This window comes from Ptychodera flava, chromosome 18 (assembly GCF_041260155.1).
Source record: "Ptychodera flava strain L36383 chromosome 18, AS_Pfla_20210202, whole genome shotgun sequence".
In the NCBI taxonomy this organism is placed as follows: domain Eukaryota; kingdom Metazoa; phylum Hemichordata; class Enteropneusta; family Ptychoderidae; genus Ptychodera; species Ptychodera flava.
Genome location: NC_091945.1, coordinates 29,084,100 through 29,156,188, shown reverse-complemented (window position 1 = coordinate 29,156,188; position 72,089 = coordinate 29,084,100). Strand labels below are relative to the sequence as shown.

The window sequence follows — 72,089 nt, the reverse complement described above, 5'->3', positions numbered from 1 at the left end:
ATTTGGAGGTAAAAAACGATTGAAATGACAAATACTTGCCCAAAAGATATAGAAAACAAATTTTTCAACCTCCTTTGCCTGAGTGGGGCGTAGAATTAAACCAAAAAGTCCCATAAAACGAAGTAGATGCAAATAGGGGTAAAAGGTCATTAGTTTGTTTGTCGGGAGCAACAAACGTTCTCATTGGTGGCTGCGATGACATTTCAATCGCGTGATCCAATCAAACAATGCGTTATATAGACGTACAAGATGGCCGCCCTTGCCAATATGCAGTGTGTATGCCACGTCGCGAAGACGAAAAGAAATGAGCCTGTTTATTCCTTCACGGATAAATCATGGGCTAAATTACTTCAATGTACTGAAGTATGGAAGGATTCTGATGGTTTGGAGCAGGAAATAGCACTGCAGGTAAGCGCTGAATGCCGAGATCGGGCGGGCTTCCATCGTGTATGCTATCAGCGTTTTACAGATAAACACCGGCTTACTCAGGCACAGAAACGCAAAGAGAAAGGTACTGTGCGGAAAACGCTGTTAACAAGCAAATCAAATGAGCCGACGGAAGTTGATAATGACGGTCAATACCAAGTTTCTCCTAAAAAGCGACACCTGCGGTCCAATCCTACTTCCACCGCCATTTCGGCAGCAAAACGCCGAAGTATACACGTATTACCACCGATATGCATCTTGTGCAGACGTCGGAAACAAAGACGGGACCCGATAACAAAAAAGAGGTCAAATGAATGACTTACTTCCTGTGAAACCGATGGACGTACATTGATTAAAGCTGCGGAACATAGGAAAGACGAGAAACTGTTGATTCAACTGCGAGGTCAAGACTTAGTCAGTATAGAAGTTAAGTATCACCAATCATCACCAAACTTGATCTTCATGATGCTCTGATATACCAACTAGGCCCAGTTCCAGCAATGTTGGCCAACTTCGATGAGACAATGACGAAGACAAATAAAGCTGTTCTTGCTCATCATCTGGAGGCAACATTTCCAGAAGCTATTGTTGACCTCAGTTTCAAAGGCAAGACTGCCATTATTGTTGATGCTATGGCGATGATTCAAATACAAAGTAAAATACCAGCTACATTTGGAGAATTTGCATCCAGCATATTTTACCAGTTGAGAGCAATCGCCGCTAAGTATGGTGCCACAAGAATTGACTTTGTCATCGATCAGTACAGAGAACAGTCCATAAAAGATGCAGAGAGAAAACGTAGAGCAAACACAGGTACCCTTACTGAGATCAAGATCACAAGACCAACTCTAAATATGCCAAGGCAGTTCAGAAAGTATCTTGCCTCTGGTAAGAATAAGGAATCTCTCCTACTCTTTCTGTTTGAATCATGGAAAGAATATGAATCAGAATGCCTGCAGGGTATCACCATGTATGTTACCAATGGCGAGTTATGCTACAGGTTGCAATCTGCAGACGGTGTTATGGACGTAACCGAGGTACCTGAATTACAGTGTGACCATGAAGAGGCTGACACAAGACTACTACTTCATGCTCAACATGCATCATACATCGGGGAAGCAGACAACATTGTCATTCGCAGTCCTGATACAGATGTCTTGATGTTAGTTGTGAGTTGTGCTCATCAATTACAGGGCCAGCTGTTCCTACATCAAACCAGCAAAAATGGTAAAATCCTCTATGTAAATAAGATATCAGAGTCTTTGGGAGACAAGACTGCCCTGGCTCTCCTTGGCCTTCATGTATTCTCTGGCTGTGATAGCGTGAGTTCTTTCAAAGGCAAAGGCAAGAAGAAGATGATAAAAATGCTGCTTGGAAGTGATACCTACACTGGTACATTCCATGACCTGGGAATGTCATGGACATTGTCTGATACCCTGATGACACAAATAGAGTCCTTTGTCTGTAATTTGTATGGACAAAGGCGATGCAGTAATGTGAATGAAGCAAGATACAACTGCTTTCGTCTTGGCCTACAAAGTGATGGTGCCCTCCCTCCAAACAAAGACAGCCTGAAATTGCATACACAGCGTGCAAACTACCAAACAGCAATCTACAGGCGATGTTGCAAGCCAAAATGGATGCACCAAGCCAACATGGACATGGATGGATACTGCAAGACTCAGAGCTATCAATCCAGTGGATGACACTTCCCCCTGCACCAGATTCTATCATCAATTTTGTAAGCTGTAAATGCAAGAAGTCTGGATGCTCATCAAGATGTTCATGTAGAGAAGTGGAATTGCATTGCACAGAGCTGTGTCAGTGTGTTTCCTGTACAAACACAACAAACATTGATGAAAGTGAACTAGCAGATGAAGAGAATGATAGCTCCTCAGACATAGAAAGTGACATTGAATAAACTAATTAACTGTAAGGAAGACATCGACAAAATCAAACATTCAATCATAGTGATCGCAATGCAGATAACACTCACTGACTTGTGTCTTTCAAATGAAGGGAGATTTCAAATTGAAATGTATTTCCACTGATTGTTTCATCTGACAAAAAACACAAAGAATAAAAAACCAGAGTGAAGACTAACAATTGTGGTCATTTCTCCCGTATAAATTGAAACTTCCAGGCAATTTTTACCATATACTCTCAAATAGTTGAGTACATCAAGGTTAAGAATACGATAAGTATGGACCCTATTTGGTAAAAATTAATTAAAAGAAGGTCATCAGTCCGGGTCAGCTCCAAAATTGGAGACGCTATACCATAATATTTTCCCCCTCTCATTAGCCAATCAGCGGCCAGCGCGCCATCAGTAAAAATTGTATTTCCTGGCAACCTCTACATGCGTCCTTCGTTACGTACGCCATACTGTGTCGAACTCCCGCGCCGTATTCTGTCATAATGTCGAAGAGTTGTGTGGCCACTCTGTCAAAACACAATTTCAAAATCGCGTACCAGTTTTATTCTGGCTAAGACAACCAAACCCCATACATCGTTGTGATTCCTAGACTCTGGCTTGAAGTCCTGCGAAATATAAATCGTGTACCTACACAGATCGTTCAGAATACCCCATTTGTATCGGAGATGGCAGCGGTACAAATTCTACCGTATGGGGAACAGTTGTGTGGCCACTCTGTCAACACATTTTCAAAATCGCGTACCATTTTTAGTCTGCGTTTGACAACTACAAAACAGGTATCGTTTTAAAGCTCTGACATTGCTCTTCTTTCTTGCAAAATGTTATACGCGTACCTACACAAATAACCTTTATAACAGTATTTCTAATAGAGATGACGAACATCCACAAAATGATTCTCGGTACTTGAGCGAAATCGATAAACTGGGGTAGAAATGAATCGTCAATATTTCGAATATTTGTTCACTAATCGGACTCCTTGTTGGACATGACCTTCTGCAGAACACGTGGATTATGTTGACTGTCGAAATTCGTCGAAATTCACAAGCGGACATTAATAAGCGGCCCAAAACTGCCGATCACACTTGTTGGGTAATTTGTGACCCAGCGTGACCTGTACTTTATAAATGATGTAATCTGGTCGATGATTGGCTGAATGCCGGAATACATTATCATAATGAGTCTCCAATTTTGGAGCTGACCTGGACTGGTAATTAGCCATATGAAAGTAACACCAACCACTGTTTTTTCAAGAAGGAATAACACAACACATCACACCTTATCATGTAGGATCAGCAACCGTTTCAACAAAGTCAAAGGAAATGCCCGGTCGATACATCTTCTTTTTTAGTGTGAAAAGTTAAAAAAATTGCAGTTTTGGTTAAAAAATATATGTTGGACATTTTCAAGAAATGTTTGTGGATCTCGTGTGGGAAAATTGGAGATGAAAAGGGAATAGTTTCATGGTTTTGAACATACAGTAAACCAATAAACACATCATCTCTTTTTTTTTTCACAAAAAACATGAAAATGTGTGTTTTTGGTAAAAAAGTGCTTTTTTCATGTTTTTCGATGAAATAACAGTTGTTTTCAATTTTTCTTATAATTATTTTGGTACACTCAACAATAACTATCATGAACAGAGTAACAACATACTTTTCATCATTTTCACTGAAAATTACAAAAAAACAAGCTTTTTGGTCAAAAATCTAATTAATGTGCAAGATTTTGCAATGGAATATTGTGATTTCCATACAAGCATATTGTAAACTGTCTTTTCACATAATATCAATATCTACAAACGTGTGGGTAAAAAATCAACTTCCAGAGCTTTTTCTAGGGCTCGGCCACAGACTATGAAACACGTACCTTTCAGATACTTATTGAAGTTCCGCAAAGCATGAATACAAAATCCTTGCTAACATTTCTGAGTATATGTTTGCCTTGCGTGGAATCAACCTCATATAGCAAAAATTGAATCATTTGTGAACTCTCGCAATCCACGTGTACTTTGACGTAATTTAATTTTTGGGTTATATTTAAAGAAAGGAAAGGCATGAAATAAAAAAAAATATTTGCATTTCATTTTGAAAAATTAGCAGATCGGTGAACTTGCTCTTGTGAATCTACATTATGTGTGTATGAACTCATGCACTCGCTTGGGAAACTCCTTGACATAAATGTCGCGTGTTGTCGGGTACGGTGTTGCTCAAGGTTTCTGTAATCGGCAGACACGAAAAGGCTGCACGATAGAAAGATGAAACTTCGAGTTAAAAATATAAAAGAACACGATACTAACACCAAGCATGTACAGCCAGAGAGATAAAATTATCGCAACTAAAAGAAGTTTCATCTCGCTCAGGCTAATTTTAGGACTCGGGTACACAATCAGCGTAGCCTACTATGTTCGAAAAGCAGCGTGTCAAATACTTTCATTGTTGTTGAACTGAGCACGTCTCCGTTAACGACTGCGTCCTCGGCCAAATCTGACTCTTCACTACGTTCTTGATCGTTGTTACAGTGCAGTATGAGCCAAAGTCGGACTGTTTTACATTTAAATCGACCTTTGCGCACGTTGCCGTCTTTTTCAGGTTCGCTTTTGTGGCCCTCGCTTGCTTTTTTTGACGGTACTGAGCGCGAGCGCCGGCTTTGGTCTGCTGGACGTGTTTGCCGTACCGATACCTGCAGAGTTCAAAACGTTGAAGAAAGCGCATGCGAAATATACCGCCAAGCCTATACATAATCTTTGCGAGTTTATCAAAGATATCGTGGTCGGTAATCCGCGACCATTATGACAAAAGGGAAATAATGGCACGCGGTGTAGCTGATAGTTTGCCATTTTAGTAATATTTCAGGAATTTCCCGGTACGATGTGACCCAACACTTTTCGCCAAAAGAAAGGCCACGTGTCAGGGGTTCGAAATTTGAAAAAAATTGCTAAAATTGACCTTTGAACCTGAGTTGCATCGTTAATGAACTTCCTAATTAGCGGTATTTGTCTTGAAGGAGTTGACCAACGCTGATGGAAGTTTTATTATGTATCTTAATGATGTCCAGGACTTTAAAGCTCACATAAACAACACTACCACTCTTCATTATCTACGTTACGGTTCTTCCCTACCACCTCCTTTATACCCAATCAAAGAATCTAAAACAGGTGGGAACGTGTCATCTACATTGACTTGTTGCTTCTACTACGAGTTACAATCATACTTTGTACATTGTATAATGTAATTTGTGTTGACGGCATTCAGTGGAAACTGACAACGAGTGAATTAAATATAAAGATAAGATTCACAGTAGCTCTCACTCGGCTTTGAGGTTTCCTAACTCTATGTTTTCACAAGACCTGGAGAGGTGACGAACGTCAAATATGAAGCTGTCATTAGATTAGACATCTTCAAGATTTTGTATGTGGGTCGACAAGAGGAGTAAACGAGCCGATCGTTTGATTGTTCACACGGTAGTATGTTTCGATGAAGCGCTCTGCTAAGCAGAGATAAAAGGCGAAGTGGCCGTGCGTGGGAAGTCTCAGAAGATGTCTAAACAAATGAAGACTTTTGACCAGTTGTATAGCCAGTTTTTCTTATACATTCTATCATTGTAATTCCAATCAAATAGTCTGCAAGTCATCACTGATTGTTGCCTTGCCATAATGTGAAATAGGCCAAGCTTTGTGTGCCAGATGGGTTGATTTGTTTTATTTTGCTAAAATCGGTGTCTTTAATTTTCTTCAATTTCACAATACAGATCAAACACGATTCGTCCTCTGTATAGTTTCTCAAAGAAAACAGTCCATATCTGTTAATTGCCTTCCCTAATCCCCTTCATTAATTGTTCTGCCGATCACCAACGTAGGGCTTGTCGCTGTGACCAAATAACTCATTAGCAGCTCATCCGTCTACTACCTTATGGTAAAAGTATAGTATTTCTTTGTTATTAACATTTGAGTAGACCAAACCCGATCTAAAGATTTAACGCAGCCCTTTACTTAGTGGTTGTCTGACACGGTCTGTTTTGCGCAATAAAAGCCAATCGAAGACCAATGAGGAATCAAATAATGTAAAATGATAAATATATCACATTCACGGTGGAAGTACATCTACTTACTTTAACTAGGGCAACCTCAGGCTATCGAAAATTCAATAGGATTGTGCTCGGTGGCTCCGTAGGGCATATCAATAAATGTTCACAGGTGTTACAAATTGGATATGCATGCCTGCTACTTTTGGCGTCCCATACTTATTGTCTATTTTTAGAGTACTTTTTGAAGGCCGCGATGAATAGGGAAGTTGCAATGTCAAGCTAGCCCTTTAGTCACTGTGACATGAGTAAAAATTTATGGGTGTTGGCGAAACATTCGGCTGCTCTCTTCCATTCAATAAGAGCCCTAGGGACCCTCTCGCTCTTAAGATTATTTACACACTCGATTCTTTCGCTTGATTTGCAGAGGTGACCGACTTCCTTATTGGGGCTACATCAGCTTTGTCTTCTTCATATGTCACCGTTTAAGAGAGATTTATCCATCGTACCTGACTTCTCCGCAATTATCTCATCGTGTGTGTTTTTTTTTTTCTGAGGGAATTACGAGTTCCTCCCTGGAAGCGAAAGAGAAGTCGAAGAGGTTGTCGCGTTTTCATTGGGATTTTGAAATCATTCACGAATCGACAACACAGACCATGCAGTGGCCAATGACAAAACCAAAACCCATCTTCAAATTTCATAATGAAATATTTGGCCCCTACAATGAATAAGTTCGAGTTAACTACCCAAATGACACCAATGTTTGGCTACGTTTTGCTGACAACTATAAATCTTAGCAAATAATATGTCAGAGATGAACTTCCATTATAACGAACAAAATGGACACTTCCAATTCCCTCATTGTTCAACGATTTTCTTTCATGAATATTGCTAAAAATCACAGATTGGCTGTGCAATGTTTTGTTACAGTAATATAGAAGAATCGAATTAAAAGCGAGTTACTGATATTTGAATTTCGAAGTGTACTTTTTGTAAGTGTTGATCGATAGCGAAATATTTAAGTTGAAATTTTGTAAAAAAAATGGTAAGCTAAAATTTCATTTGCTCCACAATCATAAAAATACGTACAATTCGCATCAGTTTACCTTATTCAGAGACTTTAGGGAGAAAAAAGCTCGGCGGAGTTGCAGTAGGAGAACTCTGAAGGATACTGAAAAAAACTAAAACTCTCTCCATATCTTCATTATTTACACATATATTGATAATTCACTCGAACACACGCTATAAATTAATTATACCAAGTATCGCCGTAACCAGTTTGACCAAGACCACGTTTTCCTTCCATACATTAGAGAGTGAAATTTGTGCTATTCAAAAGATTGAGTAGATAGACCATTGCATTGGTTTCCTAGGTATACCCACATATTATCCAGCCACCTCTGTCAGAAGATCTTCCATCTATACTTACATGCACTCATTTCTTTTCGAAATAAATAATTTCTGTAACTTCTCCTCTGATGGCTTTTTAAATTTGCTTTGCTGCTTTATAGGAAAGACTTCGCTAAAATCGCTTCAATTGAAATTATGGTATATACATTGTGTCACTTTTTATGGCCGTGTTTTTTCAATTTAGTTTAAAAACTTGCTATTAACTTATTTCAGATGCCTCAAATTTAGCATAATAAACTCTTTGAGAAGACTAATTTCTAGTCCTCATGATAATTTTTCGGGAAGATGACTAAATGATGATTAAATTCAACTTGTGTTGGCTTCTGTTTATCTTGGGTTTGCATTTTATCACTGAATGCCAAAGCAACTAGATAGCAAGTCACTCGTAGCCGTTGCCTAGTCAACATTGTGACACGGTGTCACTTCTGCTTATAGTGTCACTTCTGGTGTCACTTTGGGTGCTGTGTTTTCTTCGCTAAAGTTCGCTACTTTTGTGCGACTTTCTACACTATATCGTCCTTTGACCTATTGCACTGAAAAATTATCATAACAACACAACTTACACTCAAGTCTTGTGAATTCCCACGAAACACTTGAAATGTCTGTGATTGAGCCTAGTAATGTTAGGAGTATGCCATGACGAGACGAAGCCTGATCGGTTATGTCTCAGACTGTGATCCATAAAACACTGTTAGAAGAGCACAACAATCAAACATGGACCAAAAACCATATAAATCAAGCGACTGTTTCGAACGTTGGAACAGTGGGGTCACCTTGCTTTTGAAAGTTAAGGAAACAAAATTAATCCACTGCCCCGGCCGAAGAAACCAACCAGTCCCATATCGTACTTTAAGCATTTGGTCGTGCCATAATACACTAGTATAACATCACGGGTACCATGTGGCCATCAAACTGCAGACACAATGCAGATCACACGATCGACCACTTCGATTTCATCAGAAATTAGAAACATTTTTTGCGAGCTTTACCACAGAAACTTTACAAAATGAGTTTGGTGACTTTCACGCTTAGGCTATTTTTCCAAGAAACGACAAAAATCGCCCGGAAATACAGAAACAGAATTTGCACACACTAGCCCTACATAGAGAGTCGACGAACGTAACTGACGTTTGACTTGACTGCGGCGGAACTAGGTCCGGTCAAAACCGGTGACTCGCATATAATTACGCATGGGCAAGCAAACTTTCCGAGACATTGAGGAAAGAGTCTATTCTCTCGCTCCCATCCAGGGTTGTTTGTGAATGCAGCCTAAATGTCTAATCAGATTTACGGAGTTTTTGTTAGCTGAATTGCTGACCATGCTCAATAGTTGCGCTGTTTCGCTCCGATGATATCTAACACATTATTATAAAAGATTTGCGTTGGCCCATTCAAAGCCATCTCTTTGATTTATAGCTTAGATTTGGCCAAAACCATTTCATTTACAGGGAGGATGGGGAAAGCAGTGTATTCTAGTAGACGTTCCCACTCACTAATCATTAAATGACCATCTTTTGCAGCGATGAATGTAATTTCAAACAAACGGTTGGGTATTTTTCGGACATTTGTATCATACTCTACACCCGAATCTGTGATTTGGAGAAAGTATTACATCCAAATAATTTCACGCTGAATGATTGCCTCATTAGAGACAGAAGTGTTCGATATGAAAATAGACCTCCTTAGACAAATGAATATTGTCTTTAATATCTATGTAAGATCATAAATGAAAGAGTAAAATGGTTGTGATAAGACGCCCTTTTGCAAAGAGAAACTTTGCAATAGAGATAATTTCAACCTGAATTGAGTATTAGCAAAGAGAGTAAAGAAATACATTCTCGACGTATCGTCGATGGAAAGGATTTGGGCAAAATATTCTTACGGAATGTTATTTACGCCACCATCAGCAGTAGTAAAATTCTTACAACAAAAATTGTCATGAAATAAAAAATTCATCACTTCATGATATCTAGCATCTTTAATATGAAAAAAATAATGATTTTATCACTCCCGTGTGGGTGGTGATAAGCGTTCCTCAATGATATAGTAATATCGCAATTATATTCCCCCTCTGTAAAATGATCGCCCCTTATCTCATTGCAAAGTTAGTAACGCATGAACAACAAGCATTGTGTCTATGTCGTTAGTTCCCGTCTTACAGGGCTATATAAACTCTAAAGCGATGCATTCATTTTCACTCCACCGAGAAACAGTATTACCTGAAGAGAGAGTTGTCCGTACAGATTAGACCATCAATATATCACCCTGCCCCGTTTACTCAGCTGAAAGCGTGGGTAAGTTAAAGTTTACGATTTTAAGCTTGTAGGAGAACATATGCATGATGTGGCATTTTTTAACGTGAAGATGTGTTATATCATGTTATATCTACTGTCTTGTTATATGAAGTTTACAGACATGGTGATCAGACGGTCAAAAATGTCATACAATGCACAACTCAAGGCTCACTTTGTTTGCAGACAGTCATTGCTATCTAGCTACAGGTTGCGGATATGGGTATAAAGTCCTGAGATCATTAGACGAGATCTTTTTTCAGTTGAAAGTCGATGCAAAATTATAGGTCATAGACAACAAGGCGGAAAGGGTAACGGACAATATTTATCGAAAATTTGACTAAGGAACTTTCATTTTTTGGCTTTGCAGTCCTTATTGTAATTGCATAGGCGCCGATACATGTTGAATTCGTAAACAACATGTCGCGGGTCACCACTTTATAGAAGGCGCCGTTGAAGCTCTAATGGTAATTTATCAGTGAATGAATGAATCGATAAAGTAAATTAGAGTCAAAATGCATCTGTTTCTAGCTTAAACTGCAGAACGTGAAATTCGTGAAATTTCCGTACGCGGCACATTTGAATTAGCCGTACCCCTAATAATTACACAATATTTTGTAGCATTACCTAGCCCTTGTATCACCCTAATTGTAACAAACAACCCTATTTGTAACACTAACCCAATTTGTAACAAAGTTAAGCAAATTTGTAATAAAAACTAATTTCAAAAAAAACTTAGCCGTATTTCTTGAAATCTTGATATTGTATGTTTGGGGCAATTTTATTTTTTTCCTTGTCGAAAATCATTTTTTTCCGAAACTGCTTGTTAGATTAAATTTTGTTGTGCAGTTCCTAGAGATAGGAGGCCTACTCGTAAGATATAATCAAGTCGTGCAGATACATGCCAAAAGTTTGTTTCGGAGCAATTTTCACTAATTTTGGTCAAAAATGTTAAAAAATCTTGTTTCTGAAAAAATCATACTAACCCTCTATGGGTTTAAGTTTTGTTACAAAGAGGGTTGATGTTACAAATAAGGGTGACGTGTTTGTAACAATCAATTCTATTTCCACTTTGTAACAAAAGGTAACACAATTTGTAACAAAACCTAATTTTCAAAAAAACTTTGCCGTATTTGCTTAAATTTTCAGGTTTTGTTACAAATTGGGTTACCTTTTGTTACTAATTGGGTTAGTGTTACACATAGGGCTGATTGTTACAAATAGGCGTGATACAGCCTTTGCCCCTGTCCAACTTTCATTCATTGTAAGCTATGCCAGTGCTTAGTGTGAGTGCAGTGATATGTGCAGTAGTAAAAAGCACTTTTTCTGGATATTTATTTTAGTACAAATACTTTCCAATTATATTGTCAGGCAATACATGTTTGTGTCGAACACCTTACATTTACCGTGAACAAGAAAAGGAAGGACAAAAACTGGGGCCTGACCAGGAACGACAGTTTTGATTGGTGAATTATCTTGAATTAATTACCCAAAAATAACACTAACAACTCACACTGTATGTGAAATGTGCGACAACAAATAGAAACATGAAAAGTCATTAATTTTTGACCAATCGACTCAACTTAGATTGCATGTACAACAGTCCGTGAATCCACCATCTGAGAAATTCTTTTTCGTACGTGTCATTCCATGTCAAGAAAAGTTTTTTGCATTATGTTTGTTCTTTTAACGTTTTGATCATTACAGATCACTGTATTTGCGCCATCAGGGGGTATGATATAAACTGCAGATAACTACGTGTGTTAAACAAAGTATGAGGAATCCCCCGACTTCTCGATTTCCTAGCGGCAGAACACATTAACACACTGTAATTGAGGAATAATTCTAAAACAACAAGTCATTAGTGATTAAGCAACATGGCATTCATAAATCATACAAAATAAGGAGCAGCTGATAGTAATTATACAGCTAAAACATTCATGTTGTGAACAAGTTGGTCACGTAATTATTAGCATTATCTTCACATACATAAACTGAATCAGACGCATTAGAACGATTTTGTGCATTAACGTTAAGATCCCAAGGACGAAACTTGTCATCGTCTTTTCATATTTCATTCTACAACTGGTAATATGTACAATCATTGTCGCTTTTTCAAAAGTAATATAGAGTTTAAGATCCCCGGATTACATACTTTTTTTGCAGACTGATCGTTGTCCTAACGACAAATAATCCATTCGAAACTCGTACAGGTGAATCAGATACTTATAGCCGGTATAATATGGCAAAAGATCTCTACGGAGACCATACACCGATGCCATATAGGCGTGTAAGTATTCCGAATTTTCTAAATTTACCAACAGAAGCTGACCTTTTTTTGTTGTAAAACATGCATTGACACATAAGCCCTAACGTGCAAATGTTGTATTGTCGATTCCTAGTCATTCGGTTTAGTATGTCATGATCGTATTATTTAATGTTGCTACTTGTGTTAAATCCCTGCGTGTCTTCAATTCACTTTTGCGAGACGTTCACTCCTTTTCCTTAAAGAATAAACAGCAAAATCAAAAGGCAACTGAAACAGGGAAAAAATCACTATTTTGCAAAATCACTATTTGTTTTCTATAATTTAACTAAAACACTACATAAACATGTTGTCAAATATAATTGTAATGTACAACGTAACGACGTCAGATATATCTTTTGCTTTAGGTTGTACTAACTCATTCCGACAGACCTTTGTCCGAACGAGTTAATGATACTACTGCTGGGCCACAAAGGAAGATGCTACCGATGATACCGCCGAAGATAACGCCTATAGGTGAGACAAATGAATCAAAAGTTTCAAGTTTAAACTATACAAATATACATGTCCGTTTAGGGCGAGAATTAACGAATCACAATAGTTCAAAGGACAATTTCTTGTTGCAATGGACAATTTATTACATGCCTCGAATATCGACCGTCGCGCACTCAATAAGACACATTATAACACACCATGCTCATTCTGTGTCGCTATTGTCCAGAGCAAGTCTCGCGAGGGAAAAGAGATACGTATACTATAACCTGGTCATGATGGCTATAGAGCCCGTTTATTACCTCGAGGGGCCCCGAGTAACCGGAAACACATCGCTATTCCCTTGGCTGTAGGCCAAGGGAAAAACGACGAAACTTATCATGTAACATAGAGGATACTATAATCTTACTTTATTGAAAGTCATTTAGCATTTTCAGATCAAGTTCTTACTAATTTGCATAGTTAATAAATTGTCCTAATTAGGCATGTCTATCTGAATTAAGGGATGGACCATTAGATCTTGGGAGGGGGGATGGTCAAAAACAGAAAAAAAAAAATTTCAGAGCAGAAAGTTAGGAAAAAAAAAATCTTCAAACTAGTTTGCAAAATAAAAAAAAAATAAATAAGAAGACAAAGGCGTAAAAAAAAATCTGCAAAAGTCTTTAAAATTTTGAATTTTTTTAGATTTTACCGACAGAAAGCAACTTTCTGTATTTTTAGTAGATCCTCCCGGCACATTTTTAATTTTAATTTATACATTTAGAGTGACTGTATCCCTTATACTTGAAGTTATGATTATCTTATCTTTTCAGGACTTTTGTATTCTGATCACTTGAAAATTATGAAATTATAGAGCCTGTTTTCTACTTGTTTCCTGCGTACAAACCAAGCAGGTACACAAGGTAAAACATTGAAACTATGGTATGGTTGTCAAGACAGAAAGTTGTATTTGCCTTTTAAGATCAAGGTAAACAGATGCAGGCCACATCAGTTTCATTTTTTTCACAGCATTTTATTGCAATGATGAATGCAAGAATGGGTGAACAAGTAGAAACACGTCAATAATGATAAAACAACATATCAAGTCATTATGTATTATTTTGCTTTTCAAAAAGGCATTTTCAATTCTTTTTTCTCAAAAACAGCCTCAAACAACAACAGCAACACATGTTTTAACATTCAACAATACACTACGTAGAATGCCATCTATCCAACAAATCCCAACACAAAACCACACAAAAGGGTTGAACTTTGAAAGTTTCTCGACAGCAAATACTGAATAATCTGCATGAATAATCGTTTTTGTGTAGCAAATTTCAAAGAAATTGGACAAGCCCTTTCAGAGAATACAGATTTTTTGACCATGAATGGCATAAATTGCCCTAAAAAGACAAATATTGAAATTTCAACACATCTATATATATATACACATCCAATCAATTTGGACATGCTGCTACAGGGAAATAGATGTTTTGATCAAAAAAGGGCAACAATTGCTCTAAAAACACAAATATGCAAATTTAACTATATTATTTAGCTTATTTTAGCTTCTTAGCTTGTCAAAATCAATTGTAAATCATGAGATGCATGATGTTTGGTGGGGTGAATGTAGGCATTTCACCACGCAGTAGAAAGGGAAGCCAGGAAACCAAAATAGTCAATTTTCAAAACTATAGGAAGCTACTGAGGAGCAAGAAGACCATGTTTCAGAGGAAGATGTCTAATCCGAAAAAAATCCTCCTAAAGTGCCACCAAATAACACCATTTTTATCTCTATTTTTCAAAAGCTCCAACAGCAGGAGGGGGGACACCCCCTCCTGACCTCCCCCCGCAAAAATACTCCCCAAGTGCAACCAAATAACACCATTTTAATCTCTATTTTTCAAAAGCTCCAACGGCAGGAGGGGACACCCCCTCCTGACCTCCCCCCGCAAAAATACTCCCCAAGTGCCACCAAATAACACCATTTTAATCTCTATTTTTCAAAAGCTCCAACGGCAGGAGGGACACCCCCTCCTGACCTCCCCCCGCAATAATACTCCCCAAGTGCCACCAAATAACACCATTTTAATCTCTATTTTTCAAAGCTCCAACAGCAGCAAGGGGACACCCTCTCCTGACCTCCCCCCCCCCCCGTGACCGCTTGCGTGGCCGCTTGTGGTGCTTGGCACCACATCTTTGCCCTCTTTATCTTCAGACAGTGACGAACTAAAAAAAAATTATAAATCTGAAATTTACTCTGAAAAAAAAAATTGCACAGCTTATCTCAATTGGAAAAAAAAATTTCAGAAATTTACAATAGTAAAAAAAAAATTTCACAATTTCATTGTGACCACCCCCCCTCCCAAGGTCTAATGGTCCATCCCTAACTCGATCAAAGTCGACGAAACTTCTATATATATGGGAGATACTATGATTTAACAATTATGAAAGTCATTTAGCGGTTCTACTTTAGCTATTTTTAATTTGCATATTTAACGAATTTTCCTAATTAGGGATCTATGGATCGACTTCTTAAAAGTTAACAACACTCGCTATTTACATTGAAGATAGCATGATTTAACAGTATTGTGAGTCATTTAACATTTTTAATTCAGCTATTTTATTTCGCGAACTTTCATATTTAAGGATGTGTATCTACATTTACCCGATCAAAGTTCACGAACATGCTATGTACTTTGAAGATACAATTGTCTAACATTATTGAAAGTCATTTTGAATTTTACTTCAGCTAATAACTAATTTGCATATCATATGAACTTTCCTAATTAGAGAAAAATATTTGAATGAACAAAGTTGACGGATCTGATATACTGAAACAAGGGAGCATTTTCAGTTCATTTCTGGTTTCTGTTATAGTATTAATGTGTTTTGATATTATGAACTGCAACTATCCGTTGTGACATTTTACATTTCTCCACAGCGGTAACTGAAGTACCGAAATCTTCACAAAAATATCCTAAGCATACCTAGCACCATTCTTCGTTCCACTTGAATCTTTGTCGTCGATGAGCTGTTCCAGTTCCTACGCTGTAGGAATAGAAAATCTTGCTGTTTTTGAGAGAAACTCAACGCTCATCCCGGGCTCTCATCACGTTGTATAGTCAATAGCTGCAGACGACACTACACGAAAAGTGACCGAGAACTTTTCAAGATCGGGCAAAATATATTTCCCCAGGAAAAGTATTTCAAAAATACCTTTGACGTCGCATTTGGTGATTCAATGGCGAGTAGACGTATCTACTTTCTCGTCACGTTTCGTTTTCCTTGCTAAACGCTACACGGAATGAGCATTCGGCATGTTATAACGCCAACTATTTCACAAAATGTGAAGTAAGATGTTTTCTAATGACTGTTCCCTAGGGAAATGGATTTTACAAAATTGCCTGGTCACGTGACTGTGACTGTGGTGTCGTCTGCAGTTTTTCAGCGATGGCGGGGTGCAACAGTCATGAAACTTTGGTAAAACGGGCGACATTTTCATGGAAAACGCACAGGAACTTGAACAGCTCCTTAAAACAAGATTATTCGCGCACAACTAAGAATGCAATTCTGTATACTAAGGACGTTTTCGCCACTATGACTGCTGTTATGAAATAGCCAAGAGAACCATGTTCGTTCTTGGGCACTTTTAAGGATGTACGATCGGAAAAGTAAAAGTAATGTCACTTTTTTCAAATGGGATTTTTGAATGCCTACATATTGTGAATAGTCCAAAGCTGGGAAAAAAAGATGGGGTCACCGCGCTTGTTTTTTTTACAAAATGACATTGAAAATTCACGGTTTTTCACAAAATCACTAAAAATCAATAAAACAGGTCATCATTTTCATATTTATATCATGATTGCATTTTTCACGTTTACACTGTAAAAGAATAAAGAAATCATAAACCTAAGCTACTTTGAAGATTTTACTTGCATTAAAATTGAGTGAAAAAGTCATGATATTCATTTTTTAACCAAAATTGCAACAAATATGCCACAAATTTTAGGAATGGGAGAGGGTAATTTATTAATTATTGATAGTTTCTACTGATGTCAATTTTCTCAAACTTTGCTAAATAATAGCTCTTTTTGTGAATTTTTCAAAACCACATTTTGTTTAGTATGTCACCGAGCTCGATTTTTCACAATTTTGCAAAATCTAACTAGGATTTACAGGTTCTGGCGATAAACCATGCTCTCCCGGGTTCGTCGCGCGAGGGCGCTCTTCAAATGCTGCTGACCTGCAGTGGCTACCTGCATTGGCCTTGTCCAGGCATGGTCATGATTAACGATTCAAGCCTACCTGTAAACTTTAATGAGAGGGAAATGACAGAAAAAAGCAAAGACGTTTAGGTTCTTCTACTTTTTAGAGTCTATATATTAATACAGCATACAAAAAAATCAAGTAATATTTATTGCCGTGATGCTTATCGGTGGGCATTAGGTTGACTTCGCTGCAGGCTAAGTTGTCACACATTACGTGGCGCCAGGAGCCGAGGCCGTGAACTTGGCGTTTCCCCAATACACGATGAAAATCGTAAAGGCAAACCCGCAACTGATACAAGTGTCAAGAATTTCGGCTAGTACACTCAAATCGACAATGCGACGGCCATTCTTCCATTCTCCGGTAGGTCTACTAGTGACACTATCATTGGGATTATAACCGCGACCTCTTGTTGTATAGCGAATCAGACGTCACACTTCTGAATACGCTGTTCAGGCTACGGTCATGTTGCATTTTTTTATCTCTTTGCTAAAATCTCGTACCTTCAACCGTGTTTTGAGGGCACGCTGAACATTCTCTCGGCGCGATTTTCCTTTCCCTGCAGACGACATTTTGTACAACGCAAAAATGTTCGGAACGAACGTCACTATGCGCACGTGGTTACTATGGATACATTTCTGCGCGGAAATCGGCGCAGTACGCTTATATTTTTCCGATCGTACATCCTTAATGGAATGGTTCGGCAAACTAACGCAGCTATACGGTATGGCCATGAACGATACCTTCTTGGCCAGTGGCGTCGACATTATGTTTCCTGCATTCCTTCTAAAACTAATAGCTAAGGGGAAAGGAGCTACTCAACACAAAGAACCGTAAACAGAAAAGCACATGATAAAATTATGCTGTCGTCTGCCCTTGGTCGTTCAACACCACGGGGAAAATCATATAAATTGTATTGAGCGAAAAACCTGTGAGCAACCAGCTACATACCTTTTAGACACTTACAGATTTTTATTTTTTTCTCAATTGAACACGTCCGAAACCCAATAAAGTATACATTTTCTGAAAGCCCTGATATAGAGCTATCCGACCAAGCACAGTACACGGTCATTATTGCATAAGAGTCACGTGACAAGCGTTTTGCTGAACCTTCCAAAAACCGGTTTTTCCCGCCTTATACGAACAAGCTGCAAGATTTCGGTTGTAATTTCTCATTGACAAGCCTTGACAATATCCTTCAAAACCATGTCTGGGATTTTCTTTATATGCCTTTGTTTTTTTTTAATGCACTCTTAAGTGTGTTAAATGAAGGTGCTTTCAAGGAATTTTAATTATCGGGCCATATAATTTGAATGGAGCCTCCGGGAAAAAATCGCAGACACGGTTTTGAAGGATATTGTCAAGGCTTGTTAATGAAGAAATTCCAACCTGAAATCTTGCAGCGTGTTCGCATAAGGTTGGAAAAACCGGTTTTTGGAAGATTTAGCAAAACGATTGTCACGTGACTCTTATGCAAATAATGACCGTGTACTGTGCTTGGTCGGATAGCTCTATATCAGGGCTTTCAGAAAATGTATACTTTATTGGGGTTTGGGACGTTTTCAATTGAGAAAAAAAATAAAAATATGTAAGTGTCTAAAAGGTATATAGCTACCTTAAAATTACTGTAAAATTTCATGACTTGCTGATGCGAATATTAACGCACAGAAAACAATAATAAAAGCTGCATTTACATGGGTGGTACTATAAAATATATGCAACCTGGTCTTCACTCAGGCTATCATGCCCGTTTATTATCAGCACCTGTAGCCACATGTGGCAGTGCGTTGAAAATCATCATCATACCCCTTGGCCTATGGCCTCAGGAATAGTGATGAATATCAGGTAACGCATGGTCTTTCGCAGTAATAGACGTACGCCATACTCGTATCACTCAGGACCAGGTTATACGTGTTTACAGTGGTTTGTGTTGACGCATTGGCATTAGACGCACTTGTCATATTGTCTAAATCGAGGTGTTTTCAACCATGTCAGGTGCAATTATCAGCTGAACGGTAACATGAGTCGATCATAACGGAATCAACTCTACAAAAGTTGAAATAATGTCTAGCAGGAGGTTAGATGTAGTCAAACACAATAGCACCACATATGTCCACGCACTGCCAAAGTCATATCACTTGCCTTCAACTGTTGTTTTGACTACACCTGACCTCCTACAAGACAATGTTTCAATTTGGCAGAGTTGATTTCTCTGTGATCGACTGGAATAACTGCTCAGTTGATAATTTCATCTGACAGTGTTGGCAACACCTCAATTTAGACAACATGTTCGCGTAATGCCAATGCGTCAAAGCAAACCACTGTAATAGCAGATTGCTGCGGTTGTTTGCTTGTTTAATTATCATAAATTGTCTGAGAGTGAACCAGAAGTACTTTAAACTTTGAAACTTCGGGAATTAGAAATGATCAAATTAAATGTTTATTATTGTGGAAAAATGTTTTTGGAACATTTAGCATAAACAAAAATCCAGAAGCTGCATAATTAAAATATATAATTGCACCTAAGATAATGAACATTTTCTCAACTGTTTTCGTCTTACCATGAAATAAACCATATGATTGTCATTTACATGTATACCCACAAAGTTTGAAGGAAAAAACTATATACGAGAGGCATGCAATAAAAATATTATGCTCACAAAAGAGACTATGTAGCCTGAGGCATGTAACGTTTTCCCCACTTGACATCAGGTAAATGTCACAAACCCTCGGTTACATAATCCTTTCCGTGGATAATACATAAGATGGAGTATTTTCATATTGATAAAGGCATAATAGTAAGTAATTAATTTGGTGCACATTCTACTCTTTCATTGTAACGTTTATTGTAAATTGATGTTCGGTTAAAGAGACATAAGATGTGACCCGTGGCAATTTTTCAGTACTCTGCTTCTGTGTACCAACTACGTGTCTGACCCAAATCCGTTTACATGTTGACATTTCGAGTATTCTTTTTGTCAACACAGCTTGTTTGTGTGTAGTTATAATTGTTTATTGTTTAGAAATAAATTCTAGTCCGGACTTGAATAAAGTTCTCAACAATAACAATGGAGATTATACTCATATAGGTTGTGTTGACATGCTAAATACTTGGCATTAAATTACAGTTTCGGGATTCAATGAAAAAGTGTACGGGAACCACAAGACAAAAGTTCTGAAAAAAAATCGACCAAAAGATACCACTTATGGAGCTTTAAATACTATGCGGACTTAAAGAGGCACTCCCACTTGGTAACATTTTTAAAACACATTTTTTAATGCCAACGGTCGATATTGACTGCGCACGGATCGCGAGATATCGATAAAAACATGTCATTTCCCGAGCGTATTTTTCACATCCCGAAGTTTTACGATCGTTTCTGATTTTGACCCGAAATCCCCCGAAGGTTTGTTGTTGTGCTGATTGACGATATTCTAGGGAGTCTACAATAAGTTCGAACGACGAAATTAATTTACTTCCCACTGCAAAGACTTTATATACAGCATTATGCCATTACCTCAGGTACGTTTTGTAAGACTTCTCCTTAGTTTTTGTCGTTTTCATTATTCTAAATCAGTTGTACTATATTTTTAACCAATACCACATAAACATCAGTTTTTACGTGTCAAATATTAGCTGCCTCTGATGACTACATCTTGTCGTCTGCCACACAGTACGCCGCGCGCGCAGTATGCGTCTATGCATACCACGCGGCGGCCGCTATGTATCAACCGCACGTATCTGTGCTAGTGACCTATGCGAATTCTGGTGGAATCAGCAAACTTTGTTTTCCGTTTTTTCTCCGAGTCAGTAAGACTCGACTTTCCCCCACGGGGCATGACCGATCACCGACGCGAGTGGTACTGTGGCGTACAGTAGCGTTAGCGTAGACTAGTACTCCATAGCTTAGTTGACAATGGCCCCAGTGCCGAACGTTCGATGTTCGGAAGCTGAATTTAGGTGGGCCACCGGAATTCAAACTTTTACTTTTTTGAGGACATGGTTTTTATCGATATCTCGTGATCCGCGCGCAGTCGCCACGTCAAATATCGACCGTTGGCATTAAAAAAATGTGTTTTTAAAATGTTACCAAGTGGGAGTGCCACTTTAAATATCGCCACAAATAACAATTTTTCTTGTAGTCATTACTGTCAATGTACATGACTAGAATGGAATTATTCTCACTTGAAAGTCTTTTACATCATATTCACAGTTTGCCTTATTCTTTGATTTCTATTTGATGGTGCAGTTTAAGATAAAATAATCACAAAGGAAATTAGCACCCTGCATTTCAAATAGCGAATTAAGCAAAGAGAGAAAGATAAGTAGTGTTTCTTTGCTGCTATCAATAAAACAAAAATGGCGCGTCAACAGCAGTGTTAGGTATTTGAATAATTGTGTCGCAGATTCTAGATTTTCCGATGAACGTATTGTATTACAAATATATTCTTTCACTTTTTTTAGTTACGGAGATAATATCAAAAGTATGTTTGACGTTATGAAAGAAGGCAGTATATCGAAGTATCTTGACAACGATCACGAAAAAGACGAATGTCTTCTGGGTTTTAAGCAAGGAAACGTTGAGGCAGAAAAGATGGAGTCGGTAGGTCAAAGTTCGTCTTGTTGTTGCGTATAATGTGTTTAAAGGCCGAGGTAAGGATTAGACAGAAATTACATGGAAAGGATTTTATATTAAAAATGACACTTTGTGAAAAATGATGATCCTAATAAAATGTTTGCATGAAAATAATGACCACCCAAATATTAATTAATTCATTTTTTATTTTTCTATAGCTCATTCCACTCTTTGCGCGCTCTATACATGTACGTTATTGACTAAAAAGATAAGGGTGTATGACTTTTTCAAAAGTCTTCGCTTAATTCCGATACTTCTTCATGATGACGTTTGAAAGAGCCACTAACAGTTTGTAATTTTATATTTTTTTATAGTTTTTTGAATAGGTTTTTCGTTTCTTTTTTTCTTTCTGTGTCGTTCTTTTTTTCGAGAAAGATAATATTATGCATTTGAATTTGCGCCCTTTTCTGCTCGTTTCCCCTTACATTTTAGACGAACGTATATTTGTGATGAAAATTTACTTTTATTGTAAATGCCATCTTCTCATGTGTCCTCGTGTTTTAACATAAACATTTTCACAGCATAAAGATTACGATTTTTTATACATGAGTGAAACACATTTTTGAAATGGTGCGCCCTAGTCACAGTCCATATCAATAACAACACAAATTAATGACACATAATTTTAATTTGACATTTGACCTTCCGAAGAATATGTTTTAAACTCAAAACATATCTTTTGACATTTTAGAAATAAGAACTTGTATGTAGTGTTTAAATTAGTATCATGACACAAGATCAAAATTCACAATAAGTAATTCACCTCTTTTACTAGAATTAGTTATTCAAAATAGAGGTGCAATAAATACAATGTGTAAATTCACCGATTTTAATAGTACAGCAGGTACTGGTATTGTTTTAAGAAATTGCATATTTATATATATGTGCATATTTACATGTACAGATATAGTTAGTTTTGTTATGGAAAATTGTTCTCTAACGTATATTGAATTTATACTTTTGGTGAACTAACAATATATGTTTATATACACTTCTAGCCACCCTAGGCTAGTGATATGCATTCAAATATTTTGTCAAACATACATGTTCAGATATAGCTAGTTTGTGACTGGAAATATGGTTCAAATAATCATTGTTGAAAGCGATCACGTTCATAACCAATCTGGCCTTCAATATTCATATGTAAAATACTATTTTCAAAATCAGGACGAATGCGGAATATTTATACCGTGTTGACAGCACAAACGACAAACAGCTCACAGAAAACATACACAACAAATTGATTAAATATAGACGTTCGGAACTCTGGCAAGAAAACAGGAAGGAGGTAATGTTGGGAGTTTCAAAATTGGCAAGCTGGCCTGTAACACAGGCCATGCAATTGACATTTTCGGCGCAATATCTTTCATGAATACATGTACTTTCAGTACCCAACTCTTATTTGGAAGAATTTGATTTGTTAATTGCTCAAATTTATCAACAGTTTTAGGTACCCTATTAATGAAATATGGCATTAAACTGGTCCAATAATCATTTCCATTAAAGGTAATACATTAGCAGTCAATTGGACGTTTGTGATATACAAAGTTAAGTAGGACCATCCTGAACCATTGATAGTTAGTAGCGGTACCAGGTGTCCGAAATGGGTAAACGTACCCTGCTAGCAAGCTACACCCGCCAGGATTGTCCCAAAATTGTCTAAATTGTATGAAGTGATACTGTATATGCATGGATCAACGTAATAAATCAAAGCCGGGAATGCTGTCGCTAATCATTTGAGTGACCGAGGTGTCGCATTTGGCCACAATGTCGTCATATCTACCAATATAACTTTTGGTAGGTCCTGGTGTTATCCCTGTCTCACTAGTTTTGATGCCATTTGAAAAATTAGCGTAGGAATCACAAGCTCATACACTGTCTGAAAAGTTAAGACACGTATACACCAAATTTGGTGCAATCGGAATATTACTGGACAAGTGGGGATAATTTTTATAATTCCAAATCGAAATCATTCCTTTTGTCGTACAGCTTAGTGTGTTGACCATTAGTACCCACTTGTAGGAACAGATCGAGATAAGTTGGTTTTACCCTCGGTTGTTTCTGTAATTTCCAACTCCTGAGATTAATTATGATGTAAATAATTTGATATGTCTGGATTGTCAAGACTAATCAGATCATCAATATATCTTTGAGTGTTGTTCAAACGCCTTGCAAGTTTTTTACACCCTGCTTTTCAGAGAGATTGTAGGAACACTGCTTCATATGAAGAAAGAAATTAGTCAGCAAGAAAGGGTGTAAAATTTGTACCCATTGGTATACCGATATAATGTTGAAATGTCATACCACCAAACTTAACAAATATGTTGTCGATTAAGAAATTAACCATTTTAATAATTTCTTCATCTGTGTATTTGTGCTGGGCATCCATGTTGTTACTATGTTTGATGGTAATGTATTGGTACCTTCTACTGCAATTTTTATGGAGGAAAGCTTGCTGCACTAGAGATGACTGCCTTGTTTTTAGTTTATTGTGGGGAATTATTGTGTATAATGTTGAAAAGTTGCAATATTACAAATTAACCACAAAACAATATGTATTGGAAAAAAAAACGGAAAAAAAGCAGATGACCTTACATTTGCAGATTAAACAAACATTGCTACAGTATCCAAATATCCCAAATTTGTTCCAATCATCCTCAGAGTACACTGACATTTGAAAGTTGTAATATGTTGTGGCAAATTTCTTACTTGTGCCAATAGCCTTTATATATAAGGATCTGCAAAGTATCATTATACATAAGACTGAAGTTACACGTTACATCAGAGACAATGAAATGTGTTTAAATTTTCAAACCACGAAGCTGTTATTTGGACTATCTATGTCTTCTTATAAGTGCGCAAAAATGGTGACCTCCACTACAAAGGTTGCACAAGATGTTATGGCCCTTAAAATTGCTCATTCAAACATGATAACCATATGTTAAACCACACGTACCCCTGTTTTTCGGTGTCGTCTCTAGCGCGAAGCAATTTTTCGAATACTTTATAGGAAACCCAAGATGCAACTCGTTTTTCAACTTATCGTCTGTGTCTTTGTTTTAGTATATACGGAAAAATAATTCATATGTACGAGCCAAAAGTCTTCCTACAATCTTATCGTTCGATCTGTCACACTTAGTTCACGATCGATTCTTTTCTGTATTTTCCCGTGTCAGTTCGTTTCCTGTTTGCCTTCTTTGTAATCAGTCGGTTATGCGATTATACCATGGACGTAATAACGGTTGAGGTGATTAATCCGGCTCGCTAAACCAAATATGTTGTCGATAGCACGGGCATATGTCTTTTAATGCAAATGAAACAGATAAAGACCAATGACAATCGTGTACAGAAACTGAGATTAAGAAGGGCATACAAAAAAACTGGATTAAGGGGGTGCATTAATCTTGGTACTTGTACTTTAAAATATACAGTTCGATTAAAGTTTGGTGAGTGTGAAGAGTATGAAGCTAATGACATCGTAAAAGAGAAAGCGAAATATAATATGTCAATATTAGATCCTATTCCATCACTAGTTCGTTGGTGACAAGAACAAAGACTACAAAGTGTGGAGAATGCAAACGACAGCCTTACAAATAGCTTGTGAAAAGGGATGTTTTCAAATGGTTAACTTACTAAGGCTGCTGATGACATAATGTTAAAAGACAAAATATATGACGAGTCAGGTAAGATGATTTCTGAACATACATTGTGTAATTCTCTTTTCTATAACAAACACTACATGCTCAAAGACGAATATGGCATGGGAGTAATACTTCGTGTGGCGCATTTGCTATAAAAAGGTAAAGTTTAAGTAAATCTGTGTTGCTATGGAAAGAAGGGAGTGCATTATGAATCAGTTAATTGCTATGGTTTTTAAATAAAAAATACATTAAATCAACAAAGTTGTTCCAAATGATGATTTCATAAAAAAGTTACTTTTCCACGGCATTCGAAATATGTCATTTTCTGGAAATTATGTTTTTTAGGAGGCAGGAAATCGTAATCGTAGAAATGTTGAATTATTGTTTAAATCGGCAGTTGAGATAGCACAAGTGAATATCCTTATCATCCACCATCGTCGCTTATGCATTATCCTACAGATGACGAGGATACAGTTTCTCAGGAAATATATAAGATGTTTGCTAAAGCTAACCCAGCATACTTATGTTTGAAAGAGGAAGATCCGGTTTTAGCTGCTTTAAAGTGGCCATCGGAATTCAAGAAACTCTTCCAGCGTACGGGCACACTATCATTACTACGGGTAAGCTTTGTAATACTACATTGACCTTAAATATTTCTTTTAAGGTAGTTATTATGAATTATCTTTAGTCGTTTTTGAACGTAAATTACTCCACAGGGGAGAAGATTTCCAATTTACACATTCATGTGAATCAGGTTGCCAGTATGCGTGCTGCTTACTTTGATAATGTTACCAAACTTGTTACGTCCTATACTTTATGCAATTGTTCATTAAGGGGGCGCTGCACTCAACACAACAACTGTTTTTTGTAAATATTCATTCAATTTTAATTAATTTGTTAACTCAAGATTAAAATATGCACCTTTTAGCTCGTCAAGCTGTCGTAAGTTGCGTGATAAAGAAGACAGTGTAAATTTTTGCAAATGTCTGCAAATCGCCCGATTTCCTGGTTTTTTTTCATCACCCACGTCTAAATAAATATTAGGACTTGACATATTGTAAATGAGACTAAACTACGTCATACTTATACACGAGTTATCGTCTCAGGCAGACTTTATTTTTCTATCATTGGCTTTAATTTGACCGCAATTGTCAGATTTGATAATAGTTTCATCAACAATAAACGTATTTTTATTCTTCTCTCCGAATATTCAATTTAATTTTGCAACATTTCGCATAGCGTGAAATTATCTATCAGAATTTTATAATTTGAAAGTGGCAGAAGCAATTAGCAAAATACATTTACAAACGTTTTAGCGACAAGTCTTTAGTAACATTAATAGCATTTTCACATGATGTTTCATGCAAAAAAGCATTATTATATTTATTATACTTTAAATTACAACAGGAAAACCAAACACTTGTTATTGGACTATTCTTTAGCTTATCAACAACTTGTTTAAGGCTTTTTATTGTTTTCGGTTCACTAATGACCTTGTCTTCGATTTTCAACGATTAATATTAAATATCTAATACCATAACCACCTTTCTGTAATAATTTATGGTTATCTTGTTGTAATATTTGTTGATGCAGGACAGGTATAAGGACCACAAGCGACAACTGACACAATTCACAGATGAGATCCTCGACTGTTGCTTAACGCCTGCAGAAGTGAGAATACTGCTGGATGGAAAAAACCAGGAAAACAGAAACTTTTTTCTTCATGACACATTAAAGTTGGCCAACGATGCAGTCAGATTTCAAGGGAAAGGGGTAGGGAATCTCTACATTTCTCTTACTGCAGTTTCATACATACATACATACATACATACATACATACATACATACATACATACATACATACATTTACACACACACATACACACACATACATACATACATACATACATACATACATACATACATACATACATACATACATACATACACATACATACATACATACATACATATATACACATACATACATACATACATACATACATACATACATACATACATACATACATACATACATACATACATACATTGTGTGGGATTGTTTACGAAGCAGGATCTTTTGAGTTCAAGTAATGGGGATAGAGGCGGCGGCTCTATTCCTTCAAACTTCATTACTACAGCTACGACGAACTACTGCTACAATGACATAATGTATCAGTGGGTGGATAAGTGACGACCAGTTCCAATGGTAAGCGATGCGCTCTGAGTATACGCATACATATACACTATGCTTTACATAAACATATACTAAAGTAAAGTGGCTAATTCAGGCGGTGATATAGCCGATTTTGGCGGGAAAGTAAGAAGTGTCTTTGACTTTGATTGGTCAGAGATGAGTCACACGTCAGAAAGAATTAAAACTATGTGTAAACACAGGATATTAGAAGGAAATGAAGAGATGACAATCTGTCTTCATTGTCAAGGAATTAAGAAGTAGCTATCTTTGTATAACATTTCTCAACATACATACATACATACATACATACATACATACATACATACATACATACATACATACATAAAAATGTACATACATGAAACATAAGCACACAGAGACACATAGATGTATTATAAGTCGTTAAATGGACTCTCTCTCTCTCTCTCTCTCTCTCTCTCTCTCTCTCTCTCTCTCTAGTTTGTAGCACATCGAAAGTCTCAGCTTGAGCTTCAGCGGCAATGGCTTGACGGAGTACCCAAGTGTCCCCAGTATTTAGGATGCCATTGCAGCAGCCGGTTCTCGTTTTTTCCTGCTTCAGTTCTGTTGCTGGTTGTTTTACGGAATGCTTTATCCTGTTCATCCAATACTCTGTGCTTTTCAATGTACACGCAAATTGATATCAAGTCCTAAGGGAAAATTCTTGGCTGAGCAGTTTTCTGCCATCTTTTTCGTTGTCGCCCTTTTCGTTTACGAAGCTCTTGATTTCAATCATCCTATTGTGCCGAGTTTTATGCTCTTCTGGATTCTTGGCTATTTTGTCTCTGAAGTAATGCAAATAATGACCAAAAACCCCGACGATTACATCCACGATATTTGGAATATTTTGGACTTGCTGGTTATAATTTCATTTGCTACAGGTGTTCTAGTTAGAGTCTGTTCTACTCCGACGGATAGTCATGTTCTATTATTTTTGGAGAAATTGCCAGCTTTAACTCTAGTTTGTGCCATGCTCCGCCGCATGGAAACTTTCTACCTTTCGGAACAAGTCGGTAAAATGTTCTTAACATTCATGGAAATGAAGATTGAAGTCTGCAGATTTCTTGTTATTTTCGGTTACGTGGTCCTGGTATTTGCCTGTTCATTTTGTCTTCTCTACAACGATGTGAACAACGGAATCTTCTTACCATTTTTAAAGTAAGTGGGAATTCAAGTATTTTATATGGTCGTATGAGGGACGAAACTAGATAATGTAATAAGTTCATACTCGATCGATGTGGAAATGATCAGGCAGTCATGTAAGGAAACGTATGTAAGAAAATGGCAAATGTATTTATCTGAAGTGGCATTGTAGTTTCCTAGCATTTCTTATGAAATTAAGGAAAATCCACGAATGTCATGATGATATCAAATGAAGACCATCCAAACAATTTTTTTGATTTTTAGCTGTATAATCATTATTTTGTGTACTTTTGAGACGTCTGCGCACAATTGCAAGGTCTCATCTCGACAGCTGGATTCAATAATATGTCTTATAATTATGTTACAAAGTGACAATGTCACTTTATTCCTTAACTCGTATCATTGATTGTAAACCTTGTGAAGTTCTTACTTGCTTTACATTTTATAGTAGTAAAACTAACAACTATGAATAACCAGTCACTTCCAGTACATATTGTTCCTATCGTCTTCAATTCATCAGAATCAAAGGTTTTCTTGAGCTTTTGTCGTTGTTATCATGTTTTGTGTTTTCTGCGTTCCAGTGATTGCAACCTTTGGCTCCTGAGGTGGCGGTATCGTAAGTCAAATTCTTACACTTTATTGCTCATTTTTCTACGCAGTTTCCAAACCTCTTTGTTACATCTAACAATGAAGGTGTTTTCCGAAACGACCAAGATAGAATACCTGCAGTTGCTCAATCAGAACATAACTGTTGGTGGCGCACGGCGTAATGGAACTGATGTTTTAGACGCCAGTACTATCTATGACTTTGTTGGGTTTACGCTGTATGGAATATTCTTGACGATGGCGATTCTCATTCTTCTAAAACTGTGTGTAGCGATGATGACAAATAAATATCGTATATTGCAGGTTTGTTCGATCAGTTATATTTTATTCTTGTCGTTCCTTTAATGGTAACAACGATCGATGACATAGCAAACTTTTTATTTGGTTAGAACAAGTGCAGATTTGTAGGAAGTGAGACCACGGTGTATTTTATTCGTCCGATCATAATTCCGGGATGTTGCTATCATGCTCAAACGCCGAAAGACAACTATGTTTGGCATGATTTTGATATGAAGAAATACTTTTGAATGTGTAACTTTTGTTTCTTAAGGTTCCAAGAAAAGTATTGAACCCTTTCAATTGGTGAACTCTCTGGTGAAAATTAAGCTCGTAACCTCATCAAAGTATATATTTCCTGAAAGCCTAGATATTGGCAAATAATGTGTTTTGTATTATATTATAGCTTTGTCAATACCAGTGAATTTCGTGACGTCATATTCCCAAATCATTACTGATAATATCTTCCATTATTCAACATTGTGGCCCCACAGCGAGCATAATTTACAATACATGTTTGTTTTGGAAAACGAAAAAAGACTGCGCATTTAAAAGGAGGGAAAGTATGGGATAAACCATGTAATACACAAAACGATATGTCTTGATAATGCTGCACAATATTGATAATAATGTATTACTGTACGAGTTATCAATTCTTTTGAGTCCTCCCGCATGCACTCGTCATCTGCTCTGTCTGGCTCGCGCTAAGCGCAGCATGCAGTCCACATTACGCGTTCGATACGCTGCATTATCATATACCCATGCCCATATTGCTTCATCCTAGTGACGTTCACCGTAAAATATCAGCCGTGATATTTCACGGTGAACGTCGAGATATGCACGATAAACGTCATCGGTTTTGGAGTTCTCCCGAACTACATTAGCAGTTTGTTGGTAAATAACGTAAACAAACAAAATGGCTGCCGCTCCCGGCCTGCGAAGCGATGTCGCCGACGTAAAAAATTGAAGTCTTCGACGAACACGGGGTATTTCTGGTTGGAAAATACGGAAATAACATGTTGAGCCTTGCAATGTTTTCCCATGATTTTCACGTTCGTTTTTTTTCAAGCTCTGGCATACATTCTGCCATTCGCACAGTCTACCCCCAAACAGGTAGTGAGCGTGTGGCGTGACAGCGATGTCGCGCGCGCGACGACTGTTGACATGGCAACTGTAAGATTAAACAAACTAAATGGCGGCCCCTCTCCGCGCGACCTCCGTGCCGCACAACGATCGAGCGCGATCGAAACCAGGATAGATTTAGAGCTAAGGACAGTTTTTGATCGGTTACAATTGTAATAGCATATTGCATTTTAAAATGTTCCTTCTGTATGTCGATTTTGAATCCCCGTGTCTTTCGTCTTGGGGTTCATTGAGTTATGGAGGACTTCAGCGATGTCGCTCGTGATGTTGACTTCGTCGTATAAGCTTACTTTATGAATGAAGCCTGTTCACTTAAATATTCCGATATTTATGCGCAAGGCGTAATAAAGTAAAGCCTAAATATTTGAGGTTTTTCGTACTATTAGTAAAATTATGGGCATGGGTATATGATAAATCGGTTATTACCCAATATCGCCTGTTCCTTGTGTCGTACGGTGTCTGCGAGTTTTGTTTTCGGCTCTAGAACGTTTTTTATGACGCGACAATTATCTGACCGATAACTGATCCCTAGTCTAACACCTATATAACATAAAAAGTAGGACAGATTAAAAAGATTCAAGACAAAGTTTGAAAGATCGACACGACACCTTTTTACCATGATAATTTGACCGGAAATACTGCAGCGTCACCGCAGGGAAATGTAAAAACCCTATTTTAAGAGGTATTTCCACTTGACTGTCATGTAGTCCTTGTGTAAATAAAAGCCAGATGATACAAAACGCAATATTTAAGCAATAATGCACCCCTCCCGACCTATAATGGACGAAAGCAAACTTTGCACGACATAATGTACGAGGCGAAGCCGAGTACATTATGGAGTGCAAAGTTTGCTTGAGTCCATTATGGGCCGGGAGGGGTGCATTATTGCTATTATTTTATAGTTTTGGCAATGCCAGTGAATTTGTAGTTGTAGAAAACGAATAAAAAAAGGAAATTTAAACTGAGTTTGAAGCAAGTGAGCGTCGTCCAGCATGATCGGCCCTGACTCTGTACATACACTGCACAGTGCACTGCCCTGAACACGCACGTTCAGCACAAAAATGACCAGCACTTTCACGGTTCATTTTGAATTGAAAAATGATGTATTTTCGAAGGAAATGAAAAGTAACTGCATCCCTTCCGTCTATATCAAACTTGAAACAAAACTTGCCCGCTTTGGGGCCGCAATGCTGAATAATGGAATACATTATCAGTAATAATGTATTGATATGACGTCACAAAATTCACTGGTATTGACAAAGCTATAATATAATTGGCAATATCTAGGCTTTAGGAAAATGTATACTTTGATGGCGTTAAGAGCTTGATTTTTCTGCAGTGAGTTCTTTAATTGGAGAGATTCAGTAATTGTCTTTGAACCTTAAAGTGACATGACATTTCAGTTGTGTCGCTCCATCCTATATGTAACAAATCATATATTGAACACAGGTCTCTGATATTAATGAAACGTTTGCGTTTTGTCGTTTGTTTCTTTGTTGCTATTTTCATTTCTATACTTCAGATTTCACTCAAGGAGCATATACTACAAAGAACTTGTCATTTAAAATTGTTTTGCCCATGATCATTTGTACAAACTCATATTCTCTTCACATATTTTATGTGACTGTTGTCTTACTTTATTTACTGTTTTTTAATACTTTCCAGGAAGATATCCAGAAACGTTGGTATATAAAGAGATCGAAAATTTGGATGGAATTTACCCGACAGAAAATGATATTTCCACCACCGTATAACTTGTTTGAGATTTGCGTCATATTATTACTTAAAGTCAAATGTAAACAGGTATTAAACAGAAATTCTTTCATTTTTTGACTTTGCATCATAGGTTTGTTGGCAAATTTAGTTTGCTGATATGCCTATTTTGCTATACATGTAGGTATGCAAATTTTTACGAAAGAGATTATTTTAGGATGTATCTTTGTAGATAGGTATCAGTCTATCATTTTGTTGAAGTAAAGTTAACGTATTGTTTCATCATCAGTCTTAAAATACAATAATGCATTGGATGGTAAGAACAAGGACTCTGAAATGTCGGTGAAGAAAGTTGCCGAATGAATAAGTCATTGTTGGAGAACTTGAACATCTAAATTTATTACGGTCCCATCCAAAGGAATATCACGTTCGTTATCGCTGAGAAAACTCAATATAATTTTTTTTACCTTGATTTGTAGGATGTGAGTTCGGCGAACGCCGGTGGAAAACAGGCCGAAGAGGCTGATGTGATTAAGGTATGAACCGTTACCAAATGTGTCATAAATATCCGATGTAGGTGGAATAGCACATGCTATCCCATTGAAATATAAAATCTGAGGCAAAATACCTTGAGGCTGGTCTGGGTATTAATAAACTTTACAGAGAATCTCTAAAAATCTCTAACGTTAAGGCAATAAAGAGACATTGGAATTAAGTTCTCGAAAGTTAAAGAATATGTAACACAATTGGAACTAATTTGGGATGATTCGATTTTCATATTTTGTAAATTTCTCAAACTTTAGTGTTAGGTGCCATATAGCTGAATGTTGCAATATCGTAAACTACTCATAAAAACAAGTGTTTAATATAAAAGAAAAACAGATGAGATAACATTTGTCGATTATATCGACATTACTTCACCATCCAATTATCCAAAATTGTGTTCCAATTGTGTTGTGTACAATGTATTACAATAATTTTCGTTCCCGCCATTTGATATGTATCATTAGAATATTCCATTTTTGGGGTATTATAAAGGCCATGCTGATTCACGTCTTAAGATTGGAAAATACTACTTAACTCCAAATAAGCATGGTTTAAAAACAATGTGTATACACTTTTCTAAAAGACAGATTTTATATTTACCAGATGGCTTGACAGATAGTGTCCCTTATATATTTTTTATTTGTAAAAGTTGAAGATAAACACAATCATCTTCTTCTAAACTAGGCATTAATTCAGTTGAAAAGAACATTTGTTTACCGTTGTTGTTGCTTTTTTGTGTATTTTCACATTTTTACGAGTGTTTGTACCTGTCTCCATTTGAAAGCCAAATATTATAATAAATATAAACAATTAACAAAACTTAAGTAGAAATAATAGTTCGAATAATAATAGGTCCAATTTTCATAAAACTTGACGTAATAGGGTAACTTGGGGCGCTGATATCTAAAATGCCACCCATCGAATGTTTATGTATTGAAAAGTTATGTATTCATTGCTTCGATAATAGGCGAGCGGCAAATCGACAAAAAGGGCATTATTTTAGGAGTTTAGTGTACCCACCTTACATACGGCAACATCATACGTCATTTGAAAGCTTATTATCTCTACTTTAAGAATATGGACGATGTGGAGCTGCCAATTAGGGCCATATCCCCCTTATTTGCATAATTCACACGGGTACCAATTTGCATAAGTGCGATATAAAATTAGAAAATGCACTGTTAGCTACTGTAAACATACTCTTAAACTATCAAGTAATATATCAAATGAAAGGTATTTGCATGTGAAATACAACATAGATATCCAAAGACATATTTAAATTGGTTTCACTGAAATATTTCCATATTTATATTGAAAATAATATTTTCTCTCTTGAATAATAATATTTTAAAGATTTTAACACATAAAGCTACAATATACAGCTACATCATATATCATTTGAAAGCTTATTATCTCTATCACAAGAAAATGGACAGGGTTGAATTGTCAAGTACGGCCAAAGCCCCTAATTTGCATAATTTACAAGGGTATCCAATTTTCATAAATGAAATATAAAATTACAAATTCATTGTTCACTACTCTTAACATACTTTTAAACTATCGAGTGATATATCAAATGAAAGGTATTTGCATGTAGAATGCGAAATGGATATCGAAAGAGATATTTAAAGTGGTTTACAGCCTGAACGGAGGGTACCAAATTTGCATATTTTATCGTGTTCGAGAGCCTCGTTTTCGCTACCTCGCTGAGTGCGGAAGTGTGTGTGGGAGAGAGACCGGCGTACGATCTCAAAAACAAGGCCGTGAACTCAAACAGAAACTTATCCTTCTTTTAACTATACCGATTTTGATTGACAATAAACCATTTATTAAGATTTTTCAAAGTATTTGACAAGAGAGTGCAAATTTTTTTACGATGGCACAATTATCGTGCCAAGGTGGACGATCTTGGTCTTGCACTGCCCTTGACAATCTTGCGTAAACGTTTTATCAGCATGCTTCAGTTATACCTTGCTGGTGCGCTCGTTGTTGACTTTGTCAAAGTTAATCCGGTGATAATCTGGTGACAGCGTCCACAGATTAGTAATTTACCCTTGCTTACTTTGGCAAATTGGGCACTCAAACTCATCAGATAATAGACTAAATTACTACCTTGCTTGCTTTGGCGAATTAGGCAATCAAACTGGTCAGATAATAGATGCAGCATGCTGATAAAACGTTTACGCAAGATTGTCAAGGGCAGTGCAAGACCAAAACACCAAAGTTTGGTAGAATAAACCTTTATTAGCAATACAACAAAACACCTACCCACCCATGGGGACGGACACATAGGCTATCCCTATGCACATACACACACGTACACGTACTCAGTACGTCAGAAGTGAAGACCGCCATGATGGAAACGCCGATTCACGGGTCAAGTTTAAATGTCTGTAAGTTTGTATCCAGAACTTGAGCCAAACTGAAATTACGTCTGAACATTTCTAAAACAACGAAAAATCGATTGCAGGTCTTCTTTTGGGCGTAAATATCATTGCATGTATTTGCGGCATCGCTGAACTTGGGCCTTCAGTCGATCCCAAAAAAACAAATCATATCGTTAAAATGACAGTTTCACAGCATAGAAATTCTAAAACAAATTACATGCGAATACTTTCCAACAGTATCATTCAATATCACCATAAAGAAGATACGATGACCAACGATGACGGTAAAATTCAGTGATGAAAATCTCCGTGAAAAATTACTAACGGTCAATCTCCGACGAGAGGGCGCTGTCTGAATTCAAACGTAATTCCATTAATATATGCTAATTGGGTACCCTCCGTTCAGGCTGGTTTACTGAACGATTTTTATATTTATATTGAAAAAATATTTCCCCTTTTGAATAACAATATGATAAATATTTCATCACATACAGCCACATCATACAGCAAAATAATACGTCACTTGAAAGCTTATTATCTGTACTTCAAGAAAATTGACGATGTTGAACTATCAAGTAAGGCCGTATCCCTAAATTTTGCATAATTTACACAGGAACGTAATTGTATAAATGCAATATAAAATTAGAAAATTCATCAACTATTCTAAACATACTCCTAAACTATAGAGTGATATATCAAATGAAAGTATTTGCATGTAAAAAACTAAATTCGCATCCAAAGAGATATACAAAGTGGTTTTACTCAGAAATATTCTCATATAAGTAGTGAAAAAAGTTATTTTCCCCTTTGAAAAACGGTATTTTAAAAATTTTAACAGCAGTATCAATGCAACCACATGCATTATGATGTGCAAAAGTGCATAGAACACGGAGAACAAACAGCGGATGAGTACCGTGTAATGAATATTTTGTTTTTTAATGTATGTTTCAAAACATATGAATAGCTCTTCTTGTCTGCATTTTTATCCGATACCGATGTCTAGTTTGTCTAGGTCAGAGAGTATTTCTCCAAACATGCTCTTTGTATGGAGTATAATATACCAATTCACAACATATGAAAACCTTTTAATGTTACTCAAGTATACCAACATTTCCTTGTATGTTGTAACCAAGGCAACGACACTAATATTATAATATATAATATATAATATATACATACATATGTATATATAACATACATATGTATATATATATATATATATATATATATATATATATATATATATATATATATATATATATATATATATATATATATATATATGTATGGTTAATGATTTGAACGCCGACATTTTTCGTAAAGATGTGTTGGGAAAATATCACCAATTACTATTAAATCAAAATATAAAGAAAGAGCCCCATGAACAACACTATCGTAGTTGTTGAAAAGTAACTATGTAGCCAAACAATACGTGAGAGTAAGCTGTAGTCAAAGTTATGGCATGATTCATGATCCAAGTCATTCATGGCGATACAGTGTCATGCATTTCCAGTACATCTAGTAATTCTACAAATTCGTCATCCTCTTCTTAAAAAGTTTTGTCATGAGTAAAAGGGTTGCCACAGTTATAGCTGCCTGTGCATAGAAGATTAATTTGACAGCAGACACAACTGGTGACATGTAACAAGAGAAAGCAAACTCCACACATCGTTCATATATTATAGTTGTTTGAATTTTGTGTATCTTAGGTTTGGCTGTTTTGTGTAGTGTTGATTTGCCATGGCGAGACCTACCCCTAATCTACGTATCCTGCCCTGAACCCGCACTTCAGTGGGAAGACTACTGTGACACTGCGATCCTTTGATTCTACCTTTCGAGAATAGAGTTGTCTTCATCAGTCGCTTAAAATTCATTTTCGGTTGGTGAAACGTGTGCACTACTTGACCACGTTGTTTCACTGAAGTTAAGTTTGTTCAAGTAAGGAAGCTAGAATGTCTACCGTTTCGGTCTGGTTGTGTTTGTTGATGCTCATGTGAATCGGAGATCGAGCTGTTGTAGGTTTTGTTTGGCATAGGTGTAACGCTTATATTTCTGTTTCATATGTATGTGATTAGGCTACGTTCACAAATAATGGTGGTGAGGGGCGGAGGAATTCGGCGTGGAATCGAAATTTTGAGGGATAGTAGAGGAGTACTCGAAAGTTTTGATCTGCCTATAGGGGACCTGAAAATGTTTTGGTTCCGTTTTACTTTTTGCGATTCCAAGGTTTCGAAAGCATTCAATGAAAATCGAATAACAATTACATGTCATCCGATTGTTCTAAAGTTAGAAATGATCAAACAAGTTAAGATCTAGAATTACTTTTACTTTTTATTTTTACTTCATTACTATTATCTCGAAAAAATCTTGTATTTTGTACCGTATTGTTGTGGTATAATTGTTCTAATGTATCGTAATGTTTCGCCTTTAACAAATCCTTGAATGTTGCCGTTTGATTGCATGAACTGAAACCTGGTATCTGTTGGTTTTGTTTGTGTTCTGAAGTCGAGAATGTTAATTTGTTGCATCGATGACCTTCACAGATAATGAGGTCTAAAGATGTAATTTTTTGAGAACAGCTTTCGAAAATTTCATAGTAGGATGCATTTTTTATGTTTGATATGAATTTATTAAGCTCGTGTTGGGTTCCAATGAAAATCATACATTGTCTCTGAATCTCAGTCAGAGCGATATTTGTTCTGTGTGTTGCTGAATTATTCTTAGTTTGTATATACTTTATTCTTATATTGCATAATGAGGGCATTATTCGTATTTACTGCACAATTTTATGAATATCAAAAATAAGTCAAGATATTCGCGATTTAAATAAAAATATTCAATAAGAATATTTTAGATACGTGTTTGAAATTCATAGTTCTATTCTAAATGCCAATACCTTTCATTTGATATATAACTCGATAGTTAAAAGCAAGTGAAGAGTACAAAACAATGGATTTTTATAATTTTATATCGGACTCGTGTACCCGTGTGCATTATGCAAATTAAAGAATTACGGCTGCATTATGCAGCTGCATATCGTCCATTTTCGTATAGCAGATGATAGGCTTTCAAGTGACGTATAATGTGGCTGTATGCTGTATTTAAGTGTTAAAAGTATTGAAATATAGTTATCCAAAAAGGGGAAAATATTTTTTTCTATATAATTATAAAACAAATTCAATAAAATCATTTCAATATCTCTTTGGGTATCTATTACATATTGTACATGCAAATACCTTTCATTTGATATATCACTCAGTAGTTTAAAGTATGCTAAAGTAGTTAAAAAATTCCTAAATTTATATCACATTTCTGAAAGTGGCGTACCGATGTGATTATGCAAATAAGAAGCTACGACCGTACTTGATAGCTCAACATCGTCAATTTTCATGAAGTACAGATAATAAGCTTTCAAATGACGTATGATGTGGCTGTATTATATGGCTGTATGTATTAAAATTTTTAAAATATTGTTATTCAAAAAGGGAAACAAAATTTACAATATAAATATGAAAATATTTCAGTGAAATCGATTTAAATATCTCTTTGGGTATCAAAGTTGTGTTCTACATGCAAATACCTTTCATTTCTTATATCACTCGACAGTTTAAAAGTATGTTTAGATTAGTTAACAATAAATTTCTGATTTTATATCGCATTTATGCAAATTGGATACCCGTGTAAATTATGCAAATTAGGGGCTATAGCGCTACCTGACAGCTAAACATTGTCCATTTTCATAAAGTAGTGATGATAAGCTTTCAAATGACGTATGATGTGGCTGTATGACGTGGCTGCATGTGTTAAAATTTTAAAATATTTTATTCAAAAGGGGAAAATAACTTTTTCACAATAAATATGGAAATATTTCAGTGAAATCAATTCAAATACCACTTTGGATATCCATGTATTTTACACGCAAATACCTTTCATTGATATATCACTTTATATTTTAAAAGTATGTTTACAGTAGTTTACAATGAAATTTCTAATTTATATTGCATTTATGTAATTGGATACCCATGTGTATTATGCAAATTAGGGGGTATGTCCCTACTTGGCAGCTCCACATCGTCCATTTCCTTGAAGTAGAGATAACAAGCTCTAAATGACGTATGGTGTGGCCGTGTGTAAGGTGGGTACATTAAGTGTGAAAGATAGATGAGTCTGCCGCTCGCCTATAAAGTTTGTGTGCGATGTGTGATAGCGAGTGCAGTGTGCGAGCATGGATGCTTCATGAACTCTTCAATGTGTGGAGCGGTCGCAGTCAGAAAATGTAACAACTTAGCTCGGTTATTGAATCACTCTTTTTGAGATTGGGTATTTAGCCGAACGTTTCTGTCTGTTGGCTCTCCGCTAGGCGACTGACGCCGTATGTTGTGAATTTGAACTTGATTGAAAAATAGCCGTATTCATCTTCAGGTAATGTGAAAGGCCATGGAAATCTACTATCATTTGTTAATAGAGAAAATACTTAATCGACAAATGTTATCATGACAATTTCAGGCTGCCAAAATTGCAATTTCTCTAAAATCATGATAAAGAAATGTGGATATTTATCAAACTTGCATCTTAATTTTAAAGTTCGCCATTATTTGATAAAATCAAAATGATCGTTATTGTAATTTACACTTGATTCACTATTGCTGGTATTTCTTTGTGGCACTACATAATGAACAGTAAAAGTCACAGAATATGCTCTCTAAGAGGTTTACGCAAGGCATTTAGTAATTATTTAAACTGTAATTATCGAATTAAATGTAAAAGTAGTATAAAAAATTGTAGTATTTAAAGCCATCTGCTTTTCAAAAATTGTAAATTTATCTTTTTTGACAATTTTTTAAGAATAATTCATCTCATTGATACACATTCTTGAAAATGTCAAGATTAAAGGTAAAACTTGAGGACCTGGATGCATTTGAAGGTTTCGGGATCATATCTGATGTTCTTTACTATTTCAAAGTGTCTCTCTAGGCCAGTCATTAAAAAATGTTTAGGGGTCATATCTAAGTGGTCCCTTAAAAAAATGAAGGGACACATCAGGGTGGTCCCCGAAAGTTTCAAGGACTCATCTGGGTGGTCCCTGAAAGTTTCAAGGACTCATTCGGGTGGTCCCTGAAAGTTTCCAAGGTCACATTAGTATAGTCTTTGAAAGATTCAGGGATACCTCGGATTGGTCCATGAAAGTTTAAAGGACTCGCTATGATCACAGGTGCTAACATCATTGTCGAGATCGGGAACAGCACTGTCACTCCACAAACAAAGGACCGTTGTAACAGACATCAAATTCATCGGCGATATCCAGTATCCCGTTGCTTTCCATGTAGTCCTGTCATTAAATATTTGGGATAATGGACGTCCTACATTCAGAATTGGTAACCTTTCCTGACAAAGGAATTAGTGCAGTGGACAAAATTCATTCGAAAGTTGCGCCGTTTACACACTCGACGTGAAACAATGCAGAGTCACACAACAATGTGACCGCTGACCTTTACTATGTTAACAGCATAAAGAGCAACATGTACCTTACCCGGGACCTTAAACAATCGCGCGATGCGCCCTAGGTGTCCCTGTAGGTTAAAGTGGAATATGCCATCATGAAATGATTGTTTACGAATTGTTTACTGTTCAGACCAGCGGCGCGTCGGCTAGTGACAGCATACTTCAACGAGCGAGTACATTACCATTAATCGTCAAGACTGATCGTCTAAATCGACTTTTTCAGCGCTCGAAATTAGCGGTAGTCCCGCGTCCACAGACTACCAACTTTTGCCTGGTGCTACCAAAGTCCATGGAATGTAGCCCACATGGACTACCTAAGCCTGGGACATGAAATTCAGTCAGTACTTGGCGTGCCATGTCCAGTCTTCCACTTCTGGACGAGCATAGAAAATGATGGCCAATGAAAATGTATTTTCATTGCATTTTGATCTAAATGTATCAATCGCAAACTCCTCCCTGCTACAGAAAGTCCATGGTCTTGTTTTAGCGCTGTTGAGAAGGTGGCAGTCATTGCCATGATGACTATCAAACTTGGCATGCAACCCTGAGAATGAAATGGGTTGTCAATACAGTGATAGGTCACAAAACTCTTTAGTGTCACTGTCGTCAATTATACCAGTTTCCTTTGGGTAATAAAGGTGTGCAAGTATTTACATCAAATAACTAACGAATTCACTTCATTGGCAGAATCTCGATAAATAGTTTTTTCTTCTCTTATTAATGAAAACAATACGTAAACTCAAGTATGCATGGGCTACCAGCCATTGTCACTGGGCTATACCAACTTCAGAAAATAGTAGCCCAAGTGGACAACCAGGGAAAAAGTTAATTTCGAGCCATGCTTTTCCAAGCGATTGTAAACCATCCTAGGTGTCACCCTCGTAATCCTGTGTTACAGACCAAGATAATTATATATCGCCTATTGGACCTGATTGTACTTAGCGAGTTGAGTAGCGCTGAAGCTGTAGAGTCGGAGCTTAGAACGCCTTAGAGGTGTCCTGGTTTCGCGCAGATCCATGGTCGAAGTAAGCGCACCCGGTGCTTAGTGCCCATGCACACTTTCACATAGGGAAGCTAATCTCCTGTGATGTGAGAGTAAAAATCTAACAAAATGTTGAACAAATGTTTCAAAACCTCTAGGAGAATATGACAAGAGGATAAAACGACTTCACAACATTTAGTTTCTAATAGAATAATGTGGGCGCTGAGTGCATATCCAGAAAGTTTTACTGGATCTCTAGATTCACCCTGCCTTGTTTCTTATCACAACCTAATCATGAGAAAATAGTCTTGAGATGCATTCATTCATAAGATATAAAAATTGACTATATGCATTGTGTATTTCTTTGATTTTTTTTTAGAAACACGTACTTTTATGACTCACCATTCTAAATCAGAATCACTAAATGTTCACAAAAAATTTCCTCAGATGTTCTGTTTTCTGCTCCATTTTAGAGTTATAATTAAACCACTCGAGAAAGTAATGCGCAGGTTAATAGAACTGCTTTTTAAAGAACTATACATTGTGGTGAAAGAAGCATTCGGAGACAGACCAAAGATAGCAATGAGCTTTGTCAAAAAAAAAACTAAACTGAAACGTTTTGTGACTTGAGAATATCGTTCTTAGTGAATCTGTAAAGTGAATTTGAACCAGATGCTACTGTAATCTCTGCCATCTTGATTCCTTCTCAGTTCTCCGTTGAGCTTCAGTGATCTATGAACTACTTCAAGTGTACGAGTTGTCGACCACACCATATTTGGTGTTTCATACATTTCACAGTGTTGCTGCAGACAGTTGTCCAAGTATCTACGAAATACACTAATCATGAGGATAGCAGTGTGTCAAAGGTTGAATTACAAAGATTTAAGTTCTGTAATAAAAGTAATCGAATAACAAAGAAAACGAAACAATCGGAAAACATCATATAAAATATATATATATATATATATAATATATATATATATATATATATATATATATATATATATATATATATATATATATATATATATATTACATTATTGCCTGAATATATTTGGTTAGGTACCCGAGAGCAGGTGACAATTTGCCCGACGCCAGGAGGGAAAATTGTCTCTCCTGCGAGGACACATAAACCGATGTATTCAGGCAATAATATTTTCATTACATACCTCTTCACAGTTAATGCTATATGACATTAAGTTACAATCAGGCATTTTCAATCAATTTTACTATTATCGACCAGCATCAAACAGATTTAACGAAAGCCAAAATAGCAGTGCGCGCATGGTAGTTTACACCTAGCGTTAAGCGTCTACTTTGACGTTGAAAACATCGAAAGGCTTCACTGGCCCGGGTAACCATGGAAACTGGTCAGTACATCGTTCATGGGCCGCTAACATATCGGATGTTTCTCCTGCTATCCTAACGAAAGGATTACTAGCTCGACGCTCTTACATATATGATTGGGACGTACCATTCTATTTGTAGGTGGTGTTTAAATTTGATAAATAATATTTGTTTTGGTGGCGACATTTTGAAACCAACTCAGAGCGTTTGTTTAACAGCGTAGATTTGTCAGCATTGATAATGTGCAGCTTTTCTGATATACAAAGATTACATCGCTTGCTTATGTTAGAGTAGCTCAATGCTTTATCAATGATTGACCACGAAATGTCAAAGAATTGGCCCTTATTCTTAAATTCCATACAATTTTTGACAACTTAGTGTCGTTTTTGTATCTCTCGTTACGGAACGATTTCATATGGTTAGTGTAGCGTGTCTTGAGGGGTTATCAGTGAGGCCGATGTAAACCCTCTCTGCATTGTCCCCGGTTATACTTTGGCCTTGTAAACCACGCCTTTGACTTGACAGTTACCCTTCAAGGGGCATGTCGACTTAACCCTGCAATTAGCTTAGCTGATTGGTGAGTGTCGAGCTAGTAATCCTTTCACTTCTATCTTAGGATTGCAGGATGCATGAAACTTAAGTAATAGATTTCAATACTTTGTTCTTGAAGTAATCTGTTTATTTATAACGCTCTGCTTTAGCATCGAGCACTGTAATTTCCCACGAGGACATCTGTATACTTCGAGATATATATATATATATATATATATATATATATATATATATATATATATATATATATATATATTTACGAGCTTTCCAACAATAGATCAATGTAAATTTAATTGTTTTCGGTGTTACCATGCTCTAGTCAGAACTTTTTTATACCTGTTTAAAGGGAATCATCGTTCTTTGTGTGTACGTGCATGCTGTATGTTTGTTGTTGGAATGAGAATATATTTCAAGTCCTTTAACGGAAGAATTTAATGTTTCCAGTCCCTGCCACATCTCCACTGAAAACGTCATGGTAAATGACAGAATCACTCATAGTGTTATTGCTACTCATGGTTAGCCAGTTTACATTATTGCAGTTCTGTTATTACAGAGAAGATCATCTAAACTTGACAGTTGCCTATAGGTTACGTTTACTTTTTTTGTGCAGCACACACAAAATGTATAGAAATCATATGCATAGTAGATAAGGCGAACCAAGTCTTATGTGTGTTTGGATGGGGTATCAAATTACTCATCGAGTTAATACACTCTCAATAGAGCTGAGTTACATTTCCGTCCGTCACAAACGTCTGATCATGAGTTACTCCATCCATCATTCCACTCTCTGTTTATCAGTTCGCCTCATAAAAATGATTGGCCTTTGTCTAATTTAATTGTAATTACTTTTAACCCAGCTGTTTCAGTCTCGTTTAGATCTCACCAACTCGATAAAGTAACTTGACACCTCTATCCAAACATTAAAAGAGACACGTACTGTATGTTTGCTGTTATCTACACAGCTTATGTGTGCTAGACAAAGAAGAAACATAGCACATGATCTTCTCTGTGTGTTGCAAGTTTGGCAGTCATTGCGACAGCATTTTTGCTGTTCAGGATGGTATAGAAATATTCCTCAAAGTTTGCTTTAACACTGTCAGAATGATTCATAACTTAGTTTTTATTTTCCTTGCGGAGAAATGATCATGTTGTGCCTAATTATGTTTTTTTACAAGAGCGATGTCCCACTTGAGAGTGTAGAAACAGGCACCCAAGCGACCAAAGAAAATACAAAGGCGGTAAGTCCACCCTTTTGTTATAATTATCAAAGCCAAACAAGCTGTATCGTTTGATTATGTTTCCTTTTATTCAATGCCGTAAATTATTTTTGCATTTTTTTCCCAATTGTCTGTTATCGGCATCGTAGCATAGCGTATATCAATTTGCAGCACACACAAGATGTGTAGAAATCGTAGATAAAGAGACTAAGGCTTTTGAGTGTTTGGATAGGCTATCAAAATAATCATAATCATACCAATCGGTAATCGATAACACTAGGTCAAAATTCGTAATACACTAGTTATAAACATAGACACAAAACAGCACATAACAGACAGTAAAGCACCGATACACACAACAAAGTCAAATTCATGAAAAAAAGATATATGGACCTCTGGCCAAAAGGCAAAGAAGTGATGTCAGGTGTTTCGAAAATTGTAAGCGCATCCTGCCTAATATGTGGCACCCGCCATATATCAATCTGTAAGTCAAATAGGTATAGTGGTCACCAACTAAGGCCCGATGTCACTGATGCCATCAGCGATCATTTGTCGAAGAGAGATATATTATTTATTTACCAGCTTGTGATACCTGCCAAAAAAGCGTTTGAATGAAGAGACAAGTCTTTCTCTGGTGTTACCTTGATTAAGCAGTTTGTAAGAGAGATGGCTATGTCTCTCTACAAAATCACCATATAAACTGCATGCTCTTGTATTTCGAAGAAGCTGGGAAATGTATACCCCATAAGCTGATGAGATGTGGGAAATTAATAATACTAAAGTTGAAATCATCTCTCTTCCATATAGCCTAGTAGTAAGGTGACCATTAGAGTCAAATTCAAGGAAAATATCCAGATATCTAGCAGAAGAGGCCGTTTCTATAGTTCCTTTAATCTCCAATTCTGCAGGATAAATCATAGCGAGATAGTCACTGAATTATCGAGTTGATAAGATCTAAACAGAAACTAAAGTTACAGTTTTGTTTGTCACAAACGTCTGAGTGACTGCATCCATCCATTCTACTCACAGCTTATCTTTTCTTCTCATAAAAAATTGATTGGCCTCCGCCTGATAACATTGTATTTAATTTTGTTTACCAAGACTGTTGTCCTAATTAACTTCAGTCTCGTTTAGATCTCACCAACTCGATTAGTAACTTGACACCTCTATTCAAACATCCAAATGATATATTCTTTTAGTGTGCTATGTTATCTACACATCAACTTACAGGTCTTTCAGCTGGGCTGCCGACAATTCCATGTTCATCACTTTTATGTAGGGCATTCTCCTACACCAATGACCCGAGTTAATTATTCTAGAACATCTTGCAGGTCACGTGCTTAAGGTCATTCTCGTCCATAACTTTGAGGTCAATTAGTCATGTTCAGAACTTACTAGAAAGTCATGTTTACTTCAAGTGAAGATATTTTTGGAACAGTAATTAGCATATCAATAGGAATTCTAGATTGTTCTTCTATCCTCTGGATAGGGCCATGTAGTATAAATACGGGACTGTACAGTTTTTCATTAAACTTTTTCGGGATCACTTCATGTACTTACTTCAAGACTATTTGCGACTTCAAGACCTTCACACTGATCACCGTATCAACAGATTCTGTGTTTATTTTAGAAAAAACGTGTTGGATGAACATGCAATTGTTCAAAGTCAAGCTGAAAGACCTGTATGTGTGCTGCAAAAAAAGAAAGCGTAGCATTCAGGCAACTGTCCACCTTTGATGACCTTTCCTGTATGTTGCTACCCTTGGCAGTCATTCTATCGTTAATATATTGACGACAGAATTTTAGCATTTCAGCATGGTATAGATGTATTCCTAAATGTTTGCTTGAAGACTGTCAGAATGAGTCATAACTTCGTTTTTATTTTCTTTGCGGAGAACTGATCATGTTGTACCTTATTCTGTCCTTTTCTAGAACGACCCCCTACTTGAGAAAGAAAGAACAGGCGACAAAGCCACCGAAGAAGAGACAAAAGTGGTAAGTATATTCTTTTGTAAGAATTATCAAGGCCAAACTTTATCGTTTGATCATATTTCCTTTTATTCAATGCCGTAAATAATCTTTGCATTCCTTTTCGAAGATTATGTCCAAGTCTAGTGACCGAGATTGTAGCGTAGCGTATATCAATGTGAAGCACACACAAGATGTGTAAAAATCACAGATAAAGATAACCAAGGCTTTTTAGTTTTTGGATAGTGTATCAAATTAATTATCGAGTTGATGAGATCTAAACAAAGACTAAAGTTACAGTTCTGTTCGTCACAAACGTCTGAGTGACTGCATTCATTCTTTCTACCCAAAACTTATCTTTTCTTCTCATAAAAAATTGATTGGCCTCCGCCTGATTACATTGTAATTAATTTTGTTTACCCAGACTGTTGTCCTAATTAACTTCAGTCTCGTTTAGTTCTCACCAACTCGATTAGTAACTTGACACCTCTATCCAAACATTCAAAAGACATATTCTTTTATTGTGCTCTGTTATCTACAAAACTTAAAGGTCTTTCAGCTTAGCTGCGAACACTTGCATGACCATCATACACGTTTTCTTCTTAAGTACACACAGAATGTGTAAATAAGCCAGATGTTAATGTTGCCAACTCATTTAATCATTGGTTAGAAAAACACGAAAAGTCTCTCTAGTCTTAGGAAAGGCATATCCCTTATTTTTAAGAAAATCATATGGGGTCCTCGTCTTGCAAGAAACCGATCACTATTGCCAGAACACAGGGTGCGAGATAATGGCATCCTTCCAGTCAACAGAGAGGCATTTGACCGCTGATACAGCCACTGTTTACCACTCACACAAAATGAGTCATGAGTCGGTAACTTCAATGCGTGGCTTATCAACAGATTATGTGTGTACTTTTTAAAAACGTGCGCAATGAACATGAAATTGTTCACAATCAAGCTGAAAGACCTGTACGTGTGCTGCACAAAGAAAAAACAAGTAACATTTAGGCAACTGTCCAGCTTGGGTGATCTTCCCTGTATGTTGCCAGACTTGGCAGTCATTCTGTACGTAATATATTGGCAATAGTATTTTTGCAATTCCTGACGGTTTACATACATTCCCCAAAGTTTGCGCGAAGACTTTGAGAAAGATCCATAACTTAGTTTTTATTTTCCTTGCGCAGAATTGCTCACGTTGTACTTTCTTCTGCCCTTTACTAGAGCGATCCCAAACTTGGGCAAGAAAGAACAGACGATCATGATACCGCAGATACAATGATGGTAAGTCCATTTTTCAGATATAACTATCAAAGCCGAAGTAGCTGTACCATTGGATCATGTTTCCTTTTGTTCAGTGCTGTAAATAATTTGTGCATTCATTTTCAAATGTTATTTCCAAGTTTCTAGTGATCGGCGCACTAGTATATCGTATATCAATGTAATCTTCGTGTAATAAACAACCTCAATCGACGGGTAATTCACGAGCTTTAACTGCTTCATAATATATGCAATTTATGACGTCGTGTTAGCAAGTGCAGAGATGGCGTACACTTGGTCAAAAAGAGTGGAATACCCGGTGATGGTATAATGAACTCAAACAAACTTTGCACGACACGCGGTGGATGTACCAGGCGAAGCCGAGTACATCGTGTATTGCAAAGGCTGCTAGTTTCTTGTGTTCCTGTCGGAGGTACATTATTGCTATTATTTGTCGATGTAGAAAACATCTTTGGCCATCTTACATGATCATTGACACATTATCTACAATATTTTGGGAGACTGATGTCATCACAAAATTTGCTAGCGTTGTGCTATTACATTATATTATATTATATTATATTATATTATATTATATTATATTATATTATATTATATTATATTATATTATATTATATTAGATTAGATTAGATTAGATAAGATTAGATTAGATTATATACACTTAAAGTCTTGAGTTAAATGTGAAAGGGATTTTTCTCTAAGTGAGAGTTCGCGCATGTTCTGACTCTGCTTGAACTTTACGGATCGCAGCAAACTGACGGCCCTCTTTTTTCCCATGATTATAAACCATCGTAGGTGTTGCCCTTGTAATTCATATGTAATCAAGCAAGAAAATTATCCAGCTCCTCTTGGACTCGCTCACACTTAACCAGCCTAGTAGCGCTGAAGTTGTAGAGTCGTTGCTCAGGACACCTTAGAGGTATTCTGGTTTGGCGCAGATGTATTAGGGCTGTGTCCAAAAACACATCTTCAGACCTGGGGTACAAGATGAGTTGTTCATGAAAACATTGAGAGTATATGAGCGGTTCCTGACAATACCGTGGGAGTCAAAGGGGTAATTGACACAGGATATAGCTCCTGATCGGAAGTATAATAGTCTGGTGCAGAAACCCTGATTTTTGGTCGAACCCAAAAATTTCGGCCCCACAATAGTTCTCGGTGGTTTCTGTATCTTCAAAGCCTACTGAATCAGGATCTGCATGATGCCACCCTGGCACCCTTGGGCATTTTAATATATTCAAGATGGCCGCCAAGATGGCCGCCAAAATATATAAATGGTAATATCTCAGCTCTATGAAATGTTATGAAAATGATTTTGGTGTCATTTGCCAGGTAAACAGGGCCGAGGTATTCATTTCTTTCATTTCCCAACATGTGCAACCCTTAATTTGCATACAAATACAAGATGGCTGCCAAAATGACCCCAAAAACATGTAAAATGCCATATCTCAGCTCCACGAAAAGCTGTTGGAGTCATTGTGGTCTCCTTTGCCAGGTAAATGGGGCTAAGGAACTCATATCTTTCATTGCCTGACATGTGCTACCCTTAATTTGCATAAATATCCAAGATGGCTGCCAAAACGACCTCCAAAAACAGGTATAAGTATCATATCTCAGCTCAATTAGAAGCTGTTGGAGTCATTTCGGTCTCCTTTGCCAGGTATATATTGGGTCAAGCAATTCATATTTTTCATTGGCTGACATGTACATCCCTTAATTTGCATAAAAATTTGCATAAAATCCAAATACCTGTTTCAGTGTGTAAGGATCATATCACAATACACTATGCCACTGATTTTGGTGTCTTTCAGCATGTGTTAAGGGTAAAAAAATTGGCATCGTTTGTTATATTTGCTATAAAATCAAGCATGAAAATCTGAAATGGATTCTTACAATCCAAGATTGCTGCTAAGTTGGTTTCCACAATAAACATCAAGGTATATCTTAGCTGAGATTGCATACTAAATGTGAAATATTTCATTTAAAGCAAAAATGACCAACCAATATCAACTATGGCCTCACAAATGGATGCCACAAAAACATTGAGTCGTATCTTAGCCAACCAAGCATTCTTGAGACCTATTTTGTTGTGTTTGGTAAGGTTTTATTGGTCGCAGGGTTTTCATTGCTTGTTTTCTGAACTGGAAAAAAATCTTACTTCTAATGGAGGGATTTTAACCCGCATTGCTGCTATAATGGTCTCCTCAAACATTACACCGTATTTTAATTTATCAAGCATCTTTGACACAAGGTTTTATGTATTTTGGTCTGTTTGAGAGGTCATGGAATTCAAATTTCCATTCACATGATTTGTCGAACCAACCATTTAAATTAAGTTATAATGAACTGTATCTTTCCATACAACGTGAATGATCATTTTATCATTTGCTATAAATCAACCACAATAAATGACCTTCAGTTATTCGAGGCAAATTTGCTGAGAATGCATTTGCACTTGCATAAAAGTGACTTGTTTGGTCATCTTTGAGCCAACCTGAGTCATCTGTCTTGTTTATCTTTGCACCAACTTAGTCACTCAGATCATTTTCAGGAGGATCTTTAATATTGTTGCCCTTTAAATATATGACCACAAGTGGGTGAGGCAGAAGCCTTCTATGAATACCTTTATCATTGCAGGCATGGTTTTCTGATTTGGCAATGAAGATACTTGTCTCTTGCCACTTTTGACAAGAAGGTTTCATGTCATCCGTCAGACGTTGTATCTTAAGCTTTACAGCCGTCATGCTAAAAACAAGTCTCTAGTTTCTGCTATAGTGTCATTCATAGGCAGCAGGAATACCAACTTCTTGCGTTTCGCACAATTCAGAGCACTTTGAGCAGTTTAATTGCATTACACACACCAATGTTAGATTTAGTGAGGTGTGAGTTGCATTTTTACCAATAAGGCATTCTTAAGAGCTATTTTGATGAGTATGGTAATGTTTTCTTAATTACAGAATTGGAATCTCTTGTGATCTGACCTGAAAATACTTTCAAGAACATTACAAAAAGAGGAAGTTTATCTGATAATGCTAATAATGGTGTCAAAAATATTATATCAAGTCTCTATTTAGAGATTAGCTTGCGACACCAAAATTTGTGTCTATGGATACATTTGAACGGTCAATTGCAAATAAACTGTACAATCAACATATATATCAAAAGTGAAGTCAAAACATCATCAATGCCCTAAAAAAGAGTTGCAAAAAAGGCATTTAGCCTTAAATGATCATCTTTGACATTGATTCCAATCTTTGGCCGTATTTTAGGTATCAAGGAACACACTTTTCACATTACATGAACTGTTTACGTACCATTTAACATTTGGTGACGCGTGTTATAATACTTATCTGTAACAATGTACCAAAAATACTCATTTACAAGTTTTCGACCAGAACTGTAAGTTTAGGTCAGATTCTTGCACAACATCATCTTCATTGCTTTTGTTACTAGCAGGGTCATTTATATTGGTAGTTGCTTGTTATATTATACTAGCAGAAAATACAAATGTCACGGCCAGTTGAGTTAAAGACTGCCTGTAACTTCCTGTGGAATATGGAGGGTCACCTGTACAGCCATTGGGAATGAATTTATGCACTTCTGAAAGAGCTGCTCAGCCTTGACTAAAACTAAAAGTGCAAAGTGATTTAACTGATTCATCTTTCAGCCAACCAAACTCACAGAAATCCGTTTGAGACCTTGGATCTTTGTTCACAATATAGTTCCTTATTTATATATATATAAAGTTAAGTGAAGTAAAGTAAGCCTTTATTGAAGTCGTATCCTAATTGGGATCTTGATCATAAACTAAAATAAAGGTTTTGCAAAATCAACAACAGAAGAGTATTAAAAGAGAGATATATATGGGTAAATCTATATATGCGGATATTACATGTTCATTAATAATTCACTTTTTTCATTTTTTTCTTGTCGAAGTTATATATGTGTGAGCAAGTTGTTATGCTCGTTATTTTTAGGAGCAGTTTTACTGTGTTGTGGCTCCAATAGCGAGCATGTAGGCCACTGCACCATAACAAGACACAGCATGGGCACCTAGCAGTTGTGGCTCTTTGTCTGCATACATTTTTGGTTGTTGGTATGTTTCTTATCAAAGTCCAATAAAAGCTTGTACAAGTCACCAAAACAGTACACGTTAGTCTACATTTCATCTATCGGAGAAGTGATGTTATAGGAAACTCATCAACACTGTTATGTACTTTTGGTTTCATTCGGAGACAAGGAAAAATGCACATGCTCATCAGTATAGACCTTTTGATGTCAGGTAGTTGATTTGAACTAGTGATGAAGATTGCTTTCGGAGGAGCAAGGTGTATATATGTTTAATTATAAAAACAACAACAATTTTAATTAAATATTGGGTAATTGTACTGCAATTAAACTGTTCAAAGTGGTTTGGATGAGTATCAAGCGAAAAAACATTGGTATTCTTGATGCCCCTACGGATGACCGTATCGCAGAAACTGTAAAATTGTTAGCAGCATTGATGGTTGCAAAGCTAAGGGTAAACCTTCAGGGGGATAGCATGGAATCAAAAGTAGCAAAAGACAAGAATCTTTATTGTTAAAAAAGAATAATATAATTCATGTGAATAGATGGTTTAACAATTTATGTGAGTGGAAATGTGAATTCCATGACCCCTCAAACGGACCAAAACACATACAACCTTGTGTCGAAGATGCTGTATAAATTAAGATATGGTGTAATGTTTTAGAAAACCATTATAGCGGCAATGTTGATAAAAATCCCTCCATTAGAAATAAAACTTTTCCGGCTCAGGAAACAAGCAATGAAAACCCTGTGACCAATAAAACCTGACCAAACACAACAAAATAGGTCTCAAGAATGCTTGGTTGGCTAAGATACGACTCAATGTTTTTGTGGCATCCATTTGTGAGGCCATAGTTGATATTGGGTGGTCATTTTGGCTTTAAATGATGTACCTTGATATATGTTGTGGAAACCAGGTTAGCAGCCATCTTGGATTGTTAAGTATCGATTTCAGATTTTCATGCTTGATTTTATAGCAAATAAACAAAACATACCAATATTTTGACCCGTAAAACATGCTGAAAGACACCAAAATCAGTGGCATAGTGTATTGAGATATGATCCTTACACACTGAAACAGGTATTTTGATTTTTATGCAAATTTTTTATGCAAATTAAGGGTTGTACGTGTCAGCCAATGAAAAATATGAATTGCTTGACCTAATATTTACCTGGCAAAGGAGACCAAAATGACTCCAACAGCTTTTCTTTGAGCTGAGATATGATACTTATACCTGTTTTTGGAGGTCGTTTTGGCAGCCATCTTGGATATTTATGCAAATTAAGGGTAGTACATGTCAGGCAATGAAAGATATGAGTTCCTTAGCCCCATTTACCTGGCAAAGGAGACCACAATGACTCCAACAGCTTTTCGTGGAGCTGAGATATGGCATTTTACATGTTTTTGGGGTCATTTTGGCAGCCATCTTGTATTTGTATGCAAATTAAGGGTTGCACATGTTGGGAAATGAAAGAAATGAATACCTCGGCCCTGTTTACCTGGCAAATGACACCAAAATCATTTTCATAACATTTCATAGAGCTGAGATATTACCATTTATATATTTTGGCGGCCATCTTGGCGGCCATCTTGAATATATTAAAATGCCCAAGGGTGCCAGGGTGGCATCATGCAGATCCTGATTCAGTAGGCTTTGAAGATACAGAAACCACCAAGAACCATTGTGGGGCCGAAATTTTTGGGTTTTGTGCTTCGGCACCAGACTATAATATTGGACCAATATTGTACAAAAATTAAACTAAAATAAAGTTTAACAACAAAGTTTGTCGCTTCTCCGTTAAATATACACATCAGACGTGAACGAAACTGTGCCAGTGATATATCTGTTGTCTTTGTCAGTGAACGTTACTTGATCACATTATTATTGGCATGGGTTATTGTTGTCAAAGTTTCAAATATTTGATCCGAGAGCGTTGAATTTGTCCTGTTTTGCGTATTTTCTTCAATTTCTATGTTACCAAAGCTCTGAAACATTTACATTGATTTCTCTATACTACAGACACTAGAAAGCTGCTCAGACAACTTTGTACTTCTATCGAAATTTTTAATTGTGCAAAAACTCATAAAAGGTGATTTTATCTCGATGTCGACCCCTATCATAGGCCTCCCCAGCAATTTGAGACAGATGGCCAAAATGTTCACTGAAATTTGTCCAAAATCTAAGTTATTTCATTGTATAGGTAACCTAAATGCAATAAAAGAGTTATAACTTTCTTTAAAAATAATTTTAAGATGAATTTGTGGGAATTTCGGTGATGTAGAATTTATGTCTTTTTAAAACAACTCTTTATTGCACGATTTGCTAGTACATTTTTCACAAATGGCATACGGGTGCAGAAATGGCATAGTCATACTTTAAAAAGTGTCCTCACCTCAGTACGTTAAGAATATACTAAAATCAGCAGTTATCACCAATTTTTGAACGATATCTGAAGATGATTCTCAAAAAAGTATAATTGATTGATCTGAAAGTCAACAGGGAAGAGGTCACTGTGTTAGGAATCTGATCCAGGTTTATATTGACTAATGATTCCTTTACTGGGCCAATATGAACCTATATGATTGGGAGCGGGGCAAACATCAATTACATCAATTGAATGAATTGTTTGAGCTAAGTCAAGAAGCAAATCGTGTAACAGGGCCGGAAACAGCTCAACTTGGCCTTAAAGAAATGCACTTACAAAAAAAATGAATCTGTGATATCAAAATCATAACACGGTCAATCGGTATACATTTTCAGGCTGCATTCATAAACACACACCTCTGGGGTCGGGATGTTACAGGGAGACTTGAAAATATCAAGGGTATGCATTTGAAAGGATTTTGGGTCTGAAAGGGGAGACTCGAAACAAAACTGTCTCTGATTGATATGAAATATGAGTTGCGTTCTCAATTTCAAATTATAACGTTTGGCTAATTTGTAGGTGGTTTTGTTTATTCTACTCCCTAAGGCGTTATGAAAAGTCCAGCAAAGACTAATGTGAACGGTCAACATTTTTATTGCTTAAAAGTGAATTCAAGTCGGGAATAGAATTCATTCGTCATAAGCGTGCTGTGGGCAGTGAGTAGAACAAGAAACTACAGTCGATACACAGAAAAAAATGGCCAAAAGATTCACCTGATTATTATAAAATATATTAATTGTGTCCAGTTTTCCTGACAGGTGAGGGAAGTCATCCATCTTATATGACTGTAAAAGGGACAATGACTGTAATGTTTACCTTCATTTACAGTTTGGCCAAAGAGCACTATTAATGTTTATCAAGAAACTTATTATAGCCTAAAAGTCAATATTTAACAACACTTACATATATACATATATACTTACATATTACATAAGTAGCTTGTTTTTTCAGGGAAAATATTCGTTAGTTTACCCGGAAACTACGGTGAGAAGTGAAATAATAATTTTGGATGAAGTTCCAATATTATCAAATTTGGTGTCCATATCATAACTTCCAAACACCCTGATTTTGCCAAACACTTATTAAATCACAAATTTAGTCAGTTTAGTATGTAAAAAATATTCACAGTTTTAAGAGACTCTCGTGTATACAGAATTAACATTTTAGGTGACATTTCAAAATCAAAGTTCTATACACATATGCACTTTCAAACACCCTCTCCTAAAACAAGTACACTTATGAAAATTATCAAATGTCTATAAATGCACAGATATTGCTAGTTCGATATTAGAAAAAAAGTATTCAAGTTTTCTTTTACACATGTGCTCTCGTAGCTACCCTATGCTTAGAAAGTGCATTTATATCAATTACCAAATGTCTATAAACAACCAGATTTCAAGGGTTCATTTGTATGCAACATGTCATCAAGAGTGCAGACCTAATATTTGCATACAGCCGCCGTGCAGTTTATGTACACGGTTTTTTTAAGGTACCTCAAGCGTGTTGTGATCTGTCACTTTGTTTTAAACCAACAAAAATCACAACATGAGATATCTAACTTAGTTTTCCTGTGGTAATTACTGGAACAGATGGCTTTTTACGAACACCAGAGCAAAGCTAGATTGACAACCTGCCGAAAAATTCGACTTTATTACACTGAAAAACTCAAGGGTGGACGTGAAGCTTTCACTTAGGATAGATTTTACCCTTAAGCTTACCGTTTTCCAGATTTTGCTATTTTCCTCTCTTTGAGACGACCTACTGATAACAGGATTTATGTTACATGTAAAGCTGAAATTAAGATAATGTACAGTAACATAAGCTAACTGAAGTCAAAACCATGTTTGTGTCTACCTTGATCGGCAAAAGAGGAGGTGTTGCTCGATTGCGGTCATATTCGCGTCAGTTTACTGCACGGACGCTCAAATTAATATTAATTAACAAAAGTAAGCTAATTAAATGAATAAAGAACAAAGCACACCTAGAAATATCTCCTATCCTGTGTACAATCCAAAGTAAAGCTAAGATGAACTTTTAGACCCCACCATAACGACAACAACCTATGAAACCTATTAAACCTATGAAATCATTCTATAATCTTGACTATATGATTAGAGAATGATTCCTGTCGTATGCAATGGATTTTAGTACAATGTGCGACATTGGCACGAGCCACTTGGTGAGTGCAATATGAATATATTGTACCATAATGTTACATTATATTAATATTTGTGTTTATGGCGGTAAAAGGTTTTTTTCCGATTTTTAGCCGCCCTAAAATAGGCGAAAACAGATTAAAATATTTCAGTTTGCATCTGGCCATTGATATTGGCTGGAGCCAGGGGTTTATACCCCAAACAAGAAAGCCTATGTAACATTTGGAAGCTCGCTCATTTTAGTACTCCAGCTTTTGAACTGAATGCGCCATTATGTCGGACAGATCTCCGGCAATAATAAACTATCTTATTGTAGCGGAAAAGGGGCACTTTTGGCACATTTTTATCCATAGTTCCAATAATTGAAATTCAATCAACATTAGTTACTTCCTTACACTCCATGCCATAACGGCTAGTGCAATAATCTCAGGAGCTGTTGTATCCAATGCAAATTCTTCATGAAGTTTGCTTTTTTGCTTGCTAATGTGAAATAAAAGCAGGACACAATACCCGACGATGAACTATGCAAGTATTATCTTATTCATATAGGAATGCCTAGATATTGTTTGCAATAACTCCAAACTGATGTGCTGTGCGTGCATTGTAAGTCGTTTTATATGTTACAGTTGCTTTGAAATTCAGATTAGCCTTGTATATATTTTCTTCAACTTTTCAAAGTCGTTATTCAAAGGCGGCTATAGGCTGGTAAGGACTTTGTTTCATAAAAAAACGACCAAAATAGGTGAAACCATGAAGTAAATGTCACTGACAAATAACAAACTAGCATTATGCATAAGTAGAAACGTGGTTTCTGTGTAGTGGTTTATTAAATCAAGCAATTTGCGTAGGCGCTATTTTGCTACTCGTTTTTCTTTTCGATGGTATAACGATTAAGAGTGATGTACCGTTATGTTTTTCCTTTCTATAGTATTCAAATGGTTTATTGAGGGTTAGAGTATTTGTGAGAATGACCTAACAGTATAGTTGTCACTTATCATTTATTATTGGTATATATCTGAAAATTTGTCAATATCGAGTCTACTTCCAGAGCAAGTTGGCACTCAAGGCGGCAGTTGTATTTAACTCATAGCAAATACTTCTTTTCTCTCACAGCAGAAGAAGGCCAGTCCAAACGTTTTCAAACCATCGTACGAACAGGTGAAAAATAATATTTCACTATTTATGAATGATCAGTGTATCTCCAGTAATTCATACAGTACCACGGCCAAATTGCGCAGTCAAAGATTTAGAGACTGTAACCAGCCATTGTAAAAGAACGGACCTTACGGAACAATAAAAACTATCTGAATCATAAGACATGTTTATCGATGAATGGGGTGGCGGGAAGAAGTTGTGCGTAATCTCTTTGGAACACAATTATACTTAGGCTACTAATGCATCTATCTCTGAACTAGTTCTGACTATACATTTTCCTGCTGTTTCAGAACTCTGTGTCTTATTGACATTTAATTGCATCGCTAGTTGAGGAGTGAGTTTGAGCATTGTAAAACAGTTTCCGTTCGGCCAGTGTGAGCTTTAATTTAGTCTTTATCAGAAAACGCATTGACGAAACTAACACAGTATAATAATACAATATATATTTTATAAGTATCGAGTTGGCGATGCGATTGCTTACAGTTATCCTTTGCATAATTTTGTTTAAATATTGTGTGTTCTTCCATCCAGTTGATCAAAATTCTCAAGGTTCGGTACTACAAGTTTCATGGTTGTAAGAACTGCAAGATACATGGTCTGATGAAGGAAGGATAAACAGGACAATACAGGATAAGTGAAAAGAAAGCGGAACGTAAAAATATCCATCGAGAATCTGTATCGTTAAACAGTAGATAATATTCGGCAAATATTTTATTTAAGTTTGAATGAAAAATACGGACACGTCTCCTCCTGCTTTTCCGTAATTGATCTCAAAACTAGTAAAATTATTAAACAGAAGGCTTAGCTCATATTAAGATTATATATATGGTAACGCCTTCCAAAACTACAATTGTATAATAATTTCATAACGCCGTTCTAAATCTTAGGAAGTTTTTTGTACTATTATATCTTTCTGGTGTATACTTTTTTTATCCATATACATTGCACTTTGGGATGGGGAACAGTTATAAATATTTGTTACTTTACACATTATTGGTCTGTCTTCAGTAGATATAGACTCACATGCAAATATAATCTGGCTAAATTAAATTAAGCGTTTAATCAGATAACCTATTGTCAAACCTAATATCGACTTCACGATATTTTCGCAGTACTCTTTTTTCGTTTCAAGAAGTGTAGTAACGCGATGTATTGAGGTTACTTAGTTGGTAGTTTTAATTTTTTATCAACGTTTCGAAGACATTATCGTCGCAGTATAAATTTACAATTTACTCCGCGATCTTGAATATTTTTGTAAGTAATAACCGAAAGGGTCAAATGACAGTATTGATTAGAGTATGGCGATTTTTGAGGTAGTAGTAGTAATTCTTGTAGTTTGGTGTTGTACTTTTTTGTTGTACTGTGTAGCTTTTTTGGTTCTATGGACGGTCCTTGTACCTGTCTGAAATAAAGTTTAATAATAATAATAATAATCATAGTATCTTTATCAGTTTCAGGCAGTGACGTCATGCGTATATTGACCATATTCAGTCGTTTTAACTTTCTTTTTAAGGTATTGCATTATTTGCAGCTCATTTCTTTCATTTCTGTTTGTGATTTCAGACTGTCATGATAATGTTTGTTACAGCTCCTTGCTCATTATTGTCTATGTACGTGTTTATTGGTTTGTCAGTATAATACTCATAGACATGTAAATGAAAATTAGACTGAACAATAGGTCCAAAATGCATTTAGTTATTTTTTTTGTTCCAATTACTGTAGTCACGTGTTGAATTGAAGTCATTTAGAATTTGTAATTTTAACTACGTTTCCTAAACATTTTATCTTTCAATTGTTTGGTGTTTTTATCCATATCCATTGCATTTTGGGATCCGAAACTCTTATAAATGCTTATTGCGTGTATTTTTTGTACTTTATCATTTCTATATACATGTTATGTAAACATTTGATTTTGACTTTAGTAGATCTAGACTCGCACACAAATCGGGATGAAATTCTAATTGATTGTAGGACAGATGACACCATTGTAAAATCTTATATCAACTTCTTAGCTGACATTTTTGCGATACTCTGCTTCCGTTCCAAAAAAGTGTAGCGACACGTATTGATGTTAAGTCGTAGTTTTATTTTTTACCATGTTTCTTAGATATTACCTTTCTAGTATACATTTCCATTTTACACTGTTTTCTGGTAAAGTTGTGCAAGTTAGGGTGATAACCTTAAGAATCAAATGGCAGTATCATTTAATGAACCAATACTTTTGAGGAAAAATCTCAATTATCCTTTTCGTTGCCAAGAGGTGAAGTAACGCGTATATTGAATATATTCAGTGATTATCATTTTGTCTTTATGAGATTGGTTACTCACTAGTTTTAATTTTTACCATGTTTCTAAGACATTATCATTAGAGTGTAAATTTCAACTTATAATTTAGATTTGGGAGAATTTTGTCAAAAATAACCTTAAGGACCAAATGACGGTATTGATTAGCGTAGCAACGACTTTTTAGGAAAAAATTCCTTAATTATCCTTTTACAGTTTAAGGGTGTGACGTAACACGTATATTGAACATATTCAGTCGTTTTATATTTGTCTCAAATATATTGCATTGTCATATTATTATTAGCTCTTATCACTTTCAATTATTTTTGTAATCTGTTAAAGTCATGTATGTAATTACTTTTTGCTCATTATTGATTACGTACGTGTTTGTTTTGTCAGTATGATACTCACAGAATACGTAGATGGATATAAGATTGAACAATATATTCAAATTGCATTTAGTTGTTTAAGTTTGTTCAAATTAGTGAAGTCACGGTTTCAGAGACTGATATGTAGCGTTGCATATTTTATCCTTGCCATGTTGTTCAAACGGACAGAAGATAAAATGTTCCATTCAACCCCTAGCCCCATCCCTCCGTTAGAAAAAGAAGCAGGTTGGGGAAACAGGGGCAATATCAGGGATAGGAGAGTCAGATTCTCCGAAAAGATCTACACGACAAGTTGAAAATGACTTCAAAATAAACTGAGAGATCTTTCGTATAAAATCACCCAGGAGACAGTTTCGTTAGGTTTATTTCGTTTGGTTTGTTTGTCACAGTAGTCTTTATCTGCATAAACACTCCAGCCTGTTATGATTTGGTGTTATTCTGAAATGAAACGATCACGTTCACGACGATGTCAACGCCCGAACACCTTTTCAATTAATTATAACCTTTAACCCCTGTCACATCTTGTGACGCTGTTAATTTATGTGAGCCTAAGAACATCACTAGTTGTACTAAAGTTGTTGTACTAAAGTTGATGATACATTGCATTGTCAAGGCTGACATTTTTGGAAAAAACTTTTCTTTCCACCAGCATCACATGACTAGTCAAAAGACAAATAAATCTCTTGTATGTGGCACCTGTTGGTTTAAAGGCTGTTATCAATAAATCAAGTGCTGTGATTTAGTTCAATGGGTTGAAAATCAGCTGTCATTCTATTCAATTTTAAAGGGTGCAGTGAGAGTAACATTAAAATTAAAATCATTGAGAGACTTGCGATCGTACGACAGAAAGTATCCAGCAAGCTCAATTATTACCAATCTTCATGGGGAGACGTACATGCGTTTAAGTGTTTTTCAAGGCCAGTCAAAAAACATGACTAAACTACGCTATGTATGCATCCATAATGCACTGTATGTAGCTTTAAATTTACTGCGATCTTACTGACTGACGATAAAATGTATGATAACAAAGACGGTTCCGTTTGATTTTCACTTTCGAAGCACATGAGTCATGGCATTATCCGGAAACTGGATTCCATGTACTCGGAGTGGTAAAAACCCAACATCCGGAATTCATAGTATCCTACTGTCTGGTGGCTCCTAACACAGTAAAATTGTTGTCAATCATAGAAAGCTACCCAGCGAATGTACATAAAGCAAATGCCGAGGCGTGGGCAGCAATTACACAGAAATTACAAGGGCGTGAATAGTCTGTGAGTTCGCTATTGGTCTACCTTTATCTAGGTCAGACGACACTGAGGTCAAGCAGTAGGGCGAGGGTTGAATACGAATTGCGCAAGCGCATACGTCCGTGAAGAGGTATAAAGAGTGACACTCAAGGAGAGTACAATATACCGTGGTTTTTAATGAGCGCCGTCGGTGAGTAACAGTTTAGCTTTGCACCTACACACCTCTATTTTCAGCTTTTTCCCTACGATCGCTGCGAAGGCAAGGTTAATCGAGCGATTTCATGGCGTTTATCCGTCTCTTTATTAACGCTGCTACACTACGGTCTATGTACTGTGATCACGTTTAGGATGTACACAACCTACAATTTACATCTTTTCAGAAAAAGATAGATCTACAAGCATGTAAAAGTGACATGGTACAGATAGATCTTGAAGCATGTATAGTGCCACGGTACAATATTTCCCTGATATACCAAAATGTGGTGAACTATTCTTTCAACGTATAACACAAAGATGACACAAGGTTGTTGGAAGACTGACTATGGGCACGAGAGCATTTACATCTGAATGAATTCTCAGGTCACAAACACACACTTTTATCACACCATTGTATCCACAGCTGACTGCGCAGGCACGAGTACCTGTATTTTATGCTTCAAAAAACTTCGTTTGACTAAATTGGGTTGACACGCATTTTTAATATAGGAACTCATCATCTGATATTTTATCGGTTTCAATTCGATTTGTATAAACTTTAAAATTTAACCTTCTTATTAAATGATATCCCTCGCTTGAAAATTAGGCGAAAAATAACACACGGTCGGAAAGACAGAGTGCTGCAGAAAGAAATTTAGGTACAGTCATTTAAAGAGAGTCGGAAGTTTGACTAATGCTGCGTAATCAAATTTCACTTTCTTTTCATTTGCCCATAATTAAATTTCCTGATCTGTATATTAGGTCTGTTAGACAAATGTCACTTTTATTAATGACATGTAATTAAGGATGCCTCGATCGTTTGTTATAAATTGCAGGCTGAGGACTGTACATCATGGCTGATATAAGTGGAATACTAAATATCCCACACCGAATATCTCGTGCTGTTTCAAGGTAAAATAGCTTAGATTTTTGTTCGTCTGTTTGTTTGTTTGTTTGTTTTAAGGTAGTATGCGCCTCGAAACTGTACCACTTAAACTTTTGCTCAAACTTTCCTCAAGGAAAATTCCAATCATTCCCTTTCAAAATCAAAATAAAGAATAAAAATCGGGGGTCACCGTGCAAATTTTAGCACTAGGGACACAAATTACCCAAGATTTACCGATATTTGAAATTCAAAATGGCCGCCATCCCGTGTTAACTCTACGGAGAAAAATAACATTTTCGATTTTCAAAAAAAGTAAGACGGTTAAAAAAAATTATTATGTCAAGAGATGTAAAATGAACCTCCACAAGTTGTAGATCAAAAAAGAATTGTGAAAGTTTGAGCGTCCAAATATTTGTCCCCGAGGTGCATTCTATCTTAAGTGTACTTTCGCTCAGTGTGACAATCACGTTTGTTGAAATGAAGCTCCTGGCGTGATTTTCATCCATCGACCACTCGACGTTTCATTGTTTTTGAAGAGTTGATGAACACACTGCATTTTACTATTCAATATTAACTTTAAAAATTTCAAACAATCATGCTTTTAGAACCTACGTATCGTTTATCTTCCAGTTTATTTTTCAATTTCCGTAATTGATAAATGAAGCCGGCTAACTTAGGGACAATTTATGGTTTTACACATGAATATCACCCTTGCAAAAAGCAAAATCCATTTAGTAGGAATCGATGTTTGATAATCATTCCATGAATTCAGTGTTCTTGTAACTTTATACTGTTTCTCATTTACTTTAGTTTCTGACAGCTGTTTAACACTTATAAGTTATTCACACATGTGGTGGAGCTTCCCTCTAGACGCGAAACCATCTCGTCCCATCACATTCAGCAAGAATGACAAATGGTGTAGTCAACGCGAAATGAAGTGTCATGCCTTTCGCTTTCATTATGCCCGACGTTCAATGGCAAACGTCTTCCCCCATTTACTATCATCTTTAGGGAAATAATTCAAGTTCAAAGTCACACGAACCTCTTATCGAAGCTGGCTCTTCCTCTCATTTGCAGGAAAGTCTTAATAATCAATGACGAGTGGGGAACAAGTAAGGGCGGTGTATCGACCGTTCATCGTGAGATTTCGTGCCTTGCTAAGGAAAGTGGTGTTGAAGTTTTCAGCACTGTGCTGGATGCCAGCGATGCAGACGAGAAAGACGCAGAAGAGAAGGGCATTAAGTTGATAACGCCGACTATCAATCCTAATCTCACTGAAAAATACAAAGTTCCAGATCTTGCGTGGTTCATTCTACACAGAGCTTACTTCCCGAAGCTTCGCAAGCTGAAAAATGTCAAGGTCGTCATTGGTCATGTTCCAATCACCAATGATGCCGTGTTCGAAATCAAAAAGCTATTTCCATCTGCAAGCGTCTTCCTCTTTAATCACGTGATCCCCGAAGACATCGACATATACGAAGACAAGCCTCCCGAGAGAGTGCAAGAAGACGAAAGTAAGATCCTTGTGGCAGCATCGAATGCTGACGCCGTTTTCAGCGTGGGGCCAAGGATTTTCGATCACTTCCAGAATAAATTTCGTGCTTTGCCGAGGGAGCCACGACACTTCGAGTATGTGCCTAGACCCGAGCAACAGTTCTTCGACGTCGAAATGAAGAAACCATCGCAGACCATCAGTCGAATGAGAGTGATAACATTTGGTCGAATTAAAGGGGTTGAAAAGCTGAAAGGATACGATCTGGTCGCATCGGCTCTAAGTAAGGTAACAGCAGCTCTGTACGATGAACAGAAGACCTCCCTGGTCTGGGTGATCCGTGGTGTACCCGAGGGGGAACAAGAAGAAACGATGAAATTCCTCAAGAAAAATATCAGCAGCCGTTATCTTGATGTTAAGCTGTATCCGTATGGATCACACGATGAGATTCGAGTAGATCTCCAACAGAGCCATCTTTGCATCATGGCGTCTAGAACTGAGCCATTCGGTTTGGTTGGTCTTGAAGCCATGGCAGTCGGTATACCAACACTGATCACCAAGCAGTCTGGCTTAGCGGAACTTCTGAGGAAGAAGTTCCCCTCTGAAGCAAAGTCTGTTGTTGTCAACGTGGGAATCAATGACTTCTCCAAATCATCTGACATTGAGGAATGGAGAAAGGCAATCACCGACGCTCTCCTTAATTACGACAAAACCTTCGACTTGGCCCAAGAATTGAAACGCAAATTGATAGAATACACAGCATCAATGAAGTCACATGAGGAATTCAAAAATATGTGCAACCCTCCCATCTTTGAGCCTATAATTCGGTTATTTTCTTTAAGATAGAGTACGGAATGTAACAGATGTTACAAAGGTATTCTCACACAAAGGTTTACATACCTAGTCGTCATCGGCACAAGCAAAGCACAAAATCATCAATTAAAACAACAAAATCTCAATGATAAGCCGATAAGCAAGAAACCCATATTGGCTGCAAATGCATAAAAACGCTAATTACTTTTACGAGGATTTTTACGAAGTCTGGACGAAAGAAGAATATATTGAATCATATTAAGAGTGATGAATGTAGTCAACACTTAATGAAGGATAATGAGAATTTCACGTGATGGGTGTGCAACGTGTCACAATGACGTATAATTATTAATTATGACATTTCAATTCAAGATCAAGAACTGCATTCCCTTATGGTTGGATGTATCATTTTATCTTTAATTCATATCTATCATATGATCAAACATGAAAGCCACACCTAAAAGATGACGTTCAAAACAACTTTCTAAAACAGTATGGGACGGGGTTACAACGGACGAGGCAGGAAGAATAAAAAGGACTCGGGGAGGTCAGAAGGGTCAACTAGTAACCCAAGATATTTAGACAATGGAAGAAGCGTATCTTGGGTGATATCACCTGTCAAGATCGTGTAACAAGAAAAGTCGATGTAGTAACAACGAACTCTGAACGTCTCGTGTAGTCGATGCTTTGAAGATTCCCAGTATCTCTCATCAGGCCAAGACGAGTGAAAGAAAATCAAGTAACCAAAAAACGAACAGTAATACAGCTGCTAGAAGAGCATATCATGTGCCCCAATTTCAGTGAAAGTTTTTAGGGTATATTGCTGTCGTTGTTGCTAATTTTTATGAATGATAAAAAGTCAACTGTGAAATTTTGCTTTATAACGGAAACAACAGTCACTCTTTCTGAAGCATCATTAGCACGCAAATACCAATAGATACATAATTAGTATCCTCCATGTTTCTAATCGTCCTCCTTCGAGAATTGTTGAACTATTATGACATTACTTTTAAGGTAGTACGCCCTTGAAAAAACGAAAACGTTTTCTCAAACCCTCCGCAAGGAAAATTTACACCATTTGCTTTCAAAATCAAGTTACTGTGCTAGCTCTTTTTGGAAAATTAAATTGTGAATTTTCACAAAAGCTTCTTAGTGGACCCTACAAGTGGTAGACGAAAAATTGATAGTCTGAATCTCTTTCCCTTACGCGCATTCCCTCATAGCAATGAATCTGTTAATAATACATTAATGTGAATGTAACTATTAAGTAGAAAACTAGTGTAAGTAGTATGAGCTTTGTAGGATAATCAATCACACCTATCCATGATCCAATAATACGTACAGCGTTTAGAATGGATTTAAAAGGAAATACGTCATTGTATGAATAATTCGATTTTGAAGTAAAACCTAACGCCAGAAGGACTAAGGCAGAGACAGACAGACAGAAAGAAGGACAGACCCACGCGCGCGTACTTAAAGAGAGACAAATAGCACGGGAATGAGAAAGTCAGACTTTGAAAGAGTTTTGACAGACTTTTCAAATAAAGGGTATCGATTGACCTATTCTTAAATGTTCTACTTGTACTGATTACGTGTTAGATACTGTTATAAGGTTCTGAACGGTCAGTTATCTGCCGATACATGAAGAATTTGAGAATTTCAAACGTTTCCACGTCTAGATCAAGTTTATAGACTTATTAGAAGCAAGACGTTATGGCACTTTGAGAAGTCAATGAAAATTTGAAGGCAAGTTCTTAAATAAACGTGAAATTCGTCAATGAAAAATTAATTTTATATTCTCAAACATATATTCTAAAAAAAGACAAAAACGAGGAAAATGATAAATAAAAAATATGCTGCAATTTTTAGCGACCAATTTCTGTAAGCAGAACTTGCAGTCGCCAAAACTGGACAAAAATTTACATATTCCTTGCTTTCAAGTCAAGAACCTGTAACTTTACGCAGAAAACTCAACAAAAATTAGCAACCAAACATCGCTAGCTGTGTTAATGTAGAGTCCATCTGTTGACATCAAGGTCTTTGACATGTACAGGAAAAATTAGGTCAAAAAGGAGACCCGTAGGCAAGAGAGATCTACAATTCAACACCCGGTTTACGTACATATTGCTTGTAATCAATAGTCGATAGCTCAGCGTATTTCTAAAAGATTTGGTTTAATTTCCCCTCATCAAAAGGGAGGGCGCTCTTCTTAGTACCTGCTGTTTAAAATTGTAACAAGCCAAGTGTAATACTTGAAGGAGAAGGATGCGTCCTGAATGCATTTATTGATGATCTTTTTAGTTAAATGACTGATTTTTTTCAGACAAGTCACATTGTAATTTTGTTCAAACGCTTGATACATTCAAAGTTATGTAGCTTTGTTTTATTTGCTTATTTGTTTACATATATATATGTTGGAATAAATTTATCTTTTTCAAAAACAATTGTAATATAGCCATCAGCGATAATATGGCGCCTTTTTTACATGAAGCAATCATAATCAATGGGAAATTATACCAGATGACGAACACCGTTTTGCAAACTTTTGGCAAAAATTAAGATTAGCCGGAAAGTAAATAAGTTGGCAAAATGATAGTTGTGAGCAAAGCTAAAGAAATTCGCTTACGATTGTCGAAGTAAAGCTACGCCGTTTCCCTTGATGCGGTAAGTAACGTTTACAGTTTTAGTTGTAATTTCCCACGAGCCCTAACATGATATCATGACATAGTCCATTCAATAATGCTTTTATGAATTAGTATATAATTAATGATAGACCAGATGCGTTTTGTTAATTAAACAAAAACACAACGAATTAAATAGCTTCTGAAGTCGACCTTTACATCTAAAGATATGAACTTGTTTAAACTGTAAAAGAACTGTCGCAAGTTAAGTTTCGCTCTGATTTTAGTTTAGCTATCTGCCTGCAAGATTTTTTTCTCAAAAGCACAACAGATAGCTTCTAAGGTCGACGATTACATGGATAACAAATGAATTTTAAAATGTAAAAGAATTGTCCTAAAATTTCGGTTGTTGAGTTGTCTGTATATTTCTTTAGTTTTTTCAACATTTTATTGCCATCAAGTTTCATACTAAACATCCAGACCTCATTTACGTATCACAAAGAATGCTTAATATGTGCATATATTTTCATGGTACCATTTTGAATATATTTCACAGTACCGGAACTAATTTATAAATTTTAGCCTTTTCACAAACTTCATAAACATGACGTAGAATAAGATCTTAAAATAACAAAAAGGTAAGTAGCTATTATTTATTACTGGACGAAGTCAAAAAATCAGACGAAAATAAATTAGTTCCGTCAAAATAATATGAGAGGTTTGTTACCAGTCGTTAAAGTAGTAAACGTGACGCTATTTTCCTTGTACCCTCCCCCTCTTTCCCTAAACCACCTACCTGCGTAGTGACTGCAACCATTTCCGCTGACAGTATATCCTTCTTTCTTTCTAGCAAGCTATTGGCATGAACGGAAGGTAACTTAACCAATAGGGTCTATAAATTTTACGAAGATCATATCATTAACCATAAACGAAGCTTCCATTCATTATGAGGGGTGGACGGTGGAAATCGGAGCATGTCCTCGATTTGAAATGTTGTCCCCATTCCCCTTTCTAAAATATGACCCTCTTCTTTAAAAAAATTGTTAAACATGACCCTCCCAATCCCCTTCTCTCAATTTTACTGTGGCCTTGAAAAATCTTTCGATTTTGATACAGATATGTCGTGCATGCAATTACCAAACACCCAGACACTCAAGTATTTTGATGGATGTTTTTATCATGTTGATGGAGACAGACATCGTCATTACCCTCTCCATATCCGAGATTCGTTTTTGTTTTCCTTTGGTGTTTGCAATCTCTGTAGAGCTAGCCATCCAACACTTTGTCCTAAATGTGCTTGTACACGTTCTATGTGTTCTTCTTCACTAACCAACCTTAAGACTGACATTGTTTCATAAAGGTAATCAAAAGAATCATAAAACACTTATTGCAACTTTAAACTCTTTCCTCCATATTATGATGGTGTTGACATCGGCAAAGTGCAGCTTCATGGTGAATGTTTTTTATTATTTTTACCCGCAATACATAATCTGGCGCAACGGAAAAGCAACTGGAAGTCTTCAAAACGAGTTCAAGTAAGTTCAGTTTCAGTATCGTTTGGACTGTATTGGATGGTAAGTGGCTGTGCTGAAACTGGTGTACAGCATTTATGACACCATCACTCTGCGTCTGCACCATTGGACAGCTTTTATGGTTTTACATGTAATGACGTCAGAGCGCTGTCAACAAGTTAGCCACTCAGCAGGCTGGTGGTATACAAACACATAGTCAATACTTTTATCGTCAAGGAACTGTAGCCCCATCGAGATACTGCCGAACAAAGTACATGATAAGAATTGTGCAGTGATCAGGCCAGTACGGTTCCTTTTTCATTTTGGTTCAAATTCGTACAAGTAATCATTACAGCGTAATAATCACTTTTGTTATAAAAACAAGCATTATCTCTACCGAATAGCAGTTCCGGAGTTATACTTTAATGTGTTTCTCTTAAATATTCTGAAGTGAATAATCTAAACTTATCGACCTTTTTCATATACTTTGTATTTACATGGCAAAGGTCAAACTAGGGTAATTGCGATATTGCTGATGACCCTATGAGATAATAGCATACATTTCTATTTTTATATCAAGAGCGCAGGAGTACTCCTGTGCAAATGAGTACACACATTGTTTTAACCGACCGCATACACTGACCGACCTGCAAGGTATACACGAGCTGGCGCGATGTTGTAATGTGTCAAAGTCCGAAAGACCTCGCTTTATAGCGACAGAGGAATGCAAATATAGAATTGGAATTAATTCACAAAAACTGGTACAGACAATGTCTTTATAGGCCAGGAATGGTTAAAAAACGCATGTTACGAACAAAACTCATGGAGTGAAGTGGAAATGGTTTTAACTCTAATCCGTAGTACACAAATTTGCTAACACGATATATGGAAATAGTGCATATGCGTGATGTTGAAACATCGTTCAGATGTTTCTTTGATTATTTTCTTCAAATCAAAAACAGCCCATTTAATCAATTTATCGGGTTTTAGAATTTCAAATCATATTTTTGTCGTCGATAATTCGCGCTCACAAAATTAAGCGCGATCAGTTTCATTTGCAAATGCACCTGTTTCACAGTTCTGAAGAACATCCCACTGAAGATGTATTCCATTTTGATGGGAATTTCTTGATACTCAACGATGAATGGGGACTGCGAAAGGAGAAATACTAAGTATTAATCAGCACTTGCAAAACAAGCTGGTGTTGATGTCTACTGTACTAAATAAGGGACTGGTCAGTTTCTTCGGCCTTGGGGCGGTGGATTAATGGGGTGTCAATCTGTTTTTGACTTTGGTGATGGGTTCACAATGTTTTTGAAATGCTCAATAGGGGGGGGTCATTCCGTTTTTGAATTTCGACACGGTCTCATACCTTTCTAAAATGTATCATGCCAGCCACGAATTGTACCATTTAGTTGCATTTTTTTTTGGCGCGCTTCATTCAAGTATATCCTGTGTGCACAATCAACAGCCTGGTAGTTTTGTTCACAATACGTTTTCATCAGCTGGTACCATCAGATCATAGACATTTACCTCAATGTTTCGTTCTCTTACATCGATAAATCACTCCCTGCCACTTTGAATACTATGAAGAACAGACTTGACACTAAGATGGTCTAATACAAATCGCCCAAACTCTTTAAAACCACGGCTATACGTGTTGAATGTACTCAAGCAGTAATGTTTGTGTTTGAATGTACTCTTGAAATCATAAGTCACATAAGCTTTCAAAAATTCATGTAATTTAAATACAGCACAATGAGAAAAAACTAAATTCGGTGATTACATTTCAAATGTACAGCTGAAACAAACTTGCTGCAATAAATTATACCAGGAAGCTCATACCCATGCCGTGACTTCATTAATTATAAAATCATTCTGCATGCATGAATTCAGCTGTATTTTGAATACGATTTATGAAATAAAGAGGTTGCGAATAGTGGAAAAATTGAAATGGCAGCGACAACGCGGACGTGTATCACCACCGTTAGCCCAATATAGTAGCCATGGTCTAACGGTATCAAATTGATTACCTGTTGAAAGAATGATGCTTTGAAAACTTGGTACTTTCATGCACATCAATTCCCTACGGTGGCCCCTACACGCCACGGAACTCTATTACTTTTGAATATAAACTCTAATTTTTCTTGACAATATCTTTGATATTTGTAAGAGATTTTATTTCTCCAACGCAAACTTTTAATTTTGTACGGGCAACATTATCTTAACATTATCTTAACTTTAACTTCTCGAAAGTATTTTTAGTTTTAACCATAAACAAAATATGTTTCACAAAAGTATTTTTTATTTTGTAAAACAAAAGTAAAAATTTTTCAAGATAACAAACTCCCCTACACGTCATGGAAATTTATTACTTTTGAACATAAAGTCATATTTCTTAACAATATATTTAATATTTGTAAGAAATTTTATTTCTCCACAGCAAACTTTTATTTCTGAACGGGGAAACTTTATTTTTGGGGTAAACTGTTTTTAAAAACTTTTAACAAAAACACTTCAGCTTTTAAAAAATAACTTTAACTTTGAACAAAATATCTGTTTCTCAAAAGCGTTTTTATTCGAAAAGAAGTAAAAATTGTT

General features: G+C 36.4%; 2 protein-coding genes across 2 annotated transcripts; both read left to right on the top strand.

Annotated features, from left to right (window-relative positions):
- Positions 1 to 32,767: 32,767 nt before the first annotated feature.
- LOC139117699 (uncharacterized) lies at positions 32,768 to 60,829 on the top strand. Its single transcript, XM_070680944.1, has 7 exons — positions 32,768 to 32,779; positions 32,943 to 32,999; positions 44,955 to 45,017; positions 46,929 to 46,991; positions 48,189 to 48,248; positions 58,010 to 58,054; positions 58,583 to 60,829. The coding sequence occupies exons 1-7, from the start codon at positions 32,768 to 32,770 to the stop codon at positions 58,664 to 58,666; spliced, it is 384 nt and encodes a 127-aa protein (XP_070537045.1). The 3' UTR covers positions 58,667 to 60,829.
- A 1,040-nt stretch (positions 60,830 to 61,869) lies between these two features.
- LOC139117322 (uncharacterized) lies at positions 61,870 to 67,806 on the top strand. The gene is made up of 3 exons (XM_070680335.1): positions 61,870 to 62,160; positions 63,002 to 63,077; positions 64,129 to 67,806. Exons 2-3 carry the CDS (start codon positions 63,019 to 63,021, stop codon positions 65,387 to 65,389), a joined length of 1,320 nt encoding a protein of 439 aa, XP_070536436.1. The 5' UTR covers positions 61,870 to 62,160; positions 63,002 to 63,018; the 3' UTR covers positions 65,390 to 67,806.
- Positions 67,807 to 72,089: the final 4,283 nt, after the last annotated feature.

Excerpts from the sequence above, each read along its gene's own strand:
- LOC139117322 (XM_070680335.1), top strand. The coding sequence starts at position 63,019 with ATGGCTGATATAAGTGGAATACTAAATATCCCACACCGAATATCTCGT. Across the intron at positions 63,078-64,128 it reads ATATCTCGTGCTGTTTCAAG|GAAAGTCTTAATAATCAATG; the intron begins GTAAAATAGCTT and ends TCTCATTTGCAG.
- LOC139117699 (XM_070680944.1), top strand. Across the intron at positions 48,249-58,009 it reads ATACCGCAGATACAATGATG|CAGAAGAAGGCCAGTCCAAA; the intron begins GTAAGTCCATTT and ends TTTCTCTCACAG. Across the intron at positions 58,055-58,582 it reads TCAAACCATCGTACGAACAG|TTGATCAAAATTCTCAAGGT; the intron begins GTGAAAAATAAT and ends TCTTCCATCCAG.